The sequence below is a fragment of the Paramormyrops kingsleyae genome, chromosome 22 (genome assembly GCF_048594095.1).
Source record: "Paramormyrops kingsleyae isolate MSU_618 chromosome 22, PKINGS_0.4, whole genome shotgun sequence".
NCBI lineage: Eukaryota > Metazoa > Chordata > Actinopteri > Osteoglossiformes > Mormyridae > Paramormyrops > Paramormyrops kingsleyae.
Window position 1 is genome coordinate 12,359,146 of NC_132818.1, and position 53,436 is coordinate 12,412,581.

The window sequence follows — 53,436 nt, forward strand, 5'->3', positions numbered from 1 at the left end:
ATGTCATTTTAATCAGATTTAATCAGATGCCTTTGTCTAACAGGTTGCCTTATGCACAGGCTCACAGGGTAACTGGGTAATTGGACAAATGCATTAAATAAATTACTTCTGAAATGTTTGATGAAACTCCTAATTGAACAGGAATTTGATATTTTCAAAGGCCTAATATTTATGGCATAAGACTAATTCATTTTAACCCTGATTGTCAAAATGACTGTTTCTATATGACTGAAAATTGTAAATATTTTACTATAATTATATATATATTAAATGTTTGTGTGTTCCATGTTATATTAAGATAAGCCCCGCAATTCTCCCAGTTTGAGTTTTACAAGCATTGTAAACTATAAATGAACCTTTTTTTTTATTTTTGATAATACTTTTGCAGATGGTCACAATGCACATAATTAGAAACTGATATGCCATTTAAAGTCTAATCCCTTTATTCCTGTTTCCTATTCCTGCGGTTGTTTCATTGTTTTAAGCCCCACAAACCAATTACATTACCAATGATTCCGAAGCTCCCCTTGTTGCCTAGCAACTGGCCGTGGAATTCCTGGGGAGGCAGTCGTGTCCACTTTGGGATTTTGGGTGTGTCTGTGTCTGTCTGTGCAAGTTTCAGCACCTGTCATGCTCACTTAGTGTGTAAATTGCATGAACTGATATGTTAAACTTGTTTTCTGCGGATCTGCCAAGTGAACAGGAAACATAACCACAGAATGTGAATGTCACTAAAACCATTTCCTTTTCTGTCTGCTGTCCATTTTTCTTATTAATGTCCTTTGCTGGCACCAATTTAGTGCTGCACTGCTGTTGGCAGACTGTCTAAGTACCACTCGCTAATGTAAGTGTTCAGCCTGTCCTTTAACTGAAAGGACCTTCTAATGGCAGCTAATTAGCAAGTTAAGAGCAGTCGGAATCAACCTTGACCAGCGTGTGCCATGTTTATACTCCACTCTAAATATAGTTTTTGAGGGCTTTATAATGTCTATTTGGCTTCAGTGTCTTCTCCATGAACACACATCTTTAAAGACTGACCCTAATCACCCCTGGCCTGTATCTGCCCCATGATGACAGCCAGAGAAAAATGTCCCATTTTCATCATCTCTCATCCGTTTTCAGGGTCTCAGCTTTGTGCCACGTTCTTTCTTGGGCGGTTTTCTGATTGTGGTGACTTACATATTGGAGTTTGCTCCAATTAAAGATGCTGCCAGTTTCCTGCTGGACCCTGGGTCGTGCTGGAGAATTCTGTAATGAAACACAGCGCTGTGCTTTTAATAGACGGCAAACGGATTGCAGGTTCAGAAGGCTAGAGGTGCCGCGCGTGGGAGGGAGGGGAACGATATCAAAAACAAATAAATACCCCTGGAAGGCATGATGAAAGTTCTCCAGCACAGAGAGACTGAGGGGGAGGATATGGAAGATCACGGAAAGCTAGTCAAAATTCCCAACTTCAGGGAAATCCTGTCCAGCATGTGGACAGAGAGACAAACACAGCATGAGACAGCAGCAACACACCCAAAAAATGTGGGAAAGCTGGACCCACATTGCTATGTAATGCTAATTGAGGCAGAAGCAGAGTCACGCTGCAGTGCTATTGAGAGTTCATCAGATTCTGATAGAAATACAAGCATGAGATCATGGTGTGTTGCTACTGTAGCATCCAGCAAGACTGGGCATGAAGGGAGAGAGAGCGAATGGGCATTTAATACCAGTCGTAGACTGTCAGGGTAGCGTGGCTCATCAGTTCTGGCAGTGAGGATTAATGCGCGGGCAATAAAAGGATATTAGAAAATATGAAAACTGCAAAGGGAAGGAGAGCGAGGGAGAGCGAGGGAGAGTGTTTGTGAGAGAGAATGACAGAGCGAGAGAGAGGGGGTGGTAGTCAGACTCAAGGAAACATTTTTCTCCCAGTCCTTGTCGAGATTATGCAATCCATCCTGCCATCTCTGTCTTGCATCCTTCTTTCATTCTGTTGTTCTGTCTGCCTGATATTTGAACTTTGTGTTGTCAATATTGCAGTCCTCCCCCCCATGCCCCCCCCCAGTCAGCACCCAGTCTCACTCCTCCTGCCTGTTGCTTCCCTCATTCACATTCCCTCTTTTTAAACTACCTGTTAATGCTGAGCCTCTGCTCGTGGATTCGTTCATTTCTGAGGGACTTTTTCAATTCCAGGCTGAAACTGAGGTAAGGACAGAAATCATCCTCTTGCTGTCGTTATGAAGTGCTGCTCGCGTTTTTGCTCGCCTCTGTTGTATTGGATCTCTTTTCATATACACTCATCTTCCTCTTCTCTTAGCTGATCAATTTTCCTCTTCCACACCCATCCCACTGTCTTGTTTCCCTCCTCCCCTTCCTTTTCCTCTTCCTTTTTATCTCCTTCTCTCCCTCTTCAGCCTCTTTTTCCCTGTTTTTCCCAGTAAGTTGTGTACAGCCCGGCATTTCATTATTGCATATCGGTGTCCTGGAGATGTACGGCTGGGAATTCTCCTGCTCGCTTTCTGTCCGGCTGTCTGCCAGGTGCCGTCTTGCACTTTACGGCGCTGCGTACTCCAAGGGATGTACACATCACTCAGATGTGGATTCCACATCACTCGGTCTCACTCCCTTGCCACTGTGTTTCGGTTTTCCATGAATAAGAGGGGACTTCGGGGGACTGTCACCTGTGTCCACCTGCTCTGGGACAGCAGGTGACAGGAACAGGAACAGGATCAGGAACAGGAATCCCCACTGCTCTACTGTGACTGTCCTCTTTCAATCCAAACACAGGAGAGGGATGGAGAGAGGGACGAGAGGGAGGAAGGAGACAGCCAGATACCAGAGGGGCTGATGGAGGGCCACGAGGAGCAGGACAGAGCGTGAGGCGAAGCTCGGGGCTCGAACCCGGGGAGACAGAGAGGGTGGGAGGGAGGGACAGAGCGTGAGGCGAAGCTCGGGGCTCGAACCCGGGGAGACAGAGAGGGTGGGAGGGAGGGACAGGCAGGAGTGGGGATTGTGGTGGTGGATGTCAGGAAGTTTCTCTGGTGACACATTCGACACACTGGATAAAAAAGTGATGGTAAACAGACTCCACCTCTGCTCACACCTGGAGTATTAACATACTCATTCCTGGAGTATTAACATACACACATACATACTGCATAAACATACATGCATGCATATATATAGTACTGTGCAAAAGTCTAAGACAGCCAAAGAAAATTATATTTCAATGTTTATGTTGTGTCTTTATGGTGGTGTACACTTATGCTATTGTGCCTGTCAAAGTGTATCGGCTCAGCCATTCCAAACCCTCAGCTAAACTCACCCCATTATTTCCAGCAACCATACAACACACCCAGGTATTTTTTGTACCACTAGCACACCTCATATAACTAATCAATATCTCATCAACTTTTTTTTAACTAATTAAGTTAATTAACTGAGCTGGTGGTGAAATTTAATAAATACATAGAATGGCTGAGGTGCCCCTGTGGAGAGGTTTGGGAACTGAAGAGGTGTTCATCTAGCCATCCACCTAGATATCAGTGACTTTTTGGAGAGCAGAAGATATTTTTACTAGTTTTTATTGTGTTACTCTTAATTTGCATATATTCTAATGTTAAATTGTTTACTGAGTACATATGCACTTACTACCCAGATAAACAGCTTTAAACATTTCTTTTGACCGCCGAAGACTTTTGTACAATACTGTACATTCTGTATATACATACATGCATATATGTACATATAAGCAATTATAAGCATGGATGGATGGAAATGCTGTGTATCTTGTACTATAATTATTATAGTTATTTTTAATGAGAAAATGAGGCTTCCCAAGTCTCAGAGTGGGATTTCCCAGTTCATACAGGTTTGCTTACTGGTTCCCCACACGTCATTGGCATTTCTTTGCTACCTACTCTCCTGTTAGCTACTCCCCACCTTTTCAGGCTGGCTTCTGTCCCCATGGGACACGCGAGCTGGTCTGATGACAGGGGGGGATCAGAGCCACACTTCTCAGGACACAGTGTCATCTTTCTGTGTCTGGGTGGGGATCCACACTCTGCCCCCCAGGTCCAAGTCGCCCACTGTGAAGAAGCTGACAGTGTCCATCCAGGAGCACATGGCCATTGATGTGTGCCCCGGACCCATCCGGCCAATCAGGCAGATCTCCGCCTACTTCCCTCGTCTTTCCCCTCCCTCACCTGGGGGCGGGGCCTCTGCAGCAGTGGCCAGCAGCCTCCTGTCTCCTTTGATGGCAGGAGCCTCGGGAGGAGGCGGGGCTCCACTGGCAGCGGATACGTCCATAGAAACGGACAGCTGTGACAGCGATGACGGCAGTGAGATAATCGCTGAGTCGTGTTTGCGGGGTCCCCTGTTATCAGTGTAAAGTTGTGTAGGGTTGCATCGTCATCAGAATCAGAATCTCCATTGTCTTTCAGCATCACTGGGGGCGCTTGAGTTCAGCTTGCTGTACAGGAGACACACCAGCTCCCTGCACTGCACCATCCTCAGAGCCAAGGTACCAGCCCCGATCACTGGCCACAGGGACACACCCAGCCAGTGGACACTGGTGCACTGCAGACTCCTGCACGCCGAGGGTGTCGAGGCAGCAAATTGAGTGATGAATGAGCTTGTGGAACACAGGAGATGATGTGAATGATGGGCCGTGTCCGTCCGCCAGCAGAGACGCAGCCGGAGCCCCGTAAGGGCTGTGGGATCAGTTGACACAGCCCCTGCCCAGCAGAGTTAATGTGCTGACAGGAATAGAGAGGATAATTACAATTAACGGGTTGAGTCAGTAAGCATATAATTGTGGCTCTTAAGCGCAATGGCCGCTTGCTGCTGCAAAGAGGTTTTCAACTGTATTAAAGCCACCCCACTTTTACCCTGCTACTACTGTGAGTGCCAGGATGTGGGGGCAGACACACGTATGTGCCCTTATACACGGGTGAGGACGCAGGTACATACAGGTGTAGAGCAGGTACATACAGGTGTAGAGCAGGTACATACAGGTGTAGAGCAGGTACATACAGGTGTAGAGCAGGTACATACAGGTGTAGAGCCTAGCAGATGGAGAAGCAAGTTAGACACAAAAACTGAGCCCTGGGTGATTATTTGGCTGTCGCCCCCTCCTGCGGAGGTTTGTCCCAGGCTCACGACTCCTCTCCCCCCCCCACAGGGTCTTAAGCCGATGGACTTCGATGGCCTGGCTGACCCCTACGTGAAGCTGCACCTGCTGCCCGGGGCCTGCAAGGTCGGTGCCCATTAACAGAGGAGCAGTGGTTGAGTTGGTGCCGCTGGGGGAGCCCCCTGCAAAAAATAACCCCCTCCTGCCCTGCTCTGCCCCCCAAAGGCCAACAAGCTGAAGACCAGGACGGTACACAACTGCCTGAACCCAGCCTGGAACGAGACGCTCACCTACTGGGGCATCACTGAGGAGGACATGCACAGGAAGACCCTCAGGTACCAGGCGTAGCATATGAGGCGGGGGGAAGGGCAGAAGTGATATTAAAATGATACCCCCCCCATACACAGCACCATGGTATCTCCCGAGTCCCAATGCACCATAGGAAACACAGCAGCATAACTCCATCGCCAGATTCCAGTCACAGTAACTTGCCTATAATTACATTTGCATGTTGTAGAACAAAATTTGTGAATTTCAGATAGATTACAGGAGAATTTCTGCAGAATGATTTCCGCCAGACGTGGCACCCTGCTGCGGATCAGCAGTGTGAGCCACAGCATTACCCTCCCGCGTGCAGTTGGCTCGTCTATCCGGAGCCCAGGTGTCAGTTCCTCTCCTTCCTCCTGTGTGTCTGTCTCTTGCTCTCCTGCCTCTCTCCTTTGAGCCATTCTCTGGCCCGGTTTAGCACACAGAGCCTGCAAAATTTCCCTCTGCTAACATTAGCGCATGTTTGCGTGTGCTTGGGAGGTCTTTCTGTATCTCTGGAGCTCTCTTTGATTGTATTGCGCTCTCACACGCTGTTACACTGCCAGAGGAGAAGCACTACACTGTGCTTCTGTAAGTCGAGGGAGCAGAAAGACTGCACGTCGAGTGAGAGTGATTTTCATCACAGGGTCCCCTGGGAGCTGTCGCCGTGCCGACAGCGCTCAGCTTACCTGGATTCCCCTCGTGTTGGGAATGAAACCTCGCTACACTTTAGCTAACAGGCCAATATGACAGAGATAACGACTGTGCCTCTAAAATACTAATGAATGGTATCCCGGGGCAACAGCTCAAGGATGTTTTTCATTTGTTGCATTGTTAGTGTTAGCTTACGAGCGGCTGGCACGTTGGTAATGGAGGCCAGGGACAGATTAGCCCTCCCTTGGAGACCCCATGGTAACCCTTCAAACAGCTTTTACTGCCACATCTTGCAAGTGAGTTTTTTCACTACCTCGCTTCATGAAGAGGCCTGTAGACGTGTTTAAGTGCATGGAAGGCACTGGGGGTGGGCGGGGGGGTGAGGGATTCAGAGCCTTTCCTGGCACCTCGTAGCTGTCAGCTGGTATTATAAATGGCCTCTTTCCCTAAAGGTCAAGGAGCTGTGATCTATCAGCATGTCTGTCGTTAGATCCATCACACGCGGACACAGTAACACGCTGCCGCTGCTCATGGGCAGCTACGCCTCCTTTTTCTGAACTCTCCCTGTTCGTGGTAAAACAGTTAATCAGCGCATTAATAACTGCAGAGTCACCTCTATGGTTCATTATGAGCCCAGCAGCAGCTCAGTTCTGAGGATTGCGAGGGTCACGCAAGGCTATGACACACCAACACTCCAACAATTCCAATGGTCCAACACTCCAACACTGCAATACTCCAGGGGTCCAACTCTCCAGCAGTCCAACGCTCCAGCTCCCCAACACTCAAATGATCCAACACTCCAATGATCTAACGCTCCAATGCTCTGGCGCCCCAGCATGAAAGAGGCAGCTGGGCCGTGTTTCGGCAGGTGGTGTGAACATGGCATTCCCAGCCAGCATCACAACATTTGTGTTTTCGGTTTCTCCCTCTTCATTCTGCTTCATTCGTGTTACGTGCTACCAGCTTCAGTTTGCTGATATGAACGAGAAAGGTAAGAATGGGGTCCAGATCACTCTGACCACTCAGATCACATCTCCTTCCATGGCCACAGACAGTCCCAGGCATTTCTAAGCCAGCTGGGAGATGTGGCCCCTCCAGTGTGTCCCAGTTTGGCCCCGGGGTTTCTTTCTAGGAAGACGTGCTTGAAACAGTTCCTCTGGGAACCAAAAAGGCAACATTCTTATGGTCTGCCCGAAAAACCACAGCTGGCTACTTTTGATCCATCTCATCATGGACCAGTATCCCTGTGGAGAAACCTCATTTTGGCTGCTTGTACTCATGACCTGATTATTTTAGTCATTACCCACAGCTCATGACCATAGATGAAGATAGAAAAGTAGAGAGACTGGTCAGCCATAATTCTCACCTGACGACTGCATCATTTGTGAGCTCCTTCACTTGGAGGAGATACTCCCCCACAACTAAAAGGTGAAGGAGATCGATTGCATCCTCGTAGGCAGACGCTGGAGGCTCCTGCAGAACTACAGAGTCCATAGAAGTGCCCAGTTTATAAATTCTGACCACAGGCTTGTTGTTGCCACTCTGAATATTCAGCTTAGGTTCAGTAGGCTACTACCTACTAGTAAATGATGCTGGACCTGGCCAGACTCCAAGTTCAGGCTGTTTCTAATGAGATTGCATGGTGTTTTGTGTGAGGAATTTGCAGACTTGAGTATGACTGCCAATTCTAATGTAATATGGGAGACATTCTATGACAAGATCCTGAAGGTTGCTGAGTGTTGTGTTGGTGTTGCCAGTATTCCCAGAAGGAGGTATTTCATCTTGCAAGGCACCCTGGATATTATCAAGAGGAGTCGCAGCGTACAGCTCGATGTCAACTCCAGTCTGAACCAGGAACTGAGAAGGACAGCTGTGAAGATAAAGAGGCATTTGTTAGAGTGATATGTGAGCAAGTGACACATTGTCGATGGTCTAGCGACCCACATCCTGCTTACAGAAGAATCGAAGCACTTCCAAATCCGCTCCTCAGAGAGTCACAGTCAGGACAGGTGATGGAACTGTCCTTACAGTGACACTGCAGTTGTGGCTACATTGAGCAGCTGTTTGAAGCTGATTCTCCAGCTAGGACTTTGGGCATCTCTGGGTCCACAGTTCTTTAGGCTGATCCTCTGATTAGCTGTGAAGTTTACAAGCAATCTTTGCTTCCATTTGGGAGACAAACATCATTCCAGCTGACTGAAGATCAGGGCTTGTTGTCCCTTTTTGGAAAGTGAAGGGTGATTTTCTGGATTGTAGCAGCTACAGGGGGATAACACTGCTGTCAGTGCTGGGTAAAGTCCTTGCTAGGCTCATCCTCAGTAGGATCCTTGACCAGCTGCTGATCTATCAGCAATCGGAGCAGTCTGGTTTTACGCATAAGAAGTCTACCATAGAGCACATCTTGGCACTGAGTGGTCTCATTGAGCAGAAATGCAAATATTAGCAGAGTTTCTTTGCAGTCTTTGTTGATTTTTATTGACTCAGTTGATTGAGCTGCCCCATGGGACATCCTGAGAGTTCTCAGGAACCCCCCAAAGTTGCTGTACATCATGGCCAGCTTGTACACTGATACTGTGAATGCAATGCAGAGTGGAGCCAGAACCTCTGCTCTTCCCAGTAGATTCTGGGGTTCATCAGGGGTGTGTTCTTGCTCCTACTCTGTTTAGTGCTTGCATGGACTGGGTGTTGGGCAGGGTCATGGGGTCCAGCAGCTGTGGGGAATCTGAAGAAAGAGTCATTGATCTTGAGTTTCCCAACCTGAGACTCTTATAGGGACTCTCGAGAGACTGAGTGTCTGGATTTGCAAATGTCCTGAAAAAAAAAACAAGATTCAGGCCATTAATGACCTCTTGGGCACAGCCAGCAGCAGTGTCTGTCCGTGGAGAGAACGTCGACCGCGTTGAGAGGTTCAGTTACCTCAGTAGTGACTTTCATGTCTCTGGTGACTCTTCCTTTGAAGTCAGTAGATGGACTGGGAGAGCATGAGAGTCATGAGGTCCCTGGAAAAGGGTGTGTGGCGGTCCCAATATCTTTGTAAGAGGATGAAGATCCAAGTCTTTAGAGTCTTGGTGCTTCCTGTTTTGCTGTATGGCTGCGAGACATGGATGCTCCATTGCATGACCTGAGACTGGACTCCTTTGGTACTGTCTCCCTTCAGAGAATCCTTGGTTACCTCTGGTTTGACTTTGTAAGGTTGCTTAGGGAGTCCTGAATGAGGCATATTACCTGCATTATGAGTGAATGTTTCCTATGGCACTATGGTCATGTGATGCAATTCCCTGAGGATGATCTGGCTCACAGGATCTTCATTGAACTGTGTGTCAGCCTGGGGGTTGTCAACTGGGATCCTAAGGTGTTTCGTTGGGTGGCGGGTGCAGCAATGTGCTGTGCCAGTGCATGCTACCCAACCTCAGATTCAGGTTGGATGAAACTAAGAGAACAACAGCATCTCCAAACAGCAGGGAGATCACCTCCAGTCTTCTACCTTTTCACAGTCCTGTTATTCTCACCAGGAGCTCAAGCTTCAGATCACACTGCTTATTGAAACATGTAAACATGTCCACCCCATAAAAGTCGTGATATTTTCTCAAATCCAAAACAAAAATCACATTCAACGTAAATTCAAAAACTGCCAAGCCATACAGTTCTGTATTATTCAGAGTTATTGTAATTACTATTTTCAGCCAGTTAACCTGTCAACATTCTCGTCTGTGTCCTCTGCCGTGAGCATTACTGATTTGTCAGTACATTTAGAATTTATATCCTGAACCTGTAAGCCCAAGACTCAACCTGACAACATCTCTGGGATAACCTGGAAATGAATCCTCTGTCATGGTGATCCACCTCAAAGCCAGAGTTTTCGGGTACATTCCAGGGGGAACAGACAGCAACACCAGCAGTTCTTCACAGGGAATAAGCTGGTTTGTGGTGCACAGATGAATCATTAGGGCCAGAGGTGAGCAAAGCTGAGAGAAGCTCATTGCCAAATGCGGCCTCCCTCTTCCTGTCAGGGTATCAGCGTGCGACAAGAACCAGCTGGCTGACAACAGCCTCATTGACTCCTCTTTCTCTTGGTCTCTGTATTGGCATTCTCCTTCTTCTCTGTCTGACTTGCTCCGTTCTTCCCCCCGTTTCTCTCCCTCCTCTTGTCAGGATATCGGTGTGTGATGAGGACAGACTGGCTCCTAATGAGCTGATCGGGGAGGTGCGAGTGGCCCTGCGGCGGGTACAGCCAGACCAGCTCAAACGCTACAGCGTCTGCCTGGAACACCCCCCTCCTGTGAGGACAGTCCTGGGGAGGCCTGTGGCCGCAGCACTCGGTGTCATGGTCATTGTGGTCATGGACACACCATCCTGCATGAGGATATGCCATCTCTCCATCTGTTATGTGCAGGGTTGGTTACCAAAACCCACTATGACCAGTATGTACTGGACCATGGTGCAACGCAGATTTCGGTGCCTGACCGGTGCCACTTAAATGCCTGAGCTGATGATTTAAATACTTGTCCTCTAGTGGTGGGGGCAAAAGAAGTATCACGAAACCTCACGTGCCATTGCTAGTTAACATTACACTTGCTCTGATGTCCTTAAACATGATGAAAATATCAAAAAAATATGAAAATACTCTTATGTGCGGCTGTATTTCACTCGAAAGGATTCTGACACCAGGACGTATAACAAATTTTAAAAAATGATTGTGTGCAAAGGGGGAACACATCAAATTTATTTATTTATTTAAGGTGTCATGTTAATATATTCGATTTGAAATTTAATTTGCTTTACAAATAAAAAGCCATTCTTTAATGTTGTTGGCCTTCATTTCGTGCCTTATTTTTTGTTAAGTACCAATGCAGACAACATTTAGGCATGGCACCATTTTAGTATTGTTTTAGCACTGGTATTGGTATTTATGTGTGTGGGTCTTCATCGCTTTACAGTCTGTGTCCAAATGTCCGACTGAGGGCCAGTCCAATTCTACATCGTCAGTTTCTGAGTGTCCCACTGAGGGCTGACCCGATTCTGCATCATCAGTGTCCGAATGTTTCGCCGAGCGCTGGTCCAGCCCTACATCATCAGTGTCTGAGTGTTCCGCTGAGGGCCGGTCTAGTCCTATATCATCAGTGTCTGAATGTCCCACTAAGGGATGGTCCAGTCCTCCATCATCAGGGTCTGAGTGTTTCGCCGAGTGCTGGTCCAGTCCTCCACCATCAGGGTCTGAGTGTTCGTTGAGGGCCGATCCAGTCCTCCATCACCAGTGTCTTTTGTCCCACTGAGGGCTGATCCAATTCTGCATCATCAGTGTCTGAGTGTCCCATCTAGGAAGGCTCACTCTCAATCTCTCTCTCCTCTTCTACTCATCCAGCTCCCTTCTCCCACCACCATGAGTGCAGCTCTGCGGGGGATCTCCTGCTACCTCCGAGAGGTGAGCCCTTTCCAGCCGCACCTACAACCCCCTCCCCCCCGTTGGCAGCTGATTATCCTCAAGAGAAAGCAGTCGACTTGCTGTTTCAGCCATTAAATGTGGGAGTAACATCTCTGCTCTGGGTGCAGCAAACATGCATGATGCCAGAGTGATGTGTAAAGCAGGACAATACCGCCGTCTGATGGAGGAGACATGTAGCGGAACTGGAAGCCTGCCCTTAATGAGGGGACAGGCAGAAATAAATTATACCAGAGGGGAGCGAGAAACACGGTGATGGATGAGAAATAACGAGATGGTTGTGGTCACATGTCAGTGGCAGACGGATGACATGCGTGAGGGAGCGGAGAGCGTGTGCGCAGGTCTCAAAACAGATTCCAACAGAAGGCAGGCGTGACATGAGCCAGGCGCAGAGAGCATCACACAGAGAAAGATTTTTAGACACAACAGAAGGTTCTTTCTCAAAAGGAAATCAAGGATTCATCGCATGGACCTGGTGTTAGCCTCAACATGTCTGTACATCTTTACTTCCAGTGTACCATGTGGATCCGTATTCGCCATGTGTGTAGATCCACTTTGCGCGTCTTTATGTGCAGCGTGCTCCACTCTGCGCGTCTTTATGTCCAGCGTGCTCGTCACTCTGCGCGTCTTTATGTCCAGCGTGCTCGTCACTCTGCGCGTCTTTATGTCCAGCGTGCTCGTCACTCTGCGCGACTTTATGTGCAGCGTGCTCGTCACTCTGCGCGTCTTTATGTCCAGCGTGCTCCACTCTGCGCGTCTTTATGTCCAGCGTGCTCGTCACTCTGCGCGTCTTTATGTCCAGCGTGCTCGTCACTCTGCGCGACTTTATGTGCAGCGTGCTTGTCACTCTGCGCGTCTTTATGTCCAGCGTGCTCGTCACTCTGCGCGTCATTATGTCCAGCGTGCTCCACTCTGCGCGTCTTTATGTCCAGCGTGCTCGTCACTCTGCGCGTCATTATGTCCAGCGTGCTCTACTCTGCGCGTCTTTATGTCCAGCGTGCTCGTCACTCTGCGTGTCTTTATGTCCAGCGTGCTCGTCACTCTGCGCGTCTTTATGTCCAGCGTGCTCGTCACTCTGCGCGTCATTATGTCCAGCGTGCTCCACTCTGCGCGTCTTTATGTCCAGCGTGCTCGTCACTCTGCGCGTCTTTATGTCCAGCGTACTCGTCACTCTGCGCGTTTTTATGTCCAGCGTGCTCCACTCTGCACGTCTTTATGTCCAGCGTGCTCGTCACTCTGCGCGTCTTTATGTCCAGCGTGCTCGTCACTCTGCGCGTCATTATGTCCAGCGTGCTCCACTCTGCGCGTCTTTATGTCCAGCGTGCTCGTCACTCTGCGCGTCTTTATGTCCAGCGTACTCGTCACTCTGCGCGTTTTTATGTCCAGCGTGCTCCACTCTGCGCGTTTTTATGTCCAGCGTGCTCCACTCTGCGCGTCTTTATGTCCAGCGTGCTCGTCACTCTGCGCGTCTTTATGTGCAGCGTGCTCAACTCTGCGCGTCTTTATGTCCAGCGTGCTCGTCACTCTGCGCGTCTTTATGTCCAGCGTGCTCCACTCTGCGCGTCTTTATGTCCAGCGAGCTCGTCACTCTGCGTGTATTTACGTTCCGTGCTCTCCAGGCTGCACATGTCTTTACATTCTATGCTCTGCACTCTGCGCACATCTCTTCAGGCTGCACGTCCATGCTCCCCGCGGTGTGTATCTTTACGATCAGTACGCCCCACTCTGCACGTTTTTACGTTCAGCGCACTCTGCTCTGCATGTGTCTTTACATTCTGTGTACTCTCGTCCTGCTCTGCTTCTTTCACATGGTCCAGATGCAGGGGGGGGGGGGTGTTTATTGTTTCCCCTAAATGCATCTCGCTGGACACAGCATGACGACGCAGAGGCGCAGGATGAGTTGGCATTCAGGCCATCTGCAGGGTATCCGTACTAATTAGACCCTGATATTTGGCTCATGACAAGGGTGGGGGTTTGGTGCAGGAAGGTGGGGGGGCAAAACAAAAGAGCTAGAGCCTCAGGTGGTGAGTAGAAAGCAAACCAGGGAATTATACCATTGATTCTCCGTTGGTTTTATGTTATGTTTCTGTCTGAGTACAGAACAATGAAACACCTCTCAGGAATAAAAATGAGAGAGAGAGAAAGAGAGAGGGAGATGAAAGACTAGCAGAAGCATGGAAGAAAAGCTGTTCTGTACATGGGGAATGTTCTTATCCTCTAGGAAACATTGTATAAAAGTTGTACTGATTCCTAGTGCCAACTTTCTCTCTGCATTATGTTCACCAGCGAGTGTGTTCAGGCTGTTTCTACAGCATTCAGCGTCCATGGAATCATGGGAAATATAATATGGTGTGGAACTGCACCCAGGGTCACAGAGATGCTCTGAAACTTTTACCACAACATGACATTGCTGACTAATTCAGTTGACTAATTTACAGTCGATGCTGAAAGCTGAAATGTTTTAGTTAGAGCCAGTAATTAATTTTGCTCAAGCTACCGTGGAGCCAGGCCCTGCTCTCATTTGTGTGTGACTGTACTGTGTCCTGCCGTCCTGTTTCCAGTTCATGTCTCTGACTCCCCCTCAGTAAACAGTGCAAACTGAATTCAGAGTGAACTCTGCAGGGATCTGATGTGTGACCCAGAGGTGACGGGTTGACAAGTTCTTCACATTGTCACTAAAGACTTCAGTTTTATTGGTAAAACATGTCAGAAGCTTACTTCTTTCTCATTTTTTCCCCCCATCTCCTTCACTTACAGTGGGAGACTGAGCAGCAGAGGAGCCAGGAAGAAAGGGGCCGTTTGCTGCTCTCCCTGCAGTTCCTGCCCCCATCTAGGGAGGGTGACAGTGAGCCCTCTGTCACAGTGGAGGGACGGCGTTCAGGGCTGTGCGTGGGAATCGTGCGGTGTGCCCACTTGGCTGCTATGGACGTCAACGGGTTTTCCGACCCCTACGTGAAGATGTGAGGTGCTGGGCAAGGCGGGAAGTGAGGAGAGAAGTGAGGTGGAAAGAGAGGCAGGACGTGAGGTAATAAATGGTGCAGGAAGTGAAGTGAGAAGCAAGGCAGCAAGTGAGGTGGGAAGAGAGGCAGGAAGTGAGGTAATAAATTATGCAGCAAGTGAAGTGAGGCAAGAAGCAAGCCAAGAGATGGTGCAGGAAGTGAAGTGAGAAGCAAGGCAGCAAGTGAGGTGGGAAGAGAGGCAGGAAGTGAGGTAATAAATTATGCAGCAAGTGAAGTGAGGCAAGAAGCAAGCCAAGAGATGGTGCAGGATGTGAAGTGAGGAACGAGGCAGGAAGTGTGGAAAGAAATGATGCAGGAAGTGAAGTGAGAAGCGAGGGAGCAGGTGAGATACAAAAAGACGCAGGACGTGCAGAGAGAAGTGAGGCAAGAAGTGAGGTGCAAAATAATGCAGGAAGTGAAGTAAGAAGTGAGCATAATAGGACATTAATCAGATAATCAGTAAACACTTTAGATTTTAGGATCTCATAGAGCGGCACAGGAGCTGATGAAAGATAGTATTTATTTTCGCCATTTTATAGATTCAGCAACTTAATACTGCACAATATGTGCCAAGGAAGGCAGCGAGCATGAGGAACACAAACCGGCCAGCAAACCCACACGCTCTCATTGACACATCCCCTCACTGCCTCTGTGTTCCTGTGCCGTCTCCAGCTGATAATAACAGTTTCAGTGGGGAGTCACAGCAGAGGCGGGAATGAGCCTTTGTGTGTGTGTGTGTGTGTGTGTGTGTGTGCGTGTGTGTGTGTGGGGTCGGGGGAGTCGTACCCTCCCTGAAAAGCAGGCTAACAGCCTCGTTTGTCTTTTGTTCTGTTCAGATACCTAAAACCTGACCTCCACAAGGCATCCAAACACAAAACGGGCATCATGAAGAAGACCCTCAACCCAGAGTTCAATGAGGTACACAGCCCCCATGTCCACTGGCACCCCCCCTCAAACCCTCCCTCTGCTGGTCGTTCACTTATTAGAAATCCGTACCTCCTGTATTTAGTCATGGGCTTGTCAATAGACAAACGGTGATCATGGAACATGATCTTGCCCATATGCAAGGACAATGAGCTGACATGTTGAACATATTTTGCATTTCCTATTGGGTACATGATATCAGTAACATCCATCCAGGATGCATGAGGCCAGCGATCTTCAGAGGATGGCAGATTGATAACCAGAGTCAGGTGAAAATTCACAAAGAGCTCAATCTGCTTATATCATGAAGCCTGTTAGGAAGACATGTGATGTGAAAGAAGCGGTGAAGCCACCAGACACCCAGAGCTACACTGTTACAATCTCCATAGCAGGATACAGGTTGTCAAAAGCCACCCATTCCACGTGGTCCACATGGTCTGGATAAAGCCACAAGCAACAGGATTCTGCTCTCGCCAAACTTTGTGAAAGATTGTGCTTCATGGACAAACTCAGCGGCATTACATTTAGGGCAGAAGAGGAGAGGTTCATTCTCCTGCCTGTATTTAAACTGAAGAAACAATGGAATCAAGACCCAAATCAGGGAATCAAACATTCAACCAGAACAGCAAGTCATAGCAGCATGAAAATCTGCAACAAAACCTTTAAGAAAACACAAAGTCAATGGTCTTAGGCATCATAATCCCCAGACTTCAATGCAATCAAAAGTTTGAGAAAAGAAACCAAGGAACATCAGTACAAGAGCTGTGCGATTGAAGCAAACTTATTTCTTGGTTACTGTTTTTAAAAAGCAATCACATCAAACTTTACCTATGAATTCAGGTTGTTTATAATTTATTCAGGCTAAGAATGTTCTGTAATTTTTCTTCTCTGAATTGGTAAAAAGTGGAGGAACTGCTTTCATAATTTGACCTGTAATACAGATGTGTGAGTTTCGTACTTTTCTCACACCAGCCGGCTCTGAAGGTCTCATTCCCTCACCAGACATAATTTTCCTCTCAGGCTTTTGAGGTCCCTGGTTGAACCTTCTTCTGCTAACTTCGCCCATCTAAAGTCATCTCCACTTGCTCTTCCTCCTCCTCCTTCTCCATGCCCCCACTTTCCCCATACAGGAGTTCTTCTATGAGATCTCTCTCTCGGAGCTGTCAGGAAAGACGTTGGAAGTCACCGTTTGGGATTATGACCTGGGAAAATCCAATGACTTCATAGGTAAGGTTCATGAATTTACTGATTATTCATGACACTTCAAAGTTCAAGACAAAACAGGATAAAATGAGATAAAACTTCTGTTTTGTTACACTGGTAATTATGTCCTAACTTTGAGGATAAGTACATTAAACTGCTCAAATGTCAGTGATACAATGTTTCATAGCGATATGTGCCCTAGGTGGAGTGTCTCTGAGCTGTCAGTCACAGGGAGAACCTCTCCGTCATTGGCTGGACTGCTTGAAAAACAAAGGCAATAGGGTGGAGCGATGGCATACGCTGACCAATAAGCTCCCGGGATCCACCTGCTAGGACTGAATGGCCCAGCCCACTAGGTCTATAGACAACGGGCAAATGTTATATTTCAGTTTCAGTGGATGCAAAACAAATCTATTCCGTTTGAGCAGGCTTGCAAGTGATAACATTTTACAAATCATAGCACATCGCGTGACATTTTCAACACCTAAGTATGGATTACTAAAATAGATAGCATGAGTAGAGATGCATATTAAATAGTCAGATTTTGTACAAGGCTTGCGTTGCTGACATTATTTCTGATTAATAATTATTAGGTTATTACCCATTTGCTATTAATTAAGTTTGGCTGAAGTTACTCTGAATAAAAAGTGCCTCTTTTACAAATGAAAATGAAAAAAAAGTTTAACATTAACTTCAAGTTAATCTCTGACGTACCTAAAACCAGGTATTGCATATATATCATTAACAATTATCTACATGCCTGCCGCTTTCGCTAGCATGCAAATGACAAAATGGAAACGGAATTACTGACACTTTCCTGGAACCTCCAGGCTAAACAGTAAAAACACGTATCCTTTTATCCACAGCAATGAAGGTTGGATATTTTATCATTTAGGCCTATATTTACTGTCTTTTTCACTCTGCCGGCTTTAAATGTGAAACTTTCGCAGTTGGGGGTGTTAACGCTGCTGGCTGGACTGACGGCTTTGAATGACCGGCCGCACCTTCATCTCATTGTTCCCTGAGAAATAATGACCGTTTGGCTCGTGGGTGGCAATAAAAGCAGTAAAATTACGCTGAATATTGTCAAGAATCCATCATCCACGTATTACAACAAGCAGCATTTCCACATGGACGTTTGTGTATATGATAATTAAAGTTAACTTTGCTTGACGACAGACACAGAGTCGTGCCCCATGCTCCTCACCTGATGGTCAGTCTGCCTTCAGCATGCATGTCTTAAATCCTGGCCCATAGGCATATATTAATTATCGCTTTACTGCAGTGCTCACATTCAATATATCATTGGGTTATTGGAAGGGACGCTTCTCTTCGGTTTCTTAAAATCGGACGGCAGTCATCCAACGTCGGAAATAACATTCATTAAGGAGATGTGTAATCCCCGCAGGGGTCACAGACACTTGTTGAGATCGCGTTTACAAATGTGGTTGGTTTAGAAATGCTCATTTTCATCTGACTTTCTCTATTTTCTTCCGAATGGTGAAGCTTATATTTCAATCAGTTGTTTACATATCAAGTACGTTCGGAATGCAGTGATTTATGGAACATGTCAAATAAAACTGGATTGTGGTAAAGATTTTTCTTTGTATCTCTGAATTACTCTCTGTGCATCGTGCTTGTTTGAAATATAAAACAACGACAATAAGTAGCCAAGAACAACTGTTAAATGTTATTAAAACGAAAATATTTAAATCAAGGCCGAGATATTCAAACTTGAATAAACCATTCGCGCCCTTTTCATCCAACCATTTTTAGAGATCGCTCAAATTCATTAAAATATCCACCTGGCAAAAGTTCGTCGTCTGAATGTAATTAAAATACCTTTCAAGGACCATGATTAAGGACTGTCAACGCGTGTGAATCAAATAATCAGTTTGTACACTCGTAATCTTGACAGGGAATGCCGCATAGGATGGCACCAGATTTTACGCCGCCTCAACCATCCGACAGCGCAGGTAGTGCTTTTAAAGCCCTATTAAATTCGCCACGCTGCTGCCATCGTGTGGTCCAAGGTGTATGTTACAGCCTTTGGGACATTACAAAGGGTGCGGGAATTATAATGAATTTAAATGGTCGAAATCACACGTACAGTCCTGCTGCGGCTATGGTGATTGATTTGGCCGACGGCACGAAGTTCTTTATTTTGTCTCTGATCAGCAACTGAAAAAGCCAAACAGAAACGGTCTTCGTTTATACATACATGTTTAATGCAGACACATTAATACATTCACACATCCTGCAGATTAAAGGTCCTCTGCTCACCATAGCATCACAGAGATGCTGATGCAGTCACACGGTTTCCCCCTGCTAACCATGAAAAGCAGACAGCTGAAGACAGGAGACAAGAGCATGCCTGGAATCCAGAACAGCGAATCATCCCCCTGCAGATTCAATGTGCTTTAATTTACGTGGATCAATTTCAGAAAAAAAGTCTTTCTAGCTGAAGAAAAACACATATGATGTGAAAGACCTGTGGGTTTAGGGTTAGAAAACACACCTTGTGTGCTATTAATTTATTTGCATGTTTAAAAATTACAGATGAACCAATATAGAAAATCATAAGGGTAAAAACTTCATTCATTCATTCATTCATCCATCCATCCATCTCACAGCTGGTCAGGGATGCAGAAGGGCCTGGAGCCCCTCCCTCGCAACACAGGATAGGAGGCTGGGGTTCTCCCTGAAGGGGATTCCCATTTCTTAAATACTGATTTCTTCATTGCAATTAAGTCATACTTTTTAATCACAGTTACCCAGTTCAGCAGACAGATCATTCGCCCACAACAATAAGAAGGTGAATGTAACTCGTGTTGCCGAGGTGAGTAACCACAGCCTCTGCTGTTCCATGGCAGCTCACCGGCTGATTCACCAGAAGTAAAAACTGCCGTCTTTGTGGGTATTCTGTGTGCTGAACTGCTCTGCTACCAAAGTAAGTTATCGTTTATGATGAAACACTGATGCACAGGATTTCAGTTCAGCTTCTGTCTCTCTTCCTGCAGCTCCTCCGAAATGACTCATCTGAGGGGGGGGAAAAAAGATTCTCCGGCATTCAGGGAAACGTTACATTTGTAAAGTCAGTCAGCATGCGATGGAGTATCCTGGGACCTGAATCACAGAGCAGGATTCCTTGCTAATCATACCCCGTTAGATTTAAGGTAGTCCAGGCTAAATGCAAGTGAACAAAGATTTAAACTGGGATACCTTAAATCCAACATGTTAATCGGCTAAGCAAGAAATCCTGCTTTGTACAGGCAACTGAATCACCATCCTTTGAAACTGCCTTCAGTCAGATTAGGAGAAACTGGGCACTGGCCATCGCAATGTGCCCCACTGACAGATGCTGGACGGATCTGCCAATGGCCCCACTCAGAGAAAGACAAATCCTGACAACATAACATATAATTATGCTCAATAAGCAACAAAGTTAAAGCTCAAGAAAACAGCAGAGGTGGATTTCCAAAGGCAGCAGGGCTGGTTACAAAGACGAGACACCCGAGAACCAGCGCACCTCCCATAATTTTTGCAAAAAGCAAGACTCCCCACTGTGTTCTGGGAGCTCCGTACTTCCAGTAACACCATAAAAACAGTAATATATGCTAGGGTGACCAGATAATCCATGTCAGGGAGGACACTCTGAGCTAGGACAGGAATTGTAAATTACCATTTCAATTAAACGGACCTGGATTTTACTTGAGCACCGAGTTATTGCTGTGTGCTGATTGGTCAGTCTCCTATAATCATGCATGTGTCACTACTGCTAATGTGAAACAGCTGGATGAGTCTTTCAGTCAAGGAAACAAACCAGTCAAAGCACAAGAAGAGCTGAACTCTTTAGCTGAGCACAGGAGCCTTTTAATTTGGAAGTAGTTTGTAAAACCCAAAGTAGCTCAAAGTGTCCTCCCTGACATGGATTATCTGGTCACCCTAATATATGCACACTCACTTCCCTTGTTAGGAAGGCAGAATGCTGGAAAGGTGCCATACGTCTGTGTAGCATAAGTTATTACGTCTTAATTTGAAGACAAAAAGAAAAGCTTTGTAAGCCACCATAACTGAATACAGAGGGTTCAGCTGTATGTCGTCTCTCTGCTGTGACTTTTCAGGTGCTTATTCAGTTTGCCTAAAGCCATGAACTGCTTCCCACAGAAGGTGCAGCAGTATGGCCTTTCTTCCATGTGGATTCTTTGATGATTTTGTAGACTGGCTGCATCATTAAGCTGCAGACCACAGAGGGGGCAGCAGTACGACTGCAGTCCTGTGTGTACCTTCTGGTGCTTCTTGCAGGTGTAGGCATCCTTAAACCTCATGCCGCACTGTGTGCAGCTGTAGAGCCGCACTTGCGTGTGGACCCTCTGGTGGTTCTTGAGCGTGCCGTCGTTATTGAAGCGTTTGCCGCACAGGGAGCAGCTGTACGGTTTCTCTCCCGTGTGAATCCGCAGATGTATCTTCAGCCGGGACATGTGGCAGAAGGTCTTCCCACACTGTGGGCAGGAATGAGTCCGCTTCCCTGGGAGCTGCCTCAAGTTCACCGATGGCGGCTCTCGCATTTGCGCCCGCGAGTCACTGGCCCACACCGAGTCAGCTCGCTGCTGTGACTCACTGTAGCTGGGCCCATCGGCTTCTTTTTTAACAAGGTCAGGCTCCATATCTGCCACGTGCGGCTCCTCTGTGGGACTCTCGATCTGTACTTTGAAAAGTTCGGGCAGCTCTGAGTCCTGGTCGTGGTCACTCTTCAGGCCAGGTGGCGTAAACGGCAGACACTGCATGCTGGCCTCCTGCTGCCTCTGCCCGACGCAGAGCTTCTCCTCACTGGGAGAAATCTCCCTCTGGAGGCTCCAGTCCTGCCCATCCAGCTCCGGCTCAGTGGGGGACACTGCTTCGGGCTCAAGGTTCTCTATTGGTTGTGAAGCTTCTAGAAAGAAAGAACAGCAGCATATGCACAATGTAAAAATGCAAGGCCACTCTTTCTTTTTCTATAATGTCAGCATACCTAGGGGGGGGGGGGGGGGGGGGCAGCCAGTTGACCTTGGACCCCCAGAGGCTTTTTTTCTCCCTTCTTGGGAGTTTTTGGTTCCTCTCGTCTGCTGTCGTCTGGCATTCTTTCTTTCAATTGGTTATCTTCCCTATTCCCTGTTTTTGAATTATCCCACATAAATGATGCAGGAATGCACCTTGGGCCAAATTTGTATATTACAACAAATAGAGTTGAATTGAATTTAAATCAACTTGGCAACTTAAGTGTTTTTAAATTTATTTTCCATCCATTCATTTTCTGAAACCGCTTGTCCTATTCAGGTTCATGGGGGGTCTGCAACCAGTCCAGTAGGCTACGGGCACAAGGCAGGAAACAAGCCAGGATGGGGCCATCGCAGGGTGCACTCACACATAAGTTCATTTATTTTTTAAGCATATTCACATCAGTATGGTGGCTCAACAGGCAGCATTCCAGCTTTATTCCACCAGAGTAGCTAGTCCAAAGTCCCAATCATTATGAGAAAACTGCACGTTCTTCCCAGGGATGTAAGAACCAAGGGGATTGTGAGGACTTGTACAGCCCCCACCCCCCAATATTTAATTTGGCTTCATTCATCATCCAAATAGACCTTTGCATTTATATTATTTAATTATGCCCCCCACCAAACCGAACTCTCTCCTACGACATTGGTTCTTCCAGTACTTTTGTGTGTTTCCCCCTAATACCAAGACCTGCGGTCCAGCTTAATTAATCAGGCGCAAGCCTGAGTTACATGCCAAGAGCTGGCATCACAAAGATTTCTGTGACAGACTGCGATGAGAAAAGGTGGACAAAAGGTGGACAGTTTTTTCGTTTGAAAAGCATTATGCTCATAGCTCGACTCAGAAATAAGGCTGCTTATTTGATAAGCCTGGGTAGCACGTTGAGTAGGAAGTTGCAAATCGGTGGCTTCTGCAGACAATTTTGGTTGTGGTGGCCACGAGGGACCAGTTATATTTTTGGTGACCGCACCGCACCCTGTCTGTTCTGTGGTTCCGCTGAGACAATAAAATAATGCATATTTCCTTTTTAATATTTTGATGTAGGGTGGCAACAGGGGTTGCCACGGTAACACCTGAGATCCGCCCCTGTTGCACACTTAACCGTGCATTAAAGATAACTTGAATAATTTTTAAAACGCGGTTTAAACAACAGGCTTCCGACCGTTCCCTACAGCGCCGAAAGAAGGCAAGAAGTAGGGAAATATACACATGAGATCCTCAAGAGAGAATGACCAGAGTACATGGACAAGGTGGTAATTAGACAGATGCATTGCTAGCTTTGCACGACCCGGCTGGAAATTACTATTAAAGTAATTTACGCACGACATACAGCCGTAAAGTACAGTTTAAAGAGCGATTAACTTCACCCACCGGGCCAAACTGGTGCTTCCGCTCCGGCGTCCCGCAGCCTCCGCCGCAACAGCTCGATTTCGCGCTGTGCCCGGGCGCTTTCCTCCTCATATTCCAGCACCGTGCTTCCCACCACCTCCAGTATCTCCCGTACAGCAGCCATTAGCCGCTCGGTCAAATAATCATTCAAAAGCTGCAGCTTAGTCATGACGCTTCTCCAGCTTTCAAAACCCCCAGAAGTCGAGCAGCAGACAAGTTTTTTTGTGTCCCGCTTCCTGGTCACGTGACGTAGTGAAGGCGGGACTCAACTTCTCGTTACCGTAATACATGTTACACTAGTTACCTTACATCTCCACCACTATACTTAAAGCACATTCAGTTTAGAAAAGCGTTCAGCGCTGCCGCTTTCTAAATATTCATTAGGAGGATACGTGAAAATCTGTTTGTGGTTAGTTCTCCTATAGGGCTGTTGTACCACGATATGAATGCATTACGTTCCACTCATGCTGTGGTGAAGTGAAACTGCATTTGGTTTATATTCATTTTTAAAGAAGAACTGTGTCCCTGTTAAAATAACCTGTAATGAAAAGCTGAATAAAATCCTGAGCACCTGATCTTCTACTCACCTCCCCATTCAGTGTTTGTTCCCAGTCTGGATATAAATTAGGTTCCTGGGGGCAGCAGTGTCCTCAGGTGACCACTTAGGCACTTTCACGCTCGGCTGCACTACTTATTGCTCTTCACCCTTCTTATACAGTACAGTGAGCTGTTTAAAATAGGGCTGGGACACCTGCAGAGCCTAATGGAGCCAGGGCCAGCCCTGAAAGACAGGGGCCGTGTAGCCACAACAAGCTTTAATTGCAATCCACAATCATCACCACGAATGGGGACATGCTAGCATACAGCAATCTGCTTCAGCACGCCGCCGAGTCTGGAAGTTAAATACGGCTGCTAGAACTCACATTAAAAGTGGCCTCCTGTGCTGAGGGAGAGAAGACGGAACCGTCACACGAGAAAGAGGCCCTGGACAAGAAGCACTCATCTATTTTTAGTTTTTATTGCTGCATAAACAGATAGAGGCTAATCATGCAGTTGTGTTACTGTAAAATTGCCACTGAGATAAAGAGCATTTATTTCAGAGAAGTGACTGCAGCTTTTCAGAAAAAAAAAATGGGAAAAAAAAAATGTATTACGAAGGATCACCCACACAGATGCCTAATAGCCTAACGAAGCCTGCAGTGTGATCAGGGGAAAAAACCCAAGCCACATTCATTACAACTACTCGGCACAATCCACTCTGATCTAACATATTTCCAAGTCTGTGAATGTTACAGCAGCAAACATATATTGTTATTCCAATTAAAGGGTGACACCCGCCAATTCAGAATGAGATCAAACGATTCACAAGACAGAGAGAACACAAGTTCAGCAGTTCCTGTAATTTACAAAAGATGGTTAAACATCTCATGAGGGAGCAAATGTTGTATTGGCTGGATGGAGTCAGGCCCCACGATTCTTAATGACTCTGCGGCGAGAACCCAGTCCGTCTGGGTGCATGCTGCCTCCCCAAACTTCTGACACTAGTCACTACGGACTCCGTGACATGTGGCCAACTGCTGCTGGTCTCCAGCTTCTCAGTCAATCTCCCCTAAGCTGCAGGAGCGAGGGAGAGAGACACAGACACTTCAGGCAGCCTGACCATGCTTTTGCTGGGGCTCTAGCTGACCGGCCTGCTCCCTCACTTACCTAAGGGACACATGTGCTGTCCAAGCCTCAACCTTGATGACTCACTTGGTTATGTAGGGCTGGATGTGGCCAAAGTGTGTTGGGCTGAAGTAGGCTTAGAAGAGGGGAAAAAAGGGTGTAACATGAGCTTAAGCGATATATTTCTGACCTACAAACATGTTAAATGATAAAATATGTTAGGAGTTTAATAATGTTATGAGTCATTATAAAATATGTTATGCTTAAATAAGAGGACTTTGTGAACGTCTAATCTTAAACAGCAAAGCAGATAGTTTGAAATGTACCTTTATGTGCTGTACCAAGGTGATATCACTTGTGTTCATGGACCTAGAGAACAATGATTGCGATTATTAACAATCATAATCCTCAAATGCATGTAAACATTTGACTGGCCACACACTATTACATTGTTCTTACATGTGCTGGTTATTTTCCATCAAGTGGTTTTTGAAATGATTGTGAAGGCTGCTCGCTACTGTGAATGTCTTCGAGCAGTGCGTGCAGTAGAAAGGTCTCTCCCCGGTGTGGATTCGTTTGTGTTTCTTCAGCGTATCTCCATCATTGAAAGTCTTCCCACACAAGGTGCAGCGGTAAGGTCTCTCACCGGTGTGAATGCGCAAGTGCCTTTTGAGGTTTCCTATTTGAGTGAAACTTTTCTCACACCACGTGCATCGATGCGGTTTTTCCCCTGTGTGGATTCGCTGGTGCCTCCGTAGATCTGCAGACTGAGTAAATGACTTACCACACCAGTTGCAACTGTAGGGCCTTTCGCCACTGTGTATCTGCAGATGTGTTTTTAGATTGCAGATCTGACTAAAGAACTTTCCACAGTAGAAACAGCAGTGCTGTTTTTCTCCCACATAACTAACAAAATAATTCTCATTCAGGGGCTCATTTGACCTGCATTCGGCTTCTTGGGAATTACACTCATCTACATCCCCAGTAACTGGGACATCTGAAGGGACCCCCACGCTTGCTTCACCCAGGGTATCTTGCACTTTCGGACTGTGACCTAGATCTGCAGGCTGCTCAGACTTAAGGTCCACTTCACCAGGCTCAGTTTTGACTTGATCGGGTCGCAAGCTGGGTGTTTCCTGTTCTGTGGGCCCAACGATCAGCGCCTCAGTGACCGTATTCTTTACCGTCTGTGTGGCATTTGGCTCAGCACAGGCATCCAGAGGCGAGACCACTGACAGTGCAATCTCTAGGGCCAACTTTTTCAGTCCTTGTGTTGAACCCTCAGGGTCCGTCTCCACCACACAGGCCAGCTGCGACCCCCCAAGCTCCTCCCCCATCTTTTCAGATCTGCAGCGATCTTCAGTGGGAGCAGTCTCTACGTCCTGTCCAAGATGCGGGCTCCATTCTTGCCCACCCAGCTCCTGATCTGCTGGGGACCTCCCCCCAGAAATGGGGACAGCAACAGACTGCACATCTCCTGAGAGAGAGTGGAGACACAAACAAACACAACTTTTAGTTACTACAAAAAAGAAAAAAAAACAATTTTACTGTCACTGTCATATGAAACTCACGAAAGGCAGACATTCAGAAACTATGTTTATAATCAGGAAAGGGGAGATTTTTTATTATTATTTGTCATACGATTAATTCCATCATAATTCATGACTTAATCTTTGTTTTCAGTAATTGTCATTTTAAAGACTGCTACGCCGTGCTATTATAACGCTAATAAGACAAATGTCCTTCAAACATTCGAGCAGTTATGGGGAATTATATTTTTGATCATTCGTTTAAAAGGAGCTGGCAGCGGAGGTGGTAAACAGAAAACTAACAGCCCGTTTTATCGGTCTCAAAGATCGCTCGCAAAATAGACGGCAGCTAGATCCGCTGCTAACGACTGCTGGCCGCTTGTCAAATAAAAAAGTCATGGCAGGGAATGAGGCGCAGGGGCGCGGGAGGGAAGGAGGCTCTCACCCGCCCAGGGCGCTTCGGCCACCAGCACCACCTCCCTGAGCCTCCGCCTAAGGCTCTCGTTCTCCCGCTGCGCCCTGGCCGTTTCCTCCTGGTACTCTGACACCGTGTCTCCAACCACTTCGAGGATTTCCCGTACGGCTTCCATCAGGCGCTCCGTTAAGTATTGTCTTAAGAGCTGCAATTTAGTCATTTTTATCGTCCTAAATAAAAGCTGACATAAGGCAACAATGAAACACACCAATCTGAAGCACTTCCGGTGTATTTAATGACGTACAAAGTCGCTTCCGGTGTGATCGCCCACGCGACTGGTGACGCCTTCCGTAGGCGAGGTCAATCCCAGGCAGGTGTTTTTATAGCGAGTTTTGCGTTTTGCATTTTTCAAAGTAATCACAGCTGATTAAATGTAATGTATGTTTAATTCTTTACCTATATGTGAAACCTACAGAACAAATATGATTTCACACTGGCGTATGAAAATATTTCTTTTAAAAATAATTTAGTAAGTTTGAAAATGTATTGTGATGGACCTGGGAGAAACTCATTAATTGCTATATAGTTTTCTGTTACGTGTTGCAAGTGATTGATTGCTTGCGCACGATCGTTTTCACCTATAGGGGTTTATAGTGGAGTTTTTTAAAGCTGGGGAGATGGAGGATTGGGAAAATAAGGATTGTGGTGGTGACTCCTTGGGGTACAGCTTGACAGTCTCTTGAGGATAAGAGAGTAATTTAGTTAGGGGAGCTTGTGAAAGGTTGCGGCTTAGGACTGGATCCTTTTAAGTGTAACCACTCACCTCGAATACAGGGACCTGTTTAAATCTCCTTTGGGTTGGTATGCTGCACTATGATGTCTTACCTGGCTGGAATATCCTAGAACTCCATAGGAAGGGGGGTCTTGTCTAGCAGAGGCAGTGCTTAAAAATAAAGTGTGTGTGGTCCAGATATACCTTATCTAATGGGGACTTGTGGGGACCAAATATCCTCACAATGTGTTGAATACCCGTTTTTTTGACCTTATGGGGACTAGTTTCCTGCCCTCCTTAAAGGAAAACTCAATTTTCTGAAAATCCATGACTGCAGTCAAAAAACTAAAATGCAAAAACTCTTGTATTTTGTTTGGTTACTTATGGTTATGCTTAGGGGTTAAGGTTGTCATAGTTAGCGTTAGCATTTTTCCCATAGAAATGAATGAGTGGTCCCCACAAAGATATGATTATAGGTCTGTGTGTGTGTGTTCTGCGATTGTTCTGTAATATCAGGGAGTGCAGCATGGGTGGAGTTTGGGGGGAGGCACTAAGATGATAATGTAATTAATTGGCAAGAGCAGCATTACACATGTTCTATGCTGGCACTTTGCACCTTTGCATACACGGTTTGTTGGTACTTTATAGGTAGACAAAAAAAGTTATGTGTACATCAGAGATGTATGTTAACATGTAAGGTAAGCAAGATGAAGTTTTTTTGCCCCCCAAGTGCAAACATCCAACTCCGCTTATGGAGGGCAGACATGGTGATGTGCTTTAATGCTGGGTTGTGCTGTGTGAAGTTGCAGTTTGCTCTGTTGTGTGCAATGGTGAGATTTCCTGGCAAGTGCATTTATTGGAACCTTGAACTTATTGAGTGTGTAGCATGTTACGGCCCCTCTCAGGTGTAGTTTGGGTGGATTGTGTGGATGTTTCCTTGAGTGTATTGTTCTTTTCTTGGCTCCACCCACTGTTACTTGTTATACCTCTCCATTCTGATAGGCTGGTTTCTTCTTTCATCATTTACTTCATAAGGCCTGTCCAGACAAGAACATTGCTTTGTGTTGCTATATATTCTGAGGACTTGTTGTGCTGCTGATACTCATTGTGTTTGACTCCTGTTGCTGTTTGGCCATTGATTTTCCTTAGCCCTTCTTGGATTTGGTTACTTTGGATTTGGCTTTTGTAAATAGCCTGTAAATATCTGTAAATATTGTGTCCACTTTGAGTACCTGGGGAAGTAGGGAGTGTAATGCCATTCTGCTTTTAAGTTTTTTCACTGTTTTGGGGCTAGTTGGGGAGATAGGTAAGTTTTTTTTACGTACTTATGTGGGTTAGGTAAAGGGGTACCTTTTTCTAGTTTGAGCTATTTTGTTTATTTTGGCTTAGTTTGCTCCTGTGGCTTGTACTACGAAGGGAGTTTAACCAAATCAGATTTAAGCCGGAGTCAATTTGCGAACGCGGAATTGACAAAATTAGGTTGTCTCAATCGGTGCTAATCAATACTACGACGTCAGTTAAGAAGTTGATTTGTTACATCGGTGTTAACTGCATTGAAGTTTGTGCGCGTTCACATCAATGGAGCACGTTCGGCAGCGCAAGTCGATCACCGTTTGACTCACGGCACGATCTCCATGTTTCACGGAGGAAGACTGCATGCTAATTATGCAGGATTATGAGGAGTTCAAATCAGCGCTGCAAAGAAAGTCCAATACCACTGTAGCCGACCGAGTAAATGCATAAGTACATTTTCAGGGTCATAAAACGTGGTCTAAAATACCTCACGACTGAGTATTAGACGAAGTGTTTTCAGAAAAGAATTGAAATACAGTGGTACCTCAGTTCTCGAACTCACTAGAACTCCAATTTCTTGAAAGTCGGACAAACCAGTTTGACCTAGAACTCGATCTGAATATCAGAAGTCGAACCATGAATGCTGACCTAATATAAATTGTACGCGCCAGGAAATGAGTCATACTACAATGCAACTCTTACTTGAATGCCTTGTTCACAGACTGGACGATTAACAAAATAAAGCAGCGCAACATTACAGTAACTAACAATAAATAAACTACTAACTTACGTGTACTATTAGAGCATTTATGTCATTTATTTAAACTTTATTTTACCAGGTAAATTAACTGAAAACCAGTTCTCACTGCTTTACGTGATACTCGGGAGAAATAGCAGATTACGCAACGGAACTGCCTGGGATACAAACGTCATGCGTGTAACTAAACTCTTCAGCCAATAAGGGCAAAGATGTGTCATCACGGAGGCGGTTCCAGTTTGTGCAGCCGGGTGAGAGGTCGCAATGCATCTAACCGTAATGCATTGCATCAGGATCAGAATGTGTTGCTTTAAGCCAGCGCTGTAAGCAAGTCGAACGCACCCAATGACCGGACTGGGGAAACAAACTGAAACGCGGACTTAATACAGGGGACTAATGACAACAACCAGAAACAGCTGATCACATGGGGATCCCACACGAGCTTAATGAGGGGGCGTGGCACACGGAACAAGCGGACGATCAGGGAAGGACAGGGGTAATGTTGGGATAAGATCTTTATCGTTTTGGAAGCCATTAAGAAAAAAAATGCTCTTCTTGTTTTATCCTGTTCATTTTGTGTTTAAATGCTTAAAAAAAAACATATTTAGGTGTAATTTTGGGGGGCCGGGAACCAATTAATTGGTTTTCCATTATTTCTTATGGGAAAAATTCGATCAGGACTCCAACTTTTTAGGATTCAAATCGGAGTCCGGAACAGATTAAGTTCGAGAACCGAGGTACCACTGTACTGTTAATAAATACAGAGGCTCACAGATGCGACACAATTCAGAAGTCACCTATTATTTGCTGTTAAGTAATGTAATGCTCCCTAAAGTTCCATTACTGTGATGTTACTCATAATGTAAACCTAATGTTAACAATAACTTCTGACGAGTTGAGCTACCTATCGAGACGTACTATGGAGCTTTTCTGCGCATGTGCAGTTCCACCGTTTTGGGGTTAGGGTTAGGTTTTAGAGGTTAGGGTTAGGGAAGGGGTTTTAGGGATATTTTTGGGGGTTAGGGTTAGGTTTAGGGTAAGGGTTATGGTTAGGTCTATTGATTAGCTCTACGGTAGCTTACCTCGACAAAGTTAGCTCAATTCGACAGAACACCGGTGTTCTAACAAGTTGAGATACCTATCAAGACATACTATCGAGCCTTTCTGCGCATGTGCAGTTCCACCGTTTTAGGCTTAGGATTAGATTTTAGGGGTTAAGGTTAGGGTTAAGGTAAGTCTTTTAGGGGTTTTTGGGGGGTTAGGGTTAGGGCTATTGATTAGCACTTCGGTAGCCTAACTTAACAAAGTAGCTCAACTCTACAGAACACCGGCATTGTCTACGGGGAAATTGTAGTTGGATGGGCGGTGCTCATATAGGACTGGCTTACGCAGAAACCTCAACTTACCCAAGAACATAAACTGCTCGGAGCAGGTTTGAGACTTAGCGTAAATTGCCATAGCAGCATGCCTCGAGTGAAACCTACCCACCTTTCGTAGTATGGGTTAATTGCGAAGTTACACCACACGTCATCAAGTTACCTGCAAAGTTACCCTGATAAGCCAGTAACCCCGCTTCGTAGTACAGGCCACAGGACGTAACGTGCATTCTGCTCAGTGTTGTGACTATCCAATATTGAGTGTACGCAGTAGCCTATGGTCGGATCTTTTGAATGCTTAATCAAATAATTTATTCTTTGAATCTGGTCACAGGTTGCGGTTTATGCACTTAGACTAGTGAGCAACTAGTGGGGTTGCGACTAAATTTCAGTTTATTACATCAACTCTGCAAAACTAGGCTAAACTAAAGCAATTTTGTGTATTTGAATTACCAAAATATGAATGCAATGACTGGCAATAATTTGAGTGTGCAAGGTAATCTCCCTGAAACTCAAATTCCCAGGGCTGATCCTAAATAAACAGTCTTGGACATGTATTAAAATTAAGTGGTATAAAAATCAGATGAAACTCTGCAAATCAAGCATTATCCCACTTGGATCGGCTGTATAAGAAGATATAATGTATCAGTTGCCCCTAATGGTATACAGACATGCATTATTTTGTCATTTTTGGTCAGCCAATTGAGTGACAGAAAACTTACAGCCATTAAGACTCTCAACACGTACATGATGCAACAATATGGCTGCTATCCTTTGTGGATTCACTGGTAATCAATTATATCTACACATGTAGAGTGACTTTTGTGTGAATATGCAGATTCACATTGGGGTGGTGAGTATTTGTGAATGACCTATAATGAGGACAGGAATGGGATTCACTTTCCTGTCATTAGTCAAAAGCCATTCAGACTGTTTAGCATCACTCTGACACTCCTCAAAATCCTGACTCTCACTGCTGTGCAAATCTGGCCAACTGTGAGTTAACTGAGTCAATCAGCTGTTTCCATTCACTCCTGTTTCTTCCATCTGATCCACTTTAATCCAGTAACACACACATTAGGCAGCATGCCTACTGGCCCAGTGAGTTTCTCCCTCAGTTGGAAACTTCTGTGTCATGCTGGGGTACAGTCTTGATCGTGGTTTGGACCACATTGCTTCCAAAAAGCCAGCCATAAATATGGAGTCAGGTGGTATTCTGGGTAGGTCTATACCCTCCGGTTTTGTGGGCTTGACACCCTCTACTGTTTTTTTGTGCGTGATGTTATCCGTTTTTATATAAAAGTCGGTGTTTTTCGCTTTGTCACATTGTAGGATATGGAATTTCAAAAATGACAACAAAGATTACAATGGTGAATGATTGTAATCATATTAAAAAGCCATTATTGATTACTTAACACTGACTTCAGCAAGAAGATCGAACTACGTAATCGACAGGTAATGTATAAAAACTATGCTATCACTGAGGTTAAATTCAAGGTAACGTCCACACCCGCACTGCCGTAATCCCGATCTGTAAGAGTTATATCGTGACGATTACTGACCCGCCGTGTTTTAGCCTGGTCAATGATAAACGCGATTATTTTAATGTGACTTTCTCCAAATGGTGAAATCACAATCCCCCGCGATGCGCGGACTCAGCCAAATAAAGGTGCTGATCTGTTACATTTGTTCCTTCCTGTCTGCACCTGGTGTCTCCACACCCCGCCCTCCATCTCCACTCTGCACTGCATTATGACAGCCAGTATTTCCCCCCTCTCTCCTACCACCTACGTTTTTATTACTTATTTAAATCACTCGGCCAGATTGGATCAGACAGTTCTTTGCGGCGCTCAGACCGTTTTAATGACAAACCGATCTTTTTATCCAAAGCAGCAGCTTCCACATATTTCACTATCCCCGCACTTTCCCTCTCACATTTTTCTTTATATATAGATGCATAGTGAAAAGTCAGCGGTCTTTTTATCCTTCTATCTCGCCGACGGTTTCCCTGGCAACGGAAATCCCCTCGGCACAAATACAACGTGGGGAGCAAATGCAAGCGAGCAGAAAGGCGGCGGTGCAGTTGCCTCAGCATTTAACATACCAGCGGCAGTAACTCCACGCTGCTCTTTTCATATAATGACCGTTTATTATCAGCACACCTTGAAATTCGCCCACTGTTTTCGTTTGTGGATGAAAAAAAAACCAGCCAGCTTTCCATAAGTTTTTTTTTTTTTTTTTTTTTTTTTAAATGAAGACGGTCACTTAAGACATGCACAGGCACTCGGTGCTACATCGTTGCAGTATCAGTAAGACTGGTTATATGGATATAAATAGTTTCAGATTAACCTGATGAATGCACTGTGGTTTTGAAACAGTTTTGCCATCGCCATTTAACGATAAAAGACTGAACAAACGGCATGCATTATTTTCTGTGCGTACAGTTTTGTTCTATTGCTGTTACAAAAATGTAAAGTATCACCAAAGAAAAAAATGCAACACCATTGCCAACAATAATAATCACAATTCTACTACCTATGTGGAAACTGTGAGGATTAACAGTCAGATTCCATGTAGTATATTGTATAACATTCTCATGATGTGTTAATAGCATATTAAATGTGCGGGAAAATACAATCAACAAATATTAATACTATTTGATTAGTAATTTCTGCAACATTTGACAGTGCAAGTGGGTAATATTATTCAAACCTATCTAAAAAGCCAAAACAAGCCGCCATTCTCATGCAGCAGTCAATGTTAATCTACAGCGTGACCAGCTTCCCCCACAATAAATGCAGCTTCATGGTCATGCGGCAGTCAAACGGTGGGGTTGCAGATATTTGGGCAGCAATCAGAGCCACCCTGCACTGCAGACACGCAGAGGGACAGTGTCCAGCTGGATCACAGTGTGGCATTACGCCAAACGCTCCCTCCCGCCCCCATGCGCCTCTGTTTCCAGGTGAGAGCTGGGTCTCCCTGCACATGGCACGCGCCACACGCATCTGTCCCAACAGCCTCGCAAAGCAAGTATGAATTTATAACCTTTCTGCTATTTTTAGAGAAAAATCAGGCCACGGCACATTTAAACCTCGTATTTTAAATCGTGAAATGTTTTGATAGTTTACCAAAAATGTTAACCTTGGCTGCTTTCCTAGAAATGTCTCTATACCACAAAAATGCATCTTACACTGTCCCCTCCGCAATACTGACAGGAACAGTATGTCCCCAGCGTACTGTGTTATTGTAAACATTTTTTTTTTTCTTTCAGAAACGGCGCAGACACTAAACCTTATAAGCTTCCCGTACAACTAGGCAAGATGCAGGCAAAGCCTCAGGCAGCTGCATCAAAACACATTTCCAAAAGTGACTGACAGATTTAATCTGTCACCACTTACAGACACAACTCTAGTTGAAAACTGCAAAATGTCTGGAATAAAAAAATAATATTCCAGGTCCAAGCAGGCACTGTTACTGCTAGTACAAAGGACCCAGGAGGAGCTCTGAAGCTGACATATTCTGGCACGTTCTTCTGACAGGAGACACTCTCGCTGATGCAGAATAAAACTCCACTGTCTGCCATAACTGCTTTCATGTCTAAATCATCCAATGGGATGCAGGACACCCCAAAAAAGTCGACAGCCATTTTTCCCCATTCTGTTGTCCCTCTGTCCTCTGGGTGCTGGTTCCATTCCTAGCAGGCTGGTGGCCCTGCTCATCCTTTCTTCCGTCTCCTCCACCTCTCCCTGGTTGCAGCACACGTTGCTCCGTTAATCCGCTCGGAGGAGTTCCCCCTTCCATTCTGCAGCAGCTCGGCAATGCAAACACCCTGAGATCCCAGAAACACCAACCTCAGTTTCCTGGATCGGGGTTTGTGACATGCTATACTCTCTTCCTCCGTCTGCCCACATTTGAGCTTCACATTTAGGAAATCTGCAGGTTCAGAAAATCACAAGCACACGCTCTCCAAACGCATCTCGGCAAGTCTGCACATTCTTAATCAATGCATGCCATGCTGAGAGTAAAATGTAACTCCTTTTGTCAAATGAGGTCTTGTCAATATGGTACAATAGAAACAGTAACATTAATTTATTCATTCATAGATGTTTGGAGTGGGTGCTTAGTAATTGGAGCCCGTTAGATTTTTGCCGTGAAGTACAGTGTTGTTTTCATAATTACGTAAATATGTCCTCTCGTGAATGATGATTCAATGGGAGAGTGTGGGTTCTCACAGTGGCGTTACTGCCAGTGCAGCAAGTTCTGCTGAACTGAATGTCAACGTAGAGAGTGCTGATCCACTTCAGTTCTGAATGACATTCACCCACACATGCCTGGAAGCCATGGGATGTCAGAGCTCATGTTTTCGCTTGGTAAAGTAGTTTTTTCACGTTTTCAGATCGGAGCTGAGGATGGTGGTTTTTAGTAACCCACAGTGGTTGAGTATAGATGGAGAAAATGGCCTGATTTGGTTGGGGCGATTTGTAGGTCTGGAAGCCCCGGCCTGCGATGATCTCAAACTCAGGACTTGAGGATGACTGAAACACAGGAGGTGAGAGTTAGCTGAGGATTCTGACACCAGAAGAAACAACCTGAATTTGGAGCAGAGGACTGGCCAGGGGGCGCAAGGTACTCACTGCCCCAGTTGATGACAACAAAGGTGATGATGATGATGACGCCGCCCACCAGGGACACCAGAGAGAGAAGTTTACCCACCCGGGCCAGACGGCGGGCACCGTCCACATTTCCCTGCTGCAGGCTGATGCGAGACTAGACAGGATTCGGGGCAAAGCAAAGATGGGAGAGGGTGACTGGGAGGCACAGGACGGGCAGGAGCAAAGACAGACAGACGGACACTGACGGGCAGACACAGGCAGGCAGCAGCACAGACACTGACAGACAGACACAGGCAGGCAGCAGGACAGACACCGACAGACAGACAGACACCGACAGACAGACACAGGCAGGTCGATACCAACACTGCTCACCATGACTGAGAAGACCAGGGCTATGATGTTGAGAGGCCACATGGGACAGAAGCAGGACAGGATGGCAAGCAGCAGGTAGTCTTCTTGCTTGGTGCCATCATTGAGGCCGACAGTGGCGGTGCTGGGGTGGCGGGAGAGGGAGGGCCGCGGGGAGGCCGTCATGTGACTCTTCAAACTGGAGTGGCTACCCAGCCGAGCCCTGCCGTTCGGCACAAGTGATTGTGATGACAGGTGAGACTTGGAGTGCTTGCGAGTCGGGGGGGAGGATCGGGACGAAAGGGGGGGGGAGTCCGCAGGGAGGGGGCACACCCCGTTAGCTGCCAAGAGAGAATAGTCAATCTCAGAGGCATAATGCTAAAGCTAACTGTGCATCAGTAATATCAGGTTACAGCTGGGGAATACAACATACACATAACCGAAATGCTAGCGCTAATTGTAATATGAGGCTACAGCTGGGGAACAGCACCCACAGCCAAAGTCCAGAGTCAGCTATAGTGCAGTACAAGAAGAAAACAGAGAGCATTCAGTATAGCCAATTCAGTTTTTCATTTGTGGACTTCTCAGTGTTATTACATGGGCAATCCAGCTATCTACTGTTAAATACAGACACCTGCTGGCAGCAGGAAAAAATAACTTAAACCGGAAGAAAGATTGAACACTGTGCTGTATACGTTTGCATCCAAGAACAGGAAATCCTGTACGGATTAAGTGTTAATTTAAAAAAAAAATTCAGAAGCGTGTTTACTGTTCTCCGTCCGCTCCGACACTGTAAGCATTTGGTCAGTGTGCCAAAACTCCTCCTTGTGGGCAGCATCAGGACCCCGGAGCCCCTGGCTGGAGGCGGAGCGAGGGACTTGCTGCTCCCCGCCGGTTGGCTGACAGCTGATGACGGACAGAACGGACTCCTCCTCTTTCTGCAGGTTGGTTCCTGGATCTGGATGTCGCTGCGGCTCCTTGATTTGGGCGGAATCAGTATTCTGCGTGTTTAACGCCATTGTCGCAGCTGAAGTTGTCTCTTCTGCAAGTGGCAACTAATTAACTGAAACAAAGGAAAACATACACGACGGAACATTTATCAGTGATCGTTTATCATTTCAGTCGTGTGCTTGAAATACTTCTTTCTATCGTTTAGACGTGCAAGTTTTGCATAAACTAGAGAGAGTACCATCAAGAACTAAGGTACGATTTGCAGGACTGGCTCTGTAACTCGTACTGGTTATTAACCCTCACCGGTCGTGTCCGGCACCGCAGACTTTGCCCCTGCGGTGAACCAAGAGAAGTAACAGGTTCGGCAAGCCGCCGGGGCAAAAATGTAGGAAAATTGGAGAGACTGGCAAGCAAGCAAGCGGCGGGGGTCAGTACACCTCTGCCTAACTTCCTACAGCTGCACTAAAATATTTTTTTCACACATGAGCAAAATGTGCTCACACGATGCGTCGCTGTGGGCTAAATAACGAACATGTTTTTAGAGCTGCATATATATGGAGATATTATGAACAGAAAATATATCTGGCGAAAGAGAAAACAGAACGGACACACCCCCGGTGTATGAAGCGAGACAGTAGATCCAGACCGCACTCACAACATGCATACACCTATACCGCATTACATACACGCGTGTACCATAAACAGATAAGCTGATAAATATTTAAAACATTTACAACCCACCTTATTACTTATGCTATCGAACGGAATGTTCAAATCATCCGAAAAGCCACAAATACCAGCATTTTATTCTGCGCCGAAATGTTTTAAGAGCGGGGTTTCATATAAGGCTCCCGAGAGACTGCAAAATTGCGAAATTAATTAAACCAGCATTTGCCATCAGAGGGAAAATGAGCCCGACACACTGCGTCTCCAGTGGCGACATTTGCCAAAGAAGCCAACTTATTTGCGCCTCCCCGGAGGCTATGAGCCTTTCTTCAGCGCTGCGAAGAGTGCGGAGCGCGATGCGGGAGCCGGCTGCCTTTCCTATATGGGCTAGTCGCATTCTCCACTTGATGGGAGGATTTCATATGAAGAGGGAGGTGCGCGGAGGGAGGGGTGTGGGCTGCAAGCAGGGACAGAGGACCTAACAAGTCGTGGGTAGTCACACATGGGGGGGGGGGGGGGGGTAAGGCTACAGACAAATGCGCTCGCATTTTCTCAGCTTGTATCTATCTATCTATCTAATCTATCTAATCTATTTTATCTATCTTATCTATCTTATCTATCTATCTTATCTCCATTCCAACAGTTTATCTTGATTAAGATTGAGGCGACGGGGGCAGGGGGCGGCAGTGCGGCTAAAACCAAACGCCTGAACTATTTATTATTATTTATTTTGTCGCGGTGGACTCTGTGTACGGGGGATGGGGGTGTCGTAAGATTTTTTTTTGATGATTATTTGTTAGTACATCGTATGTACTTCTAGCAAGGAAAAGTGTGAGAAGAGGGCGTCCTCCAGCGGCGGGATATCCTAACTTTTCTAACAAGAACACAGTGTCCGTCTCTTCATTAGGCGTTTTCACCTACCTGCCAAAATGACAAATTTCTCGTGAGACCTACATTGTTTTGTTAATTTCCTTTTGTTGTCATTTAAAGTAGTTTGTTGCAAATAAGTGAAATATGTTAACACATACATTTTCCCATATTAGGGTTGGGAAGTTAGCTTGATTTCAGGTAAGTTAACTGTATTCAGGCAAATGACACTTAAACCGGACTCAAGGGCCTCATTTTATGTCAGGGGTGGGCAATCTTATCCAGAAAGGGCCGTTGTGTATGCGGGTTTTCGCTGCAACTCCCCAATTATATTACTAATTAGAGGCCTGGGTTTGAACAGCTGACCTAAAGGCTATCCCAAAAATCTGTCTACCAACCGGCCCTCTGAGGATGATTGCCAACCCCTGTTTTGTGTAATGCGCCCGGTTATAAGCAAACGCTTGAGCCTCCTGGCCGAAGTTAACTACGGCATGTTTAAACTTTCCTGTAGGTGGTGCTATTATCTAAATGGGCAAAAAAGGCTGAGTGGACTGACTGTCAATAAATACATACCTGAACGTACATGAATATATACATATACAGAAATTTAAAGTGCAGTAACTCGCAATTTTCCATTCTAATTTTTTTCAACCGTTTCTATTTATCTGTGAGATCGGATAACTGCTACGGAATAGCACATAGAACAAAGTCCAGATTGTCTATAATGTTAATAACCCTTTACGGAAAAGCTCGCGTGTATATAGTTTTTGGGGTTTGCCAAGTAACACAGAGCATTTTGAATCAAATAATTAATTAAAGTGAGTAGTACATCATTCAACACAAGGCTCAGTCGGTATACGACAGTGTTGCTCACAGCTGAGATTCGCTCTTCCGCCATCTACCGGAGAAACGGCGCATAAACGCCTGAATGAATCGGTACGAAATACAATTTAGAATACAATTTCCAATTAACAGATAAGATTAAATTTACTGATGTCTCAGTCTTGCATTTTTTGCACACTTCTGCTGCTGCAGTAGAGTATCTGTCATAATACTATATTTATTCAAACTAATATTGTTACTGTTATTGTCGACTGTTCTGTGTGTTGTCCTGTAATAATATTGTTTTGTTGCTCTTTTGATTATTTTGCACACTCTCTCTTTGCTCTCCGTATAGTTCTGTCCTGCCTGCACTTGTGTAGTTTTGTGTTGTTTCTGTTTTTTTCTTCTTTGTGCTGCATCATGGTCCTGGAGGAACATTGTTTCGTCTCACTGTGTACTGTATATATGGCTCAAATGATAATAAACCTACTTGACTTTGAGTAAAGTGTAAATAAACAAACATATAGCACAAAACAAGGCAAAGTGCCAGCACACACAGGCCTACTGCAAATAAGTTTTAAAAGCACTCAATACACAAGTAGAACATTTGAAAACGAATACTAAGCAAATAAACATAAATTAACACAATACATAAAATACATAAAGTAAATCCACGGAAGAAAAACAGCACCGGACGTTTTTATTAAGTACAATAAGTAATAGGCTATATAACATATAAAATATAGCATATAAAATATGTCAAAAAAAAAATCTATGCATCCATTTCCTAGCATTTTAATGCATGTGTGTGTGTCTATATATATATATATATATATATATATATATATATATATATATATATATATATATATATATATATATATACATACACATACATACAACTCCATTGAAGTTACACAGTCGCATAAATCCATTTTAAACCCTTTAAACTACTTATGAGGATCGAGGCGGAAAAATATCCATGGAGTCGGCGATCACGTGGATAAGGCGGAAGTCAGGTCGCTTCAATATGGCTGCCCCGATCTAAAGAAAGCGACGCGGATCTCATCTTGTGCTGGTGATCTGCTTTAAAAGGCGGCTTCAGCCCGCAAACAAACGCCTTGTCCCACATCTCGGCAGTGAGGATTAGTGCGCACACGCACAGGTAACCATCAGACGGTGTAAATCGAAACCGGTCAGCTGACCTTTACCGCAACGTCGACAGCGATGATTAATGCACATTGTGTTTATATTAGATTGCAGCTCTGTTGATGTTGATAGTCAGGATACATTTGTAATAATTGTATTCACACTATACTACGGGATTAATATGATAATTTTGTAAATCAAAGGTTGGATAAGATCCATCGTAGTGTGAAATTTTAGTTAAGCGATAAGCTTCACTGAACTTGTTCGGAATAAGTCTCTTTTAGCGAGCCTGTTTTCTCCTCTCCTGTCAGCCGCTCTATCTGGAGAGTGGGTCACTGCTACATGTTTACAACTCTGGGCTTTCCCGTCACAGAAATTATCATATGCTTCCTGGTTGCTGTTGGTGACTCGGCTGACTGATTTTGTTAACATTTGCTTTGTATTGTGTACGAGTTGATTGTGTTAGGCTGTTTTTGCACCAGTCTTATCAAGGTGAGCTCCTCGTGACTCCTCAGTGAACTAATTATCCATCCAAAACTTAAACACACATACACACACTCAGACTGAGAGTTTGCTTACAGGCAGTTTGCAGTCTCCATCAGCAGTTTTTAATCTGTGTCTAATAATCTGCCTTCTGTGATGAGATTGCAGTGTCCAAAAGTTCACAGGCTTACAGCTGCCTGCTATTCTGCAGCGATGTCACTTGCTGAGTCCAGCTCACCCTCGGCGCCTTTCTTCTCGGACGACAATGAGACCGAGGGGTCTGGTGAGCCGGGGTCGGCGCTGGCGGGGGAGGAGCCAGCCAGCGGAGTGACCAATCGGCGGGCATATTTCACGGTGACTGTGCTGTGCTACGTCAACCTGCTGAACTACATGGACAGGTTCACCGTGGCTGGTACTCGCTGCTTTATTACGGTTCTGTTGCATGAAGGCCAGATGCTGTTGTCATGGCAACACCGAAGTAGTTCCCTGGTAATGGGACAGAGAGGAGTCCTTAACCACACTCTCCTGTTCCCAGGTGTTCTGCCGGACATTGAACACTTCTTCGGGATTGACGATGGAAAGTCAGGATTGTTGCAAACAGGTGAGAGTACCTGCTCGCATGCTTAGTAATTTGGGGTCTGGGGATGTGGAGTGGTTGCTATGGTGACATACCGGGTTGCTATGGTGACCGGGTTGGGGGTGAAAGGCGATGGACGAGGTGCCCCCACAGTTTCACTCATACTGCTGCCAGACACTTATCTCCATGGACTAAGCCTAAACCTAACCCACTCTCTAAACTGCTTCTTTCTGGTTTTCAGTTTTCATCTGCAGCTACATGTTCCTGGCTCCCGTCTTTGGTTACTTGGGCGACCGCTACAACAGGAAACTTATCATGTGTGGGGGAATCAGCTTTTGGGCGCTGGTGACCCTGGCCAGCTCCTACACCCCCAAAGGCGTGAGTGTCCGCCTGCCCCCCCCGGCTGCAGAATTGGGGATGGACGTTTCTTTACAGAGAGCTTTCTTACCAGGGGTCTTACTCTGCCCTCCCCCCGCAGTACTTCTGGGCCCTGCTGCTGACCCGTGGGCTGGTGGGGGTAGGTGAGGCCAGCTACTCCACCATAGCCCCCACCATCATAGCAGATCTGTTCGTCAATGAAAAGAGGACCAAGATGCTGTCGATCTTCTACTTCGCCATCCCGGTGGGCAGGTCAGTGTGGCTGTGTGCTTCTCACCAGAGACTGGAGCCTGCAACTGTATTTAGCTCCTCTGGCTCTAGGACAGCATAATCTGAACAGCGTAATCATGTCTCGCCCCCTACCCCTACACAGTGGTCTTGGCTACATCGTGGGCTCCAGAGTGGACAGCGTGGCACAGGACTGGCATTGGGCTCTCCGGGTAGGTCTAGGACCAATCAGAAGAGAGCTTGTAATTGTGCCTTAACAAAGTGGCTAATGTGGTATGAGACAGCAGATGGGTGATGTGGAGTATGATCTGATGTGGTTGTGTCGAGCCTGACCCTCCTTCCACAGGTGACGCCGGGTCTGGGCCTCCTGGCGGTTCTGCTGCTGCTGTTTGTAGTGAAGGAGCCACGGAGGGGTGCCATCGAGGCCCGACCAGAGCACAGTCTGCACAGGACCAGCTGGGCGGCGGACATCCAGGCCCTCAGCAAGAAGTAAGACCGGTATCTTTCTGCCACAGCTAAAGTAACCGCAACGAGTGTGTGGCAGTATCACCATGGTGATCCTTGGCCCCTCCCCAGCCCCAGCTTTATCCTGTCCACCCTGGGCTTCACCGCCGTCGCCTTTGTCACTGGCTCTCTGGCCCTGTGGGCCCCGGCCTTCCTGTTCAGGGCTGCCGTCTTTACCGGCGAAAAGAAGCCCTGCTTCTCCGGGACCTGCGACAATTCCGACAGGTGGGTGGGGCATTTGGGGGCGAACGTGGGGTCACTCAATTCCGGTGACACTCCAGTCAGTGCCTCCTCTTTGCCGCAGATGGTGTCATGTGACAGTGAGCGGCGTCTCTATTGGAGGGGAGCGTACCCTGATCCAATCTGATCTGTCCCATATTTATACTATTTTCAGAGTCTCGATCCGACCTTTTAATAACTATTTAAATGTACATACTGCAGCTGTCGCTGCATTCTTTGTCTGAGTAAGCCTCGTGATTTTGGCATATTCTTCCTTACGATGTTTCTGCATTTGCCTAATCTGATTTGCTGTATTGCACAATGCCCTGTTGCTACCTCCTCCCAGAATAATGGCATTGGAGATGTTGCAGGTAGCTGTCGGGCTACTTTTGAATTTGCAGCTGAAAGAATTTCCGCATGGCTGACATCTGGATGGTTTGTAGGTTCACTCGGCGTGCTTAAGGCATAATATTGTGGCGTGTGCCGGAATCGTACGAGCCGGCGCAACTGAAATAAATTAGGCGGACGCAGGAAATGTGAATAAATGAGGCTTTAGTAGCTGATACCAATGAATAAAAAAAAAATATCCTGGAATGGACCCAGTTCTGATCTTTGATATGGGCTTGGGACATGACTGCCCCCTGTCTCTCTCTCTCTCCCCCTCCCTCCCTCTCTCTCCCCACCTCCCGCAGCCTGTATTTCGGGATCATCACCTGCGTAACGGGTGTACTGGGTGTGGCCAGTGGCGTGGCCATCAGTACCTGGCTAAGGACGCGGACGCCCCGCGCCGACCCACTGGTCTGTGCTGCCGGACTCCTGCTGGCGGCGCCCTTCCTCTACCTGGCCATCGTCTTCGCCCAGGCCAGCACCATCGCCACCTATGTGAGACTCGCTCCCCCTGTGCCGAGCAAACGCACCCTGCTCAGTGGATGCCCGTGACGCGTCACGCTTGCCGACTGGGCCACGGTCGTGGCGTCTCGCTTTTCCGCTTCTCCTGAGGCGTGTCTCTCTCGCTCTCCTCTAGGTGTTCATATTCTTCGGGGAGACCTTCCTGTCCATGAACTGGGCCATCGTGGCTGATATCCTGCTGGTGCGTATCAAGGGGTCACCGCTCACCGCACACATGAAGTGGGATGATTGCACTAGGGACTGGTTTCTGTTGCCGTACTGCGGGGGCCTGGATCGTGACGATGTGACGTTTACCATCGTCCCAGTAACATGAATGATGTAGCAGCTTATTTGTAGATGTTTGAAAACCATGGGCGGCAGTTTAGCGCCTAGCTGTGGTGCTGCTCAGTGTCTCAGCGCCGGGTCCAGGCACCGGCAAACGCCGCAGCTGTTTACGACCCAAGGGGGCCCAGGCAAAGGCATGGGGGGAAAAACAATATATGTAATGTATAAGATTATATAACAGATTAAAATGTCGATGTGCAGAAGCATGCCTAGCTCTAGTTATAGGCAGAATAGGCAGTAGCCTAGCCCCCCCCCCAATTATGTGAAATGATCATCAGCTTTCTTGGTTGGGTGGCCCCTGAAAAGGTGAATCTGGCCGGGTGCCCCCTGCCCCTTGTCCTGCTGCTGTGTCACATCCTGCCACTCTGAGTCCCTCGGGGCTCAGCTTTCCTTGTACTCTCCCGTCTTCCTGATCTCTCCCCAATTTCCACCTCTCTCCCAGTACGTGGTCGTTCCCACGCGGCGCTCCACTGCCGAAGCCTTCCAAATCGTTATCTCCCACTTGCTGGGGGATGCTGGAAGCCCCTACCTGATCGGAGTGGTGAGTCTCTTCCCCTCGGGCGCCGTGCGGGACCTGCCCTCGGGACCTGCCCTCGGGACCTGCCCTCCTCCCCGCTCTTCTCACTCGCCTCCCTTGCAGGTGTCCGACCACCTGCGGCAGGCCGACTCGTACTTGTGGCAGTTCCGCTCCCTCCAGCTCTCCCTGCTCCTCTGCGCCTTCGTGGGGGTGGTGGGGGGGGCTTTCTTCCTGGCTACTGCCCTGTTCATCGAGAGAGATCGTAAGCTCGCCCAGAGCTACACACACTCAGGTGAGGCACAGCTGCCCTGACCGCCATCTTAAACACTTTGCTGTGATCATTCTGTTACTTTGCGACAATGGATGATATGTTGATAAAACGAATCCATTTTTGCTTGTTTGCTAAAAAAAAAAAAACCTAAATGCTAATGAGTGTGAATTGCTTACCAAGTCTTGGAATCATCATCTCTAAGGAAATGTAACTTTTTGTCTTGTCAGGTGATGAACCAATTGTCGTGCCCAAGAGAGGAAGGTCCACAAAAGTACCAGTATCGAGTGTGCTGATTTGATTAGAGCCAGAGGAATGTGAGAAGATCTGCCTTCTTTTGGGAGGACAGCTTTTTTTATTGCCTGAAAGAGGGGGAACCAGTTAAAAGTTCAACCAAGATTTTTCTGCTGCAGCTTGTCAATAAATTTAGAAATTGGACTTTTTTTCTATTTAGCCAAACTATTATATTTGGCTATTTATTATTGTCGTGATTTTTGTTTGTATTCATTAACCTGTTTTCAGGAGCAGTTAATACAGGAAGACACAAAATGTGTTTTATGTTCGTATTTTCTGACACTTTATCATGAAACACCCATTACCTCTGATAACTGAGAACTGACACAGGTGAAAAGGCAGCTCTGAAGCCAGACTTGTGGATCTCGTTGGAAGCCTGAAGAACTTTCCATCTGCCTTAGACTTGGACTGTAGTACAAGCTTAGTTTTACGCCCACATTGAAAGGACTTTAGATTGAGGTGGGGCGCCCCCTAGTGATGGTGGTCAGCAGCCCGGTGATGATCATGATGTGACACTTTCTGCAGGACTCTGTTACGGTCAGATACTAATTCTGCACAGGTGCTGATGTCATCGGTGTGGCTTCAGGCTGCTACACAGCATTTGGCAGGTGTCTGTGCAGCGGCTTCGCTCCAGTGGTGAGACACCTCCTGTACGCCACCTACTGGGCTGCCCTCACACTCAAGTCTATATTCCTAGTTTATGTGGCATGTTACGTGATAAAGTATTTTTCTGAATTATTAAGACTTTTCTGTGATTGGCACTAGACAGCACATCACCCACATTCATCATAAAATGCTTCCTGAACCTCTTGAAAATTACACTAGTGCAGTTTTTAGCTGTCATAATTTCACTAATGTTAATGTTAACGTGTCTGTCCAGGTTGTTTTCTCTCCCTGATATTGTCGGCCCATTCGAGCAGAATGACATGGCTGCTCCTCCGGGACACCAGACCTAAAATAAAATGCTCCCTGTCATCATTCGTAACCGCAGTCCCGTGTCTGTCTGCTGGCTTTGGTCACGTTCTTGAGGCTCGACGGGCTGGTTGCATTTGCAGTCATTTTTATGGAGTATGAATTTATGGAGTCATTTTCTGGAGGATTTCATATGGGGGCTGTCATTTTGCACTCTAACAATGTGTCAGTAATTTTAAAAACAGTAACAGATCAAATGACGGGGCCTGTTTAAATGCTACTTTCTTGCAATGGCGACTGAAATTAAACGATAACAAGCAACTTGTCCCATCTGCATTCAGTTACTGCTGCCTGCTGGAGGGGGGCGCCGTGTTTCCCTGCCTCTGTCTGCTACCCTCCATCCCTCTGCTGCCCCCACCTGCTCAGCGCTCTTCTCTTCACACACTTCCTGTCTCTTCTCTTTGAAGTATAACGGATCACTTCCTGAAGCGTTTTCTGGCTTCCTGTTTGTGGGATGGTGAGAAACAGACTTGCAGTGAATGTATGTGTGAGAGTTTGAGTCTGGCTGGTCCTCTGTGTGTGTCTTCATCAAACCCATCCTGATGTAGGCTGATTGCTTGCTCACCAGGCTGGTGTACTGACACAGTGACCCTAAAGCGCTTCCGATGCAGGGGAGTTACATACAGGGTTGGAAGCAAAGACACACGAAATGGAGCGTTTGCTGAAAATCTCCCAAGCAGGGTGTGAACGTGACTCCGACGTAAAGGACTTCCAGAAGATAACTGGACATGTTCATGTTGGTGTGTCTTTGGGCTCCATCATGTTACATTATAGAGTGCGGAGCAGGTGAGGGGTGGAGAGATGGGCCTCTCTGAGGGAGGGGTAAATTCAGTCCTCAAGAAGGGGGGTGGTGATCTGAGCACAAGAGGCAGACAGGACAGGAGGCTGGGGGTGAAGCAGAAGAAAAGAGAAGAGCAAATATACAGATGTGACAGCACAGTAGGTTTGAGAGAAGGACATACAGCAGAACGTGAAGATAACTCTCAACGGGGCTCTAGATCACATCCAAGATGGTGCCCATCTGGTGCTGACAGAGACAAAGGTTCAGTTTATGTACTATGTGAGGTTGCTCTGAGGCTCCAAGGTTCGGATTCTTGCTGCATCCACAGGGTCCTCCGCTCCTCCTCTCGCTGTTACTGGCCTCTGTTTCCCTCCTGCCTGCTTCACATCTGGTAAGTGCGGAGTTTGGAAGTTCAGCCACTTTTTCCGCATGTCTCATCAGTGCTGGCTAGTGCTTTGGTATCTCCTTGAGTAAGGGGGTACAGGGTCAGGCATTCAGCTCTGGTGGTCGGTCCTCTGTCAGCATGTGTGTATGTGAAGCCCTTATAACTCTGTGTGCAAGAGCTACGTTGGTCCTTGGTGTGAATCTGAAGTGTCCAGGTGGGTCCGTCGATTCCCTCTCTGTCCTGATGCTCTGCTCTCGCTTCCTATTTCACCTGTTGAAGTCTGGTAATTTCTTCTAACTAGTTAGTGATGCTCACTCGGGCTTTGGGTGAATGCTGACAGGAGTCGCTCCTCCCGGCGTTCTGTGAAGGTGAGGTGACCTATGCACAGGGCAGCCGAGCGCCATTTGTGCTGGAGCCCCACGCCTGCTGCTGTCTGCCTTTGCTTATACAGACTGTATGTTGGGAGCGTCTGAAGCGAAATGTTCATCATAAACATTAATGGTATCAGCCCAGGTTCCTACTAGAGAGCTGAGACAATGGAGTTCAAAGCCCGTCTCTGACGGCCATTTCCGAGCATCCGGCTTTATCGTTGCATCAGGGCAGGGTGGGTGAACGACCTCAAATGGTAGCTCCACCCCCTTGTTTCTGCTTAGTTTGGTGAATTTCACCTCACGGCGGGACCCACTTTCAGCGCGAAACCTAAGTCTGTTTTTTCAAAATATTTAGAATACAGGTTTCTCAGGAGAATCATGGTCGGGCCTTAGCATTGCCACTGGAGAGATGGCGGCTGGATTAGTGGTGAACTCAATCATGGAGAAAGTATAAGTGAAAAAGGGAGAATATATAAGACTGATTTGCTTGGAAATAATTCTATAAAAACAAGAGTCAGAATGTGCTGTTTTGATGGAGGGGAGACAGTCATCGCAACACAAAGCCTGGTGTTTCCTTCATCCTGTGCTCGGCCTGAGGGGTATTGACCCTCCATGCCACCTGTCACCTCTCCTCTGTAGCCATGGATACAGTGGTCCTCAGCTCCTTGCTGAATGGAGTCCTTCTGCTGGTGTGTCTGGGACTGCTGCTCAGCTTTTGCGTCATCTGTGGACAATCGGGGAGGCAGAGTAAGTGCCCTGGCATCCGAATCAGCTTCAAACCCGCTAAAAGTGTTAATTGAAAATCACTGCTCTTTGAGACCTGAACCCTGTCGTCATGGCAGTAGAAGTGATAAAACGACAGGACAAATATAAAGGGCTTTGCCCCGATGACTTGATTCTTGTGTTGCATCTTTCCCTTTTTTTCCAGCTCCTATCAACCAGCAAGGCGGTTTCACCATAATCCGTGGTAAAGGTCACTAACGTTAATATTACCATTTCAAATTTTAATTAGCATAAACTGCAGAGGGTTGGGTGAAGCTTCATTGTGAAAATGCATCTGCTGTGTTCCCATGCAACAGTTTCTCAAAGCCAGGGATGATGCCAGAGATTTTTGGGTCCCATGAAATCTCATCACACAGGTTTCCCAACCCAGACCAATCCAATTGTGTTCCAGATGTTTTAGGTTCCCTGTCAGTCAGGAGCCCTTGGAATCGTCCCGCCCCCCCTTTATGGTGCCCTTGCTTAATGCTGCCCATCAATGCACACATTCTTAGTGTCTGATTCTATATCAATGTGACCATGATTTATGGATGATATATAACTTGTGTGACTGTACTTAGCAGGGTTCACATACATAGATGATAAAGAGGGTAAGTTAGACGAAGAATGTTTTTGCTGTGAATAATACATTTTCTTGTTATTACAGCTACAGTCGACACCCATGTGCCCAGACCCTGTGTTTCCAACCCTGCGATTTCCTTGTGGGTCTCCTCCTTCACTGCACACAGCCTGAGCTACCTTCCATGCTGGGCTGCCCTGTCAGGGCTCCAAACTGGAATCTGTGTCTTTGCTCTTTAAAGATGTCAAACAGACAGGACACGGAAGTGGCCGTAGGGATTAATCCCAGCTCTGACACCATGTGTGAGAAAACTGTTCTAGCGAAACTAACAGAAAATCTTTAGTTTATTAAACAGTACTATATTCACAACAGGTGAACAGTCCGAAGCGAGAATCACATACCTGCATGTAAATTGAAATCTCTCCAACAAACAGATGTAGTCCCCCATAGTCAAAACTGTCAGAAATGTTTGCGTAATGCTACCCTGAGGCTCAGTTAAGAACCAAAGAGAGATAAATAGTATGGAAGGTGGATGGATGGACAGCAGCTCCTGAGCCACCATCAAGCTGAACTGTACTCTGACCCCCCTAGGACCCCAGCTCCCTCCTCCCTCAAATCCCCTAGTCCGGAGCCAGAGCGCCGACCCTCAAACACTCCGACTGAAGACAATGGTGAGCTGTCTTTCATCTTTGTACAGGGGTGTCATTCTCACTTCCCTGCACTCATTTCTTCCTCACTCAGTTTCAGCTCTTCTTCTTGTTTCCTGTAGTTAATGCATTTACTGCACATTGGCTTCCAGGGAATGAATTCATGTGTTGTTCCTCAGTCTCAATGCGAGCTACGAGAATCAGATTAGTAGGTCAGGACAAAGTAAGTGCTTAAACTGAGAGCTGGAACTGCGTATGAACTCATGTTAGGCTAAACTGAATCCAAATGAAGTCCTGTCTGGGGTGTATATAAAGTGGAAATAATGTTGCTTTTCTCTGTGCTACCAGATGATAGCTACGTCAACCAAGACAGTGATTCTTACATGTGAGTTTGCATCCACATCGTTGTCCATGGAGAGAAACTATTCAAAAATGAGTGAAAAACAAGGACAGAACTCAGCTGAAATCTTTCTGATGAGGTGATAAGTTGTGCTTGTCCTGGGATGACTGACTTTGTGGTCATGTTAGTCATCCAGGAAGTCAGACAGGCCTTTAAGTATGAGAGTCAGAAGCTGAGAATGGAGATTAAAGGTCACATGCTCCATATTATAGGGGGAGTGTGGCTCTGTGGCTTAGGTCTCTGTACCGATATTCAGAAGGTTGTCGGTTTGAATCGGGTAGTTGGCTGTATAATGGAGTGGGAGTGTTATTCGTCACTGTGTGTGGTTGCTCTTTGCAGAGAGGTCCTAACGGATGACATACCCAGCAAGCCAAAGTACGGGTCTCAGCCCAGCCAGTCTTCAGGTACTATGAGAAACACCCCATGGCCCAGTGCTGTTTCAGGGCTCTGCTAACTACTGGCTCAGTCGATAACATTTGTCTCCTTTCTTTAAGGCAATGATGAAATTTACGTGAATGTAGAACAAGAATCTGGTAAGAGACAAATTATCTGTGTGTCTTTCAGTCAGTCAGTAGTCCTTTCACTTGTATAAATGGGGAGTTCATTCAGTTTGATTACTGCCCTTGTGCTACAGTGATTAACTGTCCCTTTGTATTCCCAGACAACGTGGAATATATCAACATGCCGGAACATGAGAACGGGGGTCTAACACCAGATCAGGCCATTTCTTACTTGGAGGGAGGGTGTTACTATGGAAATAGTGGGGAATCTCTGAAATTTGTATGATTTTTTGGATCCTGAGCACATGGCACAAACAAACAGGCAGCAGTTTCAGTCAGAGATCTTTCTGTGAGAAGTTTCAGTTTGTGGTAGTGAAATGCCATATGTGTATGTGCAGCACGCTGAGGTATTCACTGCCTGCAGTGAGTGTGGGTGGCCGCTTTTCTGCAGAAACGCTGCTTCTTCCAGTAAGTGTGCATCCACAGTGGGCAGCACCCTGGGGGGTCCCTCACCATGAGTTCTGCTTCCTCACAGGCAAGTCCCAAGAGAGCATGGAGAGTGATGGGAATGGCAGCACAGACTACGTCAACACCTCCACCAAATAGGTACTGTCTCACCCTGGCTGGGCTCACGTGCACTGGCCTCCTATGGCCTCCTCATTGCTAAGAACACAGCTGGATTATTTATGTGATGTTAACTTGGCCAAGCTTTCGTGCTGACAATCACTGCAGCACTGCCCTGACTGGCCATTTCATCTTTGCATCTGGTCTCTTTGCAGAACTTCCACTTTCATTCTGATGAGCTGATTTGCGGGCGGAGTTGTGGTGGCAGAGAAGCAGAGGGAGAATGTGTGTGGGCCTGACAACTCTGATGTTTTTTCTAAACAGTCAACAGTTAATATGAACTCGGTTAGTGGGTACAGCAATACGGCGCCCATTGTCTGCCTGTTGTGGCAATTCCCCGTATGTGGGCACAGCAACCTTGTTAGCAATCTTGTTTTGAGTGAGCAAATGCAGCAAATGCAGAGCCTTTCCCATACCACTCAGGAAGTTTCAGGTTAGTAGCATGGGGGGGGGGTTTCTATGTCATTTTAATCTATTACCTTGCTGACGACTCCTGAGAATGTTTATAGTGATGAAGTCAGTCATTTTTATTTAACATTTATCATATTTTCATTTTTGATATTGCTATGGTTTTGTTTATATAGCTGATTCCATTTATTTGTTTGTAAACGTATGTAATTCAGAAGGTAAACTAGACCTTAAACTGTAAAACAATGTTATAGATCCTGTTATCTGTTGGGTTAACAGAGACGGTTTCAGGACCACACTGAAGACCCCATGTACTCTTGGTTGCAGGAGTCTGGCTTACTTACCGTTTTTTCTCTAATAAATGTTCCTCGCACGCCACCTGAGACCCATCATTTGCATCTGCAGCCTGTGACCTGCAGCTCCTTGCTCAGGTCACATGACAGAGGCAGCATGACAGAGGCAGCATGACAGAGGCGACCATAGAGCCATACTGCTGTATACTGCTGTAAGGCTGCCACTAGCTGATGGGTCCCACAGACAAACAGCTTAAGACAGACAGTGGGACGGGTTCACACAGCATTAACCCAGCAGGTGAGGAGACTTATTGGCTAAAAAGATTAAATCAATTTAAAGCAAAGACCAGCAAACCATTCAAAATAATTTTCTCTGTGCTGTCATGTAATGCCATATTGCACACTGAACACAAATCAGCAGCAAACATCATCACAGGGTCCAACCAAAAGTTTGAGATGGACGGATGAGGGGATGGAAGGAAGGATGGATGAACCGACTCCTTGCTTAGGTCACATGACAGAGGCAGCATGACAGAGGCGACCATAAAGCCATACTGCTGCAACTAGCTAATGGGTCTCACAGACAAGCTTAAGACAGACAGTGGGACGGGTTCACAAGGCATTAACCACGGATGGATGGCAGGAAGGATGGATGAACTGACTACAACAGTTTATCCCGATCAGGATCATGTGGATCATGATCCAGTTAGCAGCGGGATCAACAGATTGCAAATGGGGGTGCTGGAAGTGTGGGGGGTGGGAACAGCAAGCCTGAGTTTTGGGGAAACTGTGGAGATGCAGGAAGGAAGCTGTCAGCTGCTTGGGCACCTTCGCTCTCCCAGGCCTGGAGCCATGAACACTGCACTGCCCTGACAAGAAGCCCAGGTCAAGTAGCTTTCAGTGGCAGCAGGAGTCTGGCCGCCTTGCTCAGCCTGGCAGAAGCACGTGGGGGCATATACCCCCCCCCCCCCCCCCCCCCCCCCATATCACGGAGCATGTCGGCTGGGACGCAGATGCTGTAGACTCATCATGGCCAGGGGAGTCTTGTTCAGGTTGAACTCTTTGATGTTGGGGTTTAAGGTCGACTTCTTTACCTGACTGACACACACAGTGAGTATTAGGCCTGATCCCACACACTTCTATGTCATGGACTCGGGTGGTTCCGGCACGAGGGCGTGGGATAGTGCAGGCAGGAAGAGAATGTGGACGACCCACGGGTGGCTCACAGGAACACGGGGGTTTATTACACAAAACTGAACACACCAAGAACAACTACAAAATAAATGGACCGCGAGGCGTCAAAACTAAAAATAGGAAAAACAAAGACTAATTACAAAAGGTCAGGGCAACAAATAACAAAACACAGGGTGACCTCAAAGACAGGAAACACACCTCAGGAGTTACAGGAAATACAGCACTGACAAACGTAAATGACTCCAGGAGGAAGAGAACAGGATCAGGAACTTAAATACAAAAGGTTAACAAGTACACATTTATTTGGCATAACGACAGTCCCACATTTAACCACACCACGTAATTTTCATATGTGTTTTTATACGTATTTATTAATAATTACTTCATGGTGTCCATTCACCGCCAGTTATTGTAAACAAGGCAGCTGGGATTTGAAGTTGAAGTTCACACACAAACACTGAAATATTAATTAAAATTCGCTGTAAAGAAATCTGGAAAATGAAAGGGTGTTGCTTGTTTTGTTGAGAGATATT

The 53,436-nt window shown here is 46.4% G+C and overlaps 5 protein-coding genes across 8 annotated transcripts; 2 read left to right on the top strand and 3 right to left on the bottom strand.

Annotated features, from left to right (window-relative positions):
- Nucleotides 1-1,649: 1,649 nt before the first annotated feature.
- doc2a (double C2-like domains, alpha) lies at nucleotides 1,650-18,234 on the top strand. The gene is made up of 12 exons (XM_023792322.2): nucleotides 1,650-2,187; nucleotides 2,770-2,858; nucleotides 4,057-4,322; nucleotides 4,425-4,504; nucleotides 5,165-5,239; nucleotides 5,339-5,448; nucleotides 10,226-10,352; nucleotides 11,436-11,495; nucleotides 14,271-14,473; nucleotides 15,349-15,430; nucleotides 16,567-16,663; nucleotides 16,842-18,234. Exons 2-12 carry the CDS (start codon nucleotides 2,830-2,832, stop codon nucleotides 16,970-16,972), a joined length of 1,260 nt encoding a protein of 419 aa, XP_023648090.1. The 5' UTR covers nucleotides 1,650-2,187; nucleotides 2,770-2,829; the 3' UTR covers nucleotides 16,973-18,234.
- On the bottom strand, nucleotides 15,944-23,606 carry LOC111833747 (uncharacterized). 4 transcript variants are annotated; one of them, XM_023792324.2, is made up of 3 exons: nucleotides 23,048-23,606; nucleotides 20,926-21,572; nucleotides 15,944-16,596 (listed from the first exon to the last, which is right to left on the bottom strand). In XM_023792324.2, the coding sequence occupies exons 1-3, from the start codon at nucleotides 23,232-23,234 to the stop codon at nucleotides 16,489-16,491; spliced, it is 942 nt and encodes a 313-aa protein (XP_023648092.1). In that variant the 5' UTR covers nucleotides 23,235-23,606; the 3' UTR covers nucleotides 15,944-16,488. The 4 variants fall into 4 exon arrangements, with proteins under 4 accessions (XP_023648092.1, XP_023648094.1, XP_072560808.1 ...); XM_023792326.2 differs by lacking the exon at nucleotides 15,944-16,596 and adding an exon at nucleotides 18,846-19,678 and having other exon boundaries at nucleotides 23,048-23,604; XM_072704707.1 differs by lacking the exon at nucleotides 15,944-16,596 and having other exon boundaries at nucleotides 18,846-21,569; nucleotides 23,048-23,605.
- A 456-nt stretch (nucleotides 23,607-24,062) lies between these two features.
- Nucleotides 24,063-26,969, bottom strand: LOC111833745 (uncharacterized). The gene is made up of 5 exons (XM_023792321.1): nucleotides 26,705-26,969; nucleotides 25,190-26,207; nucleotides 25,057-25,099; nucleotides 24,773-24,866; nucleotides 24,063-24,679 (listed from the first exon to the last, which is right to left on the bottom strand). The coding sequence occupies exons 1-4, from the start codon at nucleotides 26,892-26,894 to the stop codon at nucleotides 24,822-24,824; spliced, it is 1,296 nt and encodes a 431-aa protein (XP_023648089.1). The 5' UTR covers nucleotides 26,895-26,969; the 3' UTR covers nucleotides 24,063-24,679; nucleotides 24,773-24,821.
- Nucleotides 26,970-32,679: 5,710 nt separating this feature from the next.
- LOC111833734 (proline-rich transmembrane protein 2) lies at nucleotides 32,680-37,839 on the bottom strand. The gene is made up of 5 exons (XM_023792295.2): nucleotides 37,526-37,839; nucleotides 36,603-36,896; nucleotides 35,858-36,174; nucleotides 35,507-35,639; nucleotides 32,680-35,407 (listed from the first exon to the last, which is right to left on the bottom strand). Exons 2-5 carry the CDS (start codon nucleotides 36,850-36,852, stop codon nucleotides 35,391-35,393), a joined length of 717 nt encoding a protein of 238 aa, XP_023648063.1. The 5' UTR covers nucleotides 36,853-36,896; nucleotides 37,526-37,839; the 3' UTR covers nucleotides 32,680-35,390.
- A 2,298-nt stretch (nucleotides 37,840-40,137) lies between these two features.
- On the top strand, nucleotides 40,138-45,974 carry spns1 (SPNS lysolipid transporter 1, lysophospholipid). The gene is made up of 13 exons (XM_023792355.2): nucleotides 40,138-40,304; nucleotides 40,983-41,183; nucleotides 41,307-41,372; nucleotides 41,590-41,726; nucleotides 41,827-41,978; nucleotides 42,100-42,166; nucleotides 42,301-42,443; nucleotides 42,531-42,683; nucleotides 43,370-43,559; nucleotides 43,702-43,767; nucleotides 44,353-44,451; nucleotides 44,551-44,719; nucleotides 44,926-45,974. Exons 2-13 carry the CDS (start codon nucleotides 40,985-40,987, stop codon nucleotides 44,994-44,996), a joined length of 1,512 nt encoding a protein of 503 aa, XP_023648123.1. The 5' UTR covers nucleotides 40,138-40,304; nucleotides 40,983-40,984; the 3' UTR covers nucleotides 44,997-45,974.
- Nucleotides 45,975-53,436: the final 7,462 nt, after the last annotated feature.

What these genes read in the sequence shown, in the direction of transcription:
- doc2a (XM_023792322.2), top strand. Translation starts at nt 2,830, where the DNA reads ATGGAGGGCCACGAGGAGCAGGACAGAGC. An exon ending in CTGTGACAGCGATGACGGCA is followed by an intron (nt 4,323 to 4,424) that starts GTGAGATAATCG and finishes ATTGTCTTTCAG; the next exon opens with CATCACTGGGGGCGCTTGAG. An exon ending in ATGCACAGGAAGACCCTCAG is followed by an intron (nt 5,449 to 10,225) that starts GTACCAGGCGTA and finishes TCCTCTTGTCAG; the next exon opens with GATATCGGTGTGTGATGAGG.
- LOC111833747 (XM_023792323.2), bottom strand. Translation starts at nt 23,234, where the DNA reads ATGACTAAGCTGCAGCTTTTGAATGATTATTTGACCGAGCGGCTAATG. An exon ending in GGAAGCACCAGTTTGGCCCG is followed by an intron (nt 21,573 to 23,047) that starts GTGGGTGAAGTT and finishes CTTTCTTTCTAG; the next exon opens with AAGCTTCACAACCAATAGAG.
- LOC111833745 (XM_023792321.1), bottom strand. Translation starts at nt 26,894, where the DNA reads ATGACTAAATTGCAGCTCTTAAGACAATACTTAACGGAGCGCCTGATG. An exon ending in GGCCGAAGCGCCCTGGGCGG is followed by an intron (nt 26,208 to 26,704) that starts GTGAGAGCCTCC and finishes ACTCTCTCTCAG; the next exon opens with GAGATGTGCAGTCTGTTGCT. An exon ending in ATGGAAAATAACCAGCACAT is followed by an intron (nt 25,100 to 25,189) that starts GTAAGAACAATG and finishes ATTGTTCTCTAG; the next exon opens with GTCCATGAACACAAGTGATA.
- LOC111833734 (XM_023792295.2), bottom strand. Translation starts at nt 36,852, where the DNA reads ATGGCGTTAAACACGCAGAATACTGATTCCGCCCAAATCAAGGAGCCG. An exon ending in GTCGGAGCGGACGGAGAACA is followed by an intron (nt 36,175 to 36,602) that starts GTAAACACGCTT and finishes CTCTCTTGGCAG; the next exon opens with CTAACGGGGTGTGCCCCCTC. An exon ending in CCCTGGTCTTCTCAGTCATG is followed by an intron (nt 35,640 to 35,857) that starts GTGAGCAGTGTT and finishes AATCCTGTCTAG; the next exon opens with TCTCGCATCAGCCTGCAGCA.
- spns1 (XM_023792355.2), top strand. Translation starts at nt 40,985, where the DNA reads ATGTCACTTGCTGAGTCCAGCTCACCCTCGGCGCCTTTCTTCTCGGAC. An exon ending in TCGTGGCTGATATCCTGCTG is followed by an intron (nt 43,768 to 44,352) that starts GTGCGTATCAAG and finishes CCTCTCTCCCAG; the next exon opens with TACGTGGTCGTTCCCACGCG. An exon ending in CCAGAGCTACACACACTCAG is followed by an intron (nt 44,720 to 44,925) that starts GTGAGGCACAGC and finishes TTGTCTTGTCAG; the next exon opens with GTGATGAACCAATTGTCGTG.